Source organism: Curcuma longa, chromosome 4 (assembly GCF_044706935.1).
Source record: "Curcuma longa cultivar G26 ecotype Majalengka, Jawa Barat chromosome 4, ITB_CL_G26_1.1, whole genome shotgun sequence".
NCBI classification, from domain to species: domain Eukaryota; kingdom Viridiplantae; phylum Streptophyta; class Magnoliopsida; order Zingiberales; family Zingiberaceae; genus Curcuma; species Curcuma longa.
In genome coordinates, this window is record NC_133864.1 from 19280542 (window position 1) to 19348855 (window position 68314).

At 37.6% G+C, this 68314-nt stretch overlaps 1 protein-coding gene across 2 annotated transcripts; it reads right to left on the reverse strand.

The window, feature by feature from the left end:
* Positions 1 to 24221: 24221 nt before the first annotated feature.
* Positions 24222 to 54768, reverse strand: LOC141826892 (SCY1-like protein 2 A). Of its 2 annotated transcripts, XM_074714211.1 has the most exons (15): positions 54696 to 54765; positions 54042 to 54605; positions 51723 to 51827; positions 43586 to 43690; positions 43136 to 43318; positions 42859 to 42985; positions 42120 to 42181; positions 41933 to 42019; positions 37708 to 37794; positions 35518 to 35631; positions 34342 to 34470; positions 26478 to 26540; positions 25927 to 26088; positions 25538 to 25656; positions 24222 to 25466 (listed from the first exon to the last, which is right to left on the reverse strand). In XM_074714211.1, exons 2-15 carry the CDS (start codon positions 54531 to 54533, stop codon positions 24536 to 24538), a joined length of 2766 nt encoding a protein of 921 aa, XP_074570312.1. In that variant the 5' UTR covers positions 54534 to 54605; positions 54696 to 54765; the 3' UTR covers positions 24222 to 24535. The 2 variants fall into 2 exon arrangements, with proteins under 2 accessions (XP_074570312.1, XP_074570311.1); XM_074714210.1 differs by having other exon boundaries at positions 54042 to 54768.
* Between the last annotated feature and the right edge of the window lie 13546 nt (positions 54769 to 68314).

Consider the following 68314-nt stretch of genomic DNA (forward strand, 5'->3'; position numbering starts at 1 on the left):
TAACTGTTCACTGGAGTCGACTGCAGTCCGATTTGGCGAAAATCGACGCGCTGACTTTCGGGATCCTGCTGACTCAGCTGGAGTCGACTCCAGTCCTCACCTGAGTCGACTCCAGTGATAAAAATAGTATTGTTGTCCCGGAGTTAGCTTTCGTCCAATTTTACCTTTCCTGAAAAAATGTTAGTGAATAACATGCAAAATAAACTTGATTTTAAGTCGGTTCCTAGAACTAACTTAAGGTCTTAACTTCAGTCTCCAGTGAAACCCTGGGTTAGATCGACGCCTAATGTTCCCCTTGGGAACGCGTCCTTACCCACTCCACTCAGGAGAATTTACTTGACTGCCAACCAATCCTCCTGACCCGTTGGACTTTTGCTCGGCTCTGTCCTCGGCCCCCAGGGTTTGTGCTGCGGCTCGGTCCTTCCCGACCAGCCCAGTCTTCTACTGCGACTCGATCCTTCCCGATCAGTCCAGACTTCTGTTGCGGTTGGTCCTCCTGACCAACCCAGACTTCTGCTGCGGCCTGGTCCTCCTGACCAACCCAGACTTCACCTGGTGCTCTTGACTCTGCCAAGACTTCATGCCTAGCTTCCACTAGGACTTTAACCCTCTGTGCTTCCTGCATACTTAAATCAATATCTTAGTCCAATAACACACTTAACTTGAACCTAGTTCCATTATCAAAACTCAGGTTCGATCTGCTGGTGTTTCCTGCACCAACAACATAGTCTTTCAAAGACTTGTGAGCCATGGTCTCTGATGTATCTTCTTGAATGCCAAGTCTTTGAGAGTGAAGCCTCCTCCGGTAGCTTCTTTCGATTTCAAAGTCAAAAGGAAACTCCACTTGTTTGGACCTACGCATGCACAATAAAAGAATATGTTATTAAACTTCCAGAATAATAATAAAAATCTATAAAGAATTTTACCAATAAGAAGAAAGAAAGAGTTAAAAGAATTAACTGGAAGCAAATGTATAAATGGAAAAGACTCTTAATGGAAAAGTCTAGTGAAAAATTACGCACAGTCCCTGGCAACGGTGCCAAAAACTTGACGTACTCCCGCAAATATACAGGATGTCGCCAAGTAATAAAAAGATATCAAACCACAGGGACCATGGAATCAATCACTAAACTAACACAAGAAGAGTTGGGAGTTTACGTAATTTGGATTGGTGATGGGGGAAGTGAGAGTGAAATCAAGTTCCTAGACCTCAATCGAAGAGAAATCAGCTAAGTGACAGGATTGGAGAAACGATTCTAGGACTTTAGATTCCACGAGATTATGGTTGATTGATCATGGACTCCTTACCATTCCTCAATGATTAAACAATTGCAGAGATTCTATCCAAAATATCCAATTAGATCTCGTCAGATTTCATCGAAATTAAATCATTAATCCTCTAATGTTACGATCACTAGTCCGAGATGACACTCAGATAGCCTGGTTCTATAGCTCTCCCACTGTCACCGGGCACTCTAGCAATACTACTAGTGTCCTATCCTCTGTCACCGAGTACCCAATTAAGGACCTCTTCCTAGCAATCAATAATCGTTAGCTATCTCTCATAAAGATTCATCGTAGTCTAAGAATCTCCTCGAAAAGTCCGGTTAAAGGTTCACCTTCTTTCACAAGGCACCCCGGTCATATGATCCTAAGATTTCCGTTAAACTACAACTCAACCTCATCCATATGAAATCATACCATTCATAGATATATTATCAAATAAGTACAAGGCACGAATCCACATAACAATGAATAAACATATCATTAAACATGGTAAATAACAAATCCATAAATACAATCATCCATATACACCTCGATTCCTCCTACATCCTAGAATCTAAGGTCTACTCCATGACAGAAGGGATACAACACGAAGAAGAGTAAAAACAATACATCTTACTCCTAAATCTGAAATAGAAAAGGAAATAAGACTTATCAATCAATGTGGTCTTCTTGGTCTTGCAATCTCCTCGTCGACGGTGGATGGATGCGGCGGAGTAATCTCAAACGAATGGGTGGATCGCAGACTCTTGCTCCGGATGGCGGCTACGGTGGCCTTCAATCACCTCTAAGGACTCCCCCCCCCCCTTTTAGGACTGATTAAAGGAAGTATTTATATGACCCTGTTGTCAGCCATACGCCACACGACCGTGACTCGTGGCACGGCCCAGGAGACACACCCGTCTCATTTTGTCACACCGTCGTGCCTGATAGGCATGACCAAGAGCAGACGTGCTTCGGGAAAACAGGCACGGCCGTGCTTGTCAGGCACGACCTTGCCCTGGCTCATCTCTAGAAACGAAGCACGGACGTGCTTGTTAGGCACGACCTTGCCCTAGCTCATCTCTAGAAACGAAGCACGGTCATGCCTTTCAAGCACGGCCCCAAGCTGGATTGGGCTGAGAGTTAGGGCACGGTCGTGACTGGGAGGCATGGCCCCAAGCTTGGTCGGCTCTGGTAGGGAGCACGGCCATGCCTAGGAGGCATGACTCTCGACAGCAGTTGATCTGAATGGAAGCACGGTCATGTCTAGTGGACACGGCTGTTGGCTGGTGTGGCTCGGGTAGTGAGGCTGTCACGCCCTAGGAGACGGCTGTCCGAAAAATTTCGACAGCATCTCCCCCGTAACAATTTACTTTTCCTAAATACAAATATCATAAGGCCTATATGGCCACAATAAGACCTACACTGCCACAATCCACACATGTCAAAAATATATAACAAATACTAAACAATGTGAATAAGGTCCACAACCAATAAATATAATATGCACCACAAAACTGAACATGTTTAAGAAAATCCATACGACAGAATAAGTTCTGACACAAATACTGAAAAATATAGCAAAACCAAAATGATCGAGGTCAACTCGACGAGGGACTAGCAGCATGACTCTCTAGACAAATGTTAACCTGAAAAGAATGAAAACCAACGGGATGAGTTCAAGGAACTCAACGGATATCTACAGATATGTACAATAAGCTATCTAGCAGTAATAACCATGCCTTTATGTAAGAAATACACAATAAAAATATAGGAAAATTGTACATACCAGAATCATCTATACTAATACAACGGCATGGACCCTGCAACAGATGCAAGGTCGCCAAACCAAATGCATATGGTCTCCTGTATGTGCATGTCAAACATATGCAGAAACAAATGCAGCAAGCAATAATAAATGCAATCCATGTCGTATGCACATGATGCAATGACATGGTCACCCCTGATGCCAGTCAGCCACCGTCACTGATAATGGTAAGGTCGAGTGGGTAGGGCTATGACAATTGTGCACTCTGCCGTCACTGTTCCTGAGTGACCGAGTGGACAGAATGCTGACAGAGTACACCTATCCTCCTACCCCAAGTCACATGGGGGAGCAACGTTCTTATCTCCTCGTCTCATAGTACGAAGGAGGGATCCCTGTAATGCTACCACGCTACGGCACCACTACCTTTAATGCGGCCGAGCGGAGCCCTGACAGAGCAACTGCACACACTCTCCTGATGTACCACTAACCGTGAATGGCAGTGTGTGCAGATCATGTAACTAGCGACGGGCTCAGACTACAAAGGAGCCGATGATCGCTAGTATGCAAATCCTGCAGCGACGAGCTCAGATTACAAAAGAGTCGATGATCGCTAGTATGCAATCCTGCAACGATGGGCTCAGACTACAAAGGAGCCGATGATCGCTAGTATACAATCATGCAAGGATAGTACATGACATTAATGCGTGCAACACCTACCAATCTATGTCCAGTAAGGAAACAGTATATTATATACAGATGAAATGGAACCTAAACAGGTATCAGATAAAAATGACATAAAACATGTACCAAACATTAACATACCTAGGCAGATATAAAAGCATAAAAATTACTACTAGCTATAGCAAAAGCATACATATCAAAACGACATATCAAAGAGATAAGTTAAGATACTCGCCTTCTTAAAGTAGTCTGTATCAGCAAAGAACCTTCGAAATACCCTTCGTGTGTAACATGATCGGCAATCAGGGTCCTACAGAGCACAGTAGTTACTTAATGAGAACAGGAATTCCTCGCTTGCATTTTTAGTGATCATCTTTGACATGGCCTTTGGATTTGGATTTTAGAATCTGAGGAATGCACCTGTTAATATGCTCTAGTTGTAGCTTATTTTGCCTGCAATAACCTAGAAGATCTGATTCATGAAATTCCACTCTGTCAAGTAGAGTCTTTCCTTCAGCATCATAGAGAGAGGAACTCCATTGTCATCTTTAAAGGAGACCATCTCTGAGCAAGTGCAATGGATATCCATCCATTCCCACAACCAAGCTCAGTGACAGTCTTGTCCTTGAACATAGAATCAGGATGACAGTTTATGCCTTCATAGAATGTAAAAGACCAATCTTCTGGAACAAAAATGCTAGGGATCTCCACCATAGTCAATTTCTTTCTCTACTGTTTGCCTTGGAAATCGTGGAGGAGGACGTCGTGGAAGGTGCAGAAGCATTGTTCGCAAGCGTCCTCAGAGTCTAAGCACTGTTGAAGTCGGGCGAACAAGACGTGGGCGTCGGATCGCGTAGCAGGGTCCTCCAGCTTCTCCAAGAGCGACTTCAAGGCGGGTAGGCGGCGTAGGCGGCATCGCCCGACCTCTCGCATTCCTTCAGAAAACCCTCGATCTCCATCGTGATCGCCCTTCCACACGATCGACGACGAACATAAACGCGACCGACCACAGCATAGACGCGATCGTGATCGAGCTGAGAAGGGATTGCGAGCGAGCGGTGGCGGAATTACAAGCATCAGTAGGGTTTACTGCTCCTTCTCGATTACCGCGATCGACTGCGGTAAATCGCACGATTAGGTTGCTATAGGAGCGACTGCGGGCTGAGGAGGAAAATCAGAAAAAGAAAAACCCATACACCTAAATCGGATTTTAAGTTTTAGGGTTACTATAGCGAACCAGCACTGTAGCAATTCGGGTTTATTTTTGATTCATTTGGTTTACTAACCAAACGAACTCCGATTCGACCCAAATCAATTTTGCTCGATTTGTCTTCATAAGACGAAGCTTCTTATTGCGTTCGTTTTGACAAAATCTCTTACATCATGAACCAAACCAATTTGATTTAAAACTGAACCCTTTGGTTCACTAACCAAACAACCTCTAATTTGAACGAAATCGATTTCGTTCATTTCGTCTTTGCAAGACGAGTTCTAATTTTTTCGTATATTACATTCTCCCCCACTAATAAAAATTTGGTCTCCAAATTTAATTTCTTCATACTAAAGTGTAGAAATACCATAGCACAAGACCTTAATAAATCTTCCAGAATCTGAATAGTACGCTCCGACTGATCGTTTGTCGGTTGATAAAATGTTGTACTAAAGCGGAGCTTTGTACCCAACGCTTGCTGCAGACTCTGTCAGAACCGTGAGATAAAACACGAATCTCTATCTGAAGTAATATTCACAATTACTCAATGAAACATAACGGTCTCTCTACCGTACAAATCTGTCAACGATCCAGCACGACAACAAAGTAACCTGGTGACAAATTATTATATAGTCATATCTAACTATATACATCCTATAGTCAATGTATGTCCTCCATACTCGTCTCTAAGTACCACTCATCTGCGGTAACTAGGACCCAAGACATTGACTCGGCTGCGTACAGACCATACAACCACCATCCCTCGATGGTTCCATGAATAGGGAATTTCTAACCACCTATTCTATAACTTGCCACAACCAGGCCAACTATCAGTACTGATTGACCCATAACATTGAAAATTGCAATCGTCTCATTGCACTATGTATGATGTGATGATCAAGCGACAATAACCAACAATTTCTATGCTAAATCAACATGCATAGGTACTAAAATCTCTACTGATCACCTGTATCATAAACCTGAGATAAACAATAATAATCAACATGGATAGCAACAATGTCTGAACACGCAATAAAATAGATGTCACATGAGACTCAAGCGAATCAAAGATAAACATAGGATAACCATGATTATGTCTAAGGTATCCAACCAACTACAATGGAAAGAATACATGCACTAGAACTTATTCTGTATTGACCAAATACAGAGATTACCTATATCGCATCACGCCCCTTTTGGGTTCTGAGCAAGCCTTTAACAAAATCCTTCGTAATATGTTCCCAAACAAACCAAACTTAAGAACACACTTACGAATGAAAAGAATCAAGATTCAACAAGGTAAATGTTGGGTCAATAGATGAAAATCCTGCCACCATACAGCAAACCTCTCCCTCTTCTTCTAGTTCCAACCAATCCTACAGTTCGTTGTCTGATGTGCAATCAGAATTTTTTTTTCTTTCTGCACCCTTGAAGGATTGTTTTCTAACTCTACATAATCACTGTCATATTCTCTAGGGTTGTAGTGATACTACTAACATCAGCTAGGAGTTCCTCTAAAATGAAATTAATTTCTGCACATCAATAATTCTGGAAACCGGTGCAATCCCTGTTAATTCTGAATTAACATATGTTCAAGAGTCAGTTTCAGGAATTGAGATTTAGCAGAATTGCAGGCTTGAATCCTGTATAGTTAAACTTAGGAGAGGGTCATTTAGCACTGAATTGACAAGATTAGCAATAGAAATCTGATTTGGCACTAAACAAATTAGGTTTAGTCAAGTTCTGTTTACAAAGTTATGTCCTCTAGAAACCAGATTCAATGGGGTTTCCAAAGTTTAATAGCCCAAAAGATAACTGAATTTCCTGTCATTCAAACTTCAGATAACATCATCTAACTGAACTCACCAAGTTGAGCTCCCACCTGTTCCAGGATCTTCAGAAATTAGTTTCAGATTCTAGTTTAAAGACCTTCTGCATTTCAAAAGTCAGATTCAGAGATCAGCAATATATTCGTATCCTCTACTGCTAATGCATCTTATGACAATTCTTAATTCTTGAAATAACAAGAGTACCAAGTTTAAAAAAAACCAGATTTGATTTCTGAAATCTGCTGCTCAGCCTTTAGTTTCAGAATTTTGATTCAAGGAAATTCCAACTTAAGTCGATGGAGAATTCATCTTAGAAGAAGGCATCATCTGACACTGAGATGGCTGGGGCTTCAATTCAAACCATATTAATTAGAAATCACTCAAAAGAGTTAGCACTAAACAGGATTTGGAACTTAAAGGCAATCTAGCTTAATTCACCCAGGATTCATCCTTTAAGGAAATCTCATTTGGCACTAAAACAATAGGAAGCTGAGTTCTTGTTGCTGCTATCTACAATTCACAATACCTTTGGCACGAACAGGGATTCTTTCAGATTCTTTTTTTTTCACATATATTCTGCATTTTCACTTCCAGTATATCCTCATTCCATTGTCAATCATATACACTTCTTTGGGAGGAAGAGTCAAAGCTCAGCACAGATTTTAATCACTCGAATTCACATTACAGATTTTCCCAATTGTTTTGTTCTTTCAATTCCTGCCTTGTATCAACTCCAACTCCTTAGTTTTTTTTTTTTTTAAAATCTGAATCCAATGATTTATTCCAATCTGAAAACATTCCCCTTCTGTTGCTTCCTTTGATCAAAAATTCACGAACATCTATTCCCCTTAGCTTGCAAACATCTTCTCAAATTAGCACACACGAAACAAGACCTTCATTTCTGAAACTATGGTTCTGAATTTTGGATTCCCAGATTTCAGCTTTCTCCTTGTACTTATCTGTCTATTCCAGCCTTCCAGATGCAGGATTTCTATATTCAAGTTCAATCTACATGTTAGGACTTCATAAATGAAACTTGATTCTGGATAATCATGATCAAAAGTAGCTTCAGAGATTGGCACAAAAGAATGGTTTTTTTTCTACCGATTTGATTCCTGAATTCAGAACAAGCTTAACATTTGATGGTCCTGAATTCTGAGATCTAGAATTAGAATTTAAGGATGTCTTTACAAGCTTGATCCCACACTGAAACTTCAGATTTACTGTCATCTGCAGATTTCAGAGACCCCAAATTCAGAATTTTCCGAATTGAGGAGCATATTCTGAAAAAGTTGCTGTTGGTTTGCTCAAATCTTGCTTGGTTTTTTTTTTTTCTACGATACCAAATGAATGCATTCCTCTAGCTTTTCAGGGATTGAGTTTCAATTGCAAAGATCTGAATCTGAATTCTGGAGTTCATATTTAGATCAAACTCAAGCTTAAAGAATTTCTGCAATTCAAGGATTTAAAAAAATCAGATTCATAAATGCTAATCTTTGATTTGATAACCCTTCTTACTTGTTGAGCCTTTCACTCATCTGAGAGTTGCACAAGAAATTTGGCATGCAACTGATACACCAATTTCAGATTCCTCTCGGAAAGTGTCACCTATAAGAGAACGACCAACTGACTGCTAAACATCTCAAGGAGCTCAACAAAGCAATTGTGAACTCTAAGGAGTTCAGTAATTTGTCTATATGTTTATTAAAATTTGTACCAAATCAAGCTCCATCATCTTTATCAACACTACTAATGTTTCTCATTTTACAATCCTTCGAATGTCTCATACACCTTTGTCTCTGATCTCCAACGAATTTCATGGTCATTGAGCAACACGTACTCAGCTCCATGTATATTCTACCAAATCCCTACACAACTTCATACACACATCAGAAATCAAACAAACTTAACTTAAACTCTTTACCCAAACATATCAAAACACCTTATGATCAAATACGACCACTTAGGACATAATCGCCCTAATACTTCCCAACAACTAGGCATCTAGTAGAGGCTACCTGAGGCCTAGGCTGCCTAACAATTAGGCACTAGGGCGAAGCTCTCTAAGTAACACTTTCTAGTCAGAAGTTAAATGTTGTTATCAGAACATGATATACTTGAACAATCTAAAACACATTACGATATCACAATGATTGATCAAATCCAAATATCAAACTTAATAACTATCTTTGAGGTTGAAGCTCCATATAGCTTTACGTTCGATCCAATAAATGGATCATCCAAGATTGTTTTTTGATCTCCTAGACCATTGTGAGTAATAGACAATCATCAAATAACCCACTTACCACATTTAGCAAGCATTATATATTAAATTAGAAGGGAAGAAGCAATTTCCCAACCCCAATATTAGAAAGATAAAAGTTAAACCTTTCTTATTCAGGCATTGAGAACGATTGCCGAGACTACAAATTTGGCAATACAAATGCATCCAAATGGCTATCCACCCTCCAAGGAATCTAAGGATAGTTTCTAGTGATAAAAACATAACCCATTTAAAATAAACTAGGCGGTTAAAATAAGCCCGTCCAAAGTCTAAATATTATTTTCTTTTGTTGGTTCAAGCCTAAAATGCCCCTTTTTGTACTTTTACCAATTTTAATATATGTATTCTATTTTGCGCTCTTAATGAATCCTTGATATTATTGCATTTTAGAAAGTATACTAGATTCATTCAAGTATCATCTATCATTCCCACAAGGATCAAAGATTGACTACTAGTTTTAGTATTGATGACCTTCTTCTTTTTTTTACCAAGTATTACCAAATGTACAAAATTGCTAGATTAACCATTTTACCTATTGTCGTCTGGAGATGCCCAGTCGCCGCTAGTCCTAAAACATGACCTTGTCGCAATAACGACTCCAAAATAAAAATCAAAACACCAAAATCGAAAGACATTACATACCTTTTCTTTGATACCATGAATTGGTACCAGATAAACTCCACAAATCCGTAAATATCAAAAGACTTGGGAACCTGCTTTGATACCAAATAAATTGTCACGCCCCGGGAGATGGCTGTCCAAAAAATTTCGACAGTATTTCCCCTGTAACAATTTACTTTCCCTAAATACAAATATCATAAGGCCTACATGGCCACAATAAGGCCTACACAGCCACAATCCACACATGTCAAAAATATATAACAAGTAATAAACAATGTGAATAAGGTCCACAACCAGTAAATATAATATGCACCACAAAACTGAACATGTCTAAGAAAATCCATACGACAGAATAAGTTCTGACACAAATACTGAAAAACATAGCAAAACCAAAATGATCGAGGTCAACTCGACGAGGAACTAGCAACACGGCTCTCTAGACAAACGTCAACCTGAAAAAAATGAAAACCAACGGGATGAGTTCAAGGAACTCAACGGATATCTACAGATATGTACAATAAGCTATCTAGCAGTAATAACCATGCCTATACAGTAAGAAATACACAATGAAAATATGGAAAAACTGTACATACCAGAATCATCTATACTAACACAACAGCACGGACCCTGCAACAAATGCAAGGTCGCCAAACCAAATACATAAGGCCTCCTGTATGTGCATGTCAAACATATGCAGCAAACAAATACAGTAAGCAATAATAAATGCAATTCATATCGTATGCATATGATGCAATGACATGGTCACCCCTAACGCCAGTCAACTACCATCACCGACAATGGTGAGGTCGAGTGGGTAGGGCTATGACAACTGTGCACTCTGCCGTCACTGCTCCTGAGTGACTGAGTGGACAGAATGCTGACGTAGTACACCTATCCTTCTACCCCAAGTCACATGGGGGAGCAACGCTCTCATCTTCTCGTCTTATAGTACGAAAGAGGGATCCTTGTAATGCTACCACGCTACGACACCACTACCTTTGATGCGACCGAGCGGAGCCTTGACAGAGCAACTGCACACACCCTCCTGATATACCACTAACTGTGAATGGTAGTGTGTGCAAATCATATAATTAACAACGGGCTCAGACTACAAAGAAGCCGATGATCGCTAGTATGCAAATCCTGCAGCGACGGGCTCAAACTACAAAGGAGCCGATGATCGCTAGTATGCAATCCTGCAACGACGTGCTCAGACTACAAAGGAGCCGATGATCGCTAGTATGCAATCATGCAAGGATGGTGCATGACACTAATACATGCAACACCTACCAATCTATGCCTAGTAAGGAAACAATATATCATATACAGATGAAATGGAACAGTAGGCGTCGGTCTAACCTAAAATTTCACTGAAATCTGAAGTTAAGACCACTTAACATTTTGAAAAACTGTTAATCCAATTCTGTTACATTTGCTTTTGGACTAACTTGTAATGCAGATTGGAGAGACAAGGATTTTGACTCAGGGCAACTTTATCTGGAATCCAGTCGATCGGACGGTCCAGGCTCCTAGAAGGTTGAATCTAGGTGACTCGGGTTCAGATAATCGTAGTGGAAGTCAAAGTTCATCTAGATCCTCCATGTCAGCAAGGAGTCGACTGGAAGGGGAATCCAGGTGACTGGAAGCGCCGAGTCAGCTGCGTAGATGGTGGATCGACGGTCTGCGTGGAGTCGCCTGGAAGGAAAATCCAGGCATCTTGAAGGTCTTATAAAAGGACATCGAATAGAGGCTTCAGTACATCAATTGAGAGCTTTCCATAGCAAGCCGATGGCACTCTGAGCGAAAAGGAAAACCCTAGCAACCGTTATAACACCGGAGTCGCACCGCAAGCTTCATCCTCTTCTCCGGTGATATTGGTAATGATTTAGTTATTGTATTTGAATTCTACGATAAAGTTTTATCATAATATTTTTGTAAATTGTTACAACTCTTTTCCGTAAGAAAAGAGTTATATATTGGATTGCCCGTACGTAAACGATCAAAGATCGTGGGCCTTGGAGTAGCAGCTAGTGGTTGTAAACCAAGTAAAAATAAAGTGTGTTCTTTGTGATTGTTATTATTATCACTTTCATTATTTCCACTGCAACGACTTTGATTTATGAGCATAATCGACGTGTTTGAAAAATCGAGAAAACGCTAAAAAGATAGCGCTATTCACCCCCCCCCCCCTCTAGCGCATCTACGATCCTACAATGATATGGTTGTTATCTATATGGATTATAGCCAATGAGAACTATCTAGTACATATCATATCAAACTCACTCCAAAGTGTGACCTCACCCCTACTAACATCAATCCCTAACCTAGCTAATAGAGATGTCAAAATATGGCAATAGGGTATGTGAACCCTCCTACTAGTGCTGATGCTGGATGAATATATGATGGCATGAAATATATGCAGACTAATATCTATATTTAATCTCTAACAAAATGCATATAATATGAATGAATGAAATGGTCATATCATAGCTACATCCCTGGTAGTCAAGGGTAGGATGCATGTCACTAAGACCCTATACAAAATGTAATCATATATCCTAAGTTTGACATATGAGAACTGACTCACTGTAGGTACCCTCTCCTCTCTAAAGAAATACGAATGCATCTTGTCTAATGTAATATGGGAGTAGGGCTCACCAAATGGTAAGTCCCTAGGAGAGTAACACAAAAATGGGCATGATGAAGGTCTAAGTCCTAAATAATCCCTAATGACAATAGGAGATAATAAAAGGTCTCTACCTGAAACTCTAGTGTTATAGGTAAGATCACCGATCTTAATCAGGTTATTGTACAACTCGGCATACAATCCTATGTTAGCCGAGCTAGTATAATAAACAAAGCTACCTAATCTGTAATAATTAGTGACCTTAACGGAGGGTATGCATGATCGCATAAAAAATATCCTATATAGATATCTAATGTGCAGGGGTCTGTATAAGATGGATGAAAACCTAGCCCTAAATTTCTGTATAGGAAATCTAGGGTTAGTGCTAAAAGTACTGAAGGTGTCAACCTCAGTACTGGTCTTTCTTTTACTCCTATCAACATATAAAATTAATTTACTTTGAGAGAAACTTAAACAAATAACTATCATATTTTGGTTGTAGGGTGTTACCTAGGCATGTTGTCGATGATTATTACAAGAAATGACGACCCTAGACAGCTTGGATGTTGATTGGGGTCAAAAACGTCAAAAATAACATAGAAGGTTGGTTTGAGGCGCCAGGAGTCGAAGGCTCCAGGTGACATATAAAACCATTCGAAGCGCTCGGATGTGATTTGGGCCCCTAAAGAGTTGCTTCGAACTGCCGTGTGGCGGCGAGAAGAAGCGAGGCGAGATGCCCAGAGGTGTTCCGAGCACCTCAACCATAGAAAAGGCAAGCTTTTTAGACTGATTTTTCGTCAAAACTCTTAGTGTATCAGGGCGCCCGGAGGCATAAAGGGTGCCTTGAGGGTTTTATCCGGGGCACTTGGATTCGTTATAGGTGCCCGTTCCGGTAGGTTTTATATTTTTAATTGAGTTTAAGATTTATTAATTAAGTGAATTTGTTAAAATAAAATTGTGTTTAAGATTGAATTTGATTAAGTTTAGTTGAATTTCATTTGAATTAATTTATTAAGTTTATTTTTAACTAAGTGTTGAAGATTTATTATTTTAAATTAAATTTAGTTATTAAGTTTTGATTAAGTTAACTTATTAAATTAATTATGATTAAGTTAAAATTAGGTTAAACTTTTAATTATTAGTTAAATTCAAAATTATTAATTAAGTTAGATTATTTAATTATATAGGATTAACTTAATAATTTGGTCTAAACTTATTATTATTAATTTAATAATTAAGTTTAAGGTTAGAGTTATTTAATTTAGTTTTATTTATTAATTAATTTATGGTCAGTTTAATAAGATAGTTTGTTAATTTTATTTTTATTTTTAATATTATTTTAATTAAATTTGATTTAAATTAATATTATTTTTAATATTATTTATGCGATAGTAATTAAATTCTTGAATTAATAGATTAGATTAACTTAAGTTAATTAAGATTAAATTAATAATTAAATTTACATTTAGATTTCATTTAATTAAAGTTAAATTAATAATTATCTTTAAGATTTTATTTGAGTTAGATAATTAACTTAGATTCCTTAGTTTTAGTTTGGTTTAATTAAACTTATGTAAAATATGGTTAAATTAATTATTTAGACTTTTTAAATTAATTTAATTGAGTTTTAATTTATTTATAATTTTTAAATTAAATTTAGTTGTGTTTTAATTTATTTAGAATTTTTAAATTAAATTTAGTTGTGTTATAATTTATTTAGAATTTTTAAATTAAGTATAGTTGTGTTATAATTTATTTAGAGTTTTTAAATTAAGTTTAGTTGTGATATAATTTATTTAGAAATTTTAAATTAAGTTTAGTTATGTTATATTAAATGAATTAGTATCAAATTAAGCTTTAAATCCATCTCTCTTATCTAGCTTAGGTTTAGTCTATGTTCAAAAAGAAAAAAATAAAAAAAATTAATTTATCTAACTCATATGGTTTTTCTTTTGGGAGGATGATGATGACTCATCCTATATTACTTTGAGTATCTTCTTCATCTTTTGATGCTTCTTCATTCAACTTGGGACACCCGTCTTCGAAGTGCCCCTTCTGATTGCACTAATAGCAAGTTGAGTCAGACTTTGGAGTAAATGTTGAATTTGATCTGTCCTTCTTGCTTCGTGTTTCTCTTTTGATTCAATATGTGTTGAATCCTTTTTTCTTCTTCACTAGTCTCCAAACGAGGTTGACTAGTTTGGCGGTGGTCTCGTCATCGTCGTTGTTGGATTTAGACTCCTCTGATTGTAGTTCAACTTTCACCTTTTGCTTGTTCTTCTTTAGTTGTCCTACAAAAAGAGTTATAACCTTCTCGGCTTGGCTTGTGTTAGTTTATTCATGGAGTGCAAGTTCAGAAAATAATTGATCTAATTTAATTTTTGAGAGGTTTCAGAGAAACTTTGTAAGCATCGACGATCGATGCTCATAAGGTGTTTCTCGAGAAAGCTCTCAGTGCATACCTTATGATGTCCAAAATTTTCATGGTTTGTTTGATTGCGTGCAACCCTTTGAGAATGTCCTAGAGTCGAGCGTGAAGTTGACTAACAGACTCTCCTTCTTGTATGGTTATGTTATATAAATTATTTAAAAGTAAATCCCTTTTGCTTGGTGTCGGATGTTTCTTCGTGGAGCTTGATTAGCTTGTTCCATAGAACTTGTGTGCCGATAAAAGGCCGACCCGACTGAGCTCCTCTTTGGTCAAGCCATATTGAAGAGTCTGAGTAGCTTTAGCGTCACTTCTACTATTCCTTAATGATGGGGTTACATTCCTCACAACCCATTTGACTTCCGTCTTGTTTGATAGGTAGTGTGAATTTGGTCTAGATAGAGATCTACATTTCCTCTTGGGTCTTCAAGTGGAACTTCATGCGACTCTTCCAATAACCGAAATCATCTCTGGTGAAGAGTAGGGACAAGTTGTGTTGTAACTCTTGGTGTGCCATTTAGAAACTTGCACACACACAAAAAGAATTTTATGTTCAAAGACTTAATCTTGGATTAGTAGTGTAGGAAGAATAAAATACCCGAAGGAAAATGTCGCTCGAGTGGTGTTACACCAACTTCTAGCAATTTTGAAAAACCAAAAAATTTGTCAGAAGAGGTGATTGCATCAATTGTGGCTAAGAATGAAACAAATGAAAAACCATAAGCTCAATTGGCGATTGGTGGTTGCACCAAATTTAAACACCCTCGCTTTGATACTAATTGTCGGATCGAGAAAGCGTTAGAAAAGGTGAATAGCATGATTTGTACGCATTTAAAAATCGTTCAAAACAAACAAAGTAGTGCAACGGAAGTAAAACAAAATAAGAACACTTTTATTTTTACTTGATTTACAGCATCTAGCTGCTACTACAAAGCCCGCAGTCACGCTGATCGCTTTTGTTGGGCAATCACTATTAACCTTCTTTTTGGAAGAGAAGAAGGTTTGTTTCTTGGGCATTACACAAATAGCGTTCGAAAAAGTAACAATCTTACCAATCTAGAAATCAGTACAGAAAGAACGAATATGAAAGCAACTAATTACACATTACCAAATCCTAAGCTCGTTTGAGCTTATAGCGGTGTCACGGCATTGTTGCGTCATTGAAGCTTGCGCGTAGCAATGTTTTGACGTCAGAATGTTGGCATAGAATGGAAGAAGAGAAGCATAAAAAATTGTTGTTGCAGGTTGCTGTTCGAACGTACTTTTATTAAGCATTTCAAGCACCTGATTCCCTTCCAGGTGCCTCCAACATATCTTATCTAATTCGACTTGTCGGTAAGTTATCCACCTCCGAGTGCTTGGAATCCTTCTGGGTGCTTGAACCACTGACATGGCTGCATCTAACCGAGACTCTACCCACATCGAGTTTATACCTCCTTGAGCCCTTGATCCCTTCCGGGCGCTTGAAATCTGACAGCTCCAACAACTAGATTTCAAGCCATCAAGGGCGCCTGGAACTACTCGAGGCGCCCAGATCTCGCTGTTTCCAGCCAACTCACATTTGTTGCTTCCTGCATCATAGTGTTAGCACAAATATATAAGCAGTATTAATGGCAGCCTTTTAGCTATCTAATCTCAACTTTCGGTCTCTCATAAAACCTCAAGTTGGACTGATGCCTACTGCTTTCTTTCCGAGAGTGTGTCCTCACTACTCCACTCGGGAGAGTTTACCTATGTCAAACCTTGGTCCACCCAACCTGTTTGGACTTTTGCTCAACTCGATCTTGACTCTTAGGACTTTTCGCTAGACCTTGCTCTCAACCCTGTCTAGACTTCCATTTAGTGTCCTCAACCCCCAAGGCTTCTTGCCCGATGCCCTCAATGTATCGAGATTTCCGTCTAGTCACTCCGACTAGGACTTCTTACCTAGTCTCAACTATGACTTGCCTGTTTTGCTATACCTGCATACTTAGATCAACTTATCAGTCCACAAACAAGACTTAACCTTGAACCTTTGTCAATATCAAAACATAGGTTCGATTCTAGTGTTCTCTGTACTAACAATGTCTTCACAAGGGAAGGTTCAAAGAGTAAAACCTACCTATTTTATACAAGATTCAACTATTGAATATTATGACATATCATATTTTCATTCATATAGGAGATTGTTGAAAAAATATGAATGGAAAAATGATGGATGGAAAGAGACTCCATTGTGAATGGGACAGTAGTCCCATATTAGGAGTTAAGTGACATTAAGGTTGATCTATAATGAATCACAACTGTGGAAGTTGGGAATGTGTGCATGCTTGCATGAGAGGGTGCAAATTCAAAGTCCGGATTGCACCTAACCCTAGATGACTCTTGTGTGAGCACTACCTGCACACTTTGAATACCAGACCGATCAAGATAAAATTTGTCCAAGCGAGTCAACCTACATTTTTCCACCCGAAATAGTTTTGCTACTTGCTCAATTGTGTAATGGATGAATTAATGTGCAAATATGAAACGGTTCACAATAGAGAATTTGTAACTGCCTAAGTGAAAAGACTGACCATTGATGGTCGACAGCTAGCATTTTAAGATGGGTGAGTAAAGGCGAGTAATGACCTTTTTTTAACCATTTAATACTGCCAAGGTTTGAGCTCCTATATAAGGAGACTCCGATCAAAAGCTAGATGCATAGAAGCAAAAGTAGAAATCAATCCACCTTTGTTCCCTCTCGTTTCTTTTTCTCTATAGTGCATCATTTCGCTCAGCAGACTTTTATGATAGAGTTCAGGTACATGCTCGATTCGCCACGAACAAGCAGTGCTTGGTTGTGTACGTGGTTATGTCATTGTATCTTGAGAAACAAACATCCCACTTAACCCCTCAACATAATCGTAGGGGATAAATTTATTTTAAGAAAACTATGTCAAATACAGGGTTCAGTATCTTTCTCTTCCAACTTGGCGTTCAAGCAGTGACGACCCATTCGGACTCGACCGACTCGACAATTGATTATCAAGCGATGCTACCACTCAAGAGCACCAAGCGTTCCATTTGAGACCAATCAATGTCCCACTCGGTAGTACTAGGCATTCCACTCGGAAACAATCGACCTCCCACTCGGGAGCACTCAATGTACCACTTGAGGGCTTTTAGACAACTTGGGGACCCAACAACTCAGCACTCAACAACTCAGCTCAACTCAATTCAATCATATAATGTTGTTCAGTCGTTCAAATTATTCATCATTCCTGGTTAGATAGTTTAAGATTATTGATTTAAATTATTTTGATAGTTAAATTTATATTTATTATTTTTATAAATTTAAAATTGAGATTATTCCTGTCATCTTTGATAAATATCTCCACCCCTCTCAATTAGATAGATTGTCCAATGGTTATTGGGCCGAATGAGAGAGAGAGGCGTTAATTGTTTATGGGATGAACGCCGCAATAGTTATGACGCTTGACAATGAGAGTTTAGGTTATCTTTGACAAAATAGAGGTTAATTTGGTTGGTATTACTTTTGAGTAGTTGAGTGACAAGAAACTTTATTTGATAATTACTCAACGATGTACATAGTGCTGGCTAGAATAGAATACCACAATCATTTTAATTTTAAATTGATCGAACACCAACACTGACCATCAACAATCCAATTGCGAACGAGGCGTTGACCATTCATTTGTCTACACCTACCATGCATCGTCTCTGACTTTCCTCCACTTTTCCAATCTTCTTGGCCTACTTTGACATCGTCCTCAATCTGTCTAGCTCCATCAGCGTCACTGATTATATTAAACCAAGCTGCTATTTGCTGCCAGTCGCTTCAGCACCCACCTGCTATAATATATATATATATGCCCCGGCCGGCCATCCCATGCACCCTAGGACTCATTCCATGGTGACGAGAAGATCCACCGGCGGCGCCAGCGGTAGATCGCATCCCAAAGTGGTGGTCATCGAGACGCGGCACGTGCGGACGGACACGGAGCACTTCAAGTCGGTGGTGCAGAGCCTCACCGGAAAGGGCTCCACCCTCGCCGCCGTCGTGCCGGAGAAGCCGGCCACCAGTTATCCCGGAGGAGTTACTGCCGACCGATGTGGTAGCGTTGTCGGTGTCAGCATATGGCCGTTGGCGGCGGAATACCTTCCGGCGCCGGCGCCGGCGCTGGCGCTGCAGCCTCCTCTTCTTCTTCCGCCTTGGCCTTCGTACGAGTCGTTGAATTCGGTGGCAGAGATATCATCATCAGATGATTATAGCTACATGCTTCATCAAAATTACTATGCATGATGTATGTCGTCTCTGTGATCCTCCACCGGCTAATTCGGCTATGTATTTCTATGGAATATTGCAATAGCAATATCGCGTATTGTAATTTTTCTAAACCATAAAATCACTATTATCTGCACCAACTTAGTCTCAAGAATTTAAAACCACTCCAAATAATTTATATGTTTTTATGCCTCATCTTATCTGTTCCGATCAAATACCGTGGATAAATCACACGTCAACGAACAATCCAACGTTACGTCCACATTTTCTAGGGGTCAACATCGAGGAGAATGGGAGAGCTTGAAAAGCACTTCAACATAGAGTTATAATAGCGCTAGAGAAAGATCTTGGCAGGTCACTCTGACACTCAAGTTAAAGGTTGCTCCATATATTGAAAAGCAAGAAGAAGAAGAACAACGAGAGAGAACTTAGTGGAGTACCAAAGAGAGAGAGAGAAACCCCTTTGTCCTTACCCCTGTAGGATTTATGTAGCTATCAGAAAATATCTCTACGTCGTACACTACATTCCTCTACATCATCCTCGTGTGAGCTAGTAAGAGGGACCAAATCCGACAGCCATTGTTAGCCTTTCCATTAGATGAACACCACATATCTGATGAATGGTATCCAAGGACCAAATCTGACCACCACATGACCACTTCACCATTCATATGGTGTCATATGTTTCGAGATATTCGCAGTTGTTGTCCACACGTGTTCTAAGTAGGTCCTATAGAGTGGAGATCCAATTCAAGAAGGGATGAGAAAATGAGGTCGATATTGCGTATCCCTAAGGATAGATAAAGTTGGTGACTGAGACCAAGACAGTGAGGATGTCAGCAGCTAAGACTGAGACCTTCCGCAAGCAAACGAGGTTGAGGCATGCTGTAGATGACCGAGGTTGAGACTAGTGACTGAGGTCGAGATTGGGAGGATGTCGACTGCTGAGACCAAGACCTTCCACAAGCAAACTAGGCCGAGGCATGCTGTAGATGATCGAGGTCGAAATTGATGACTAAGGCTGAGACTAGGAGGATGTCGGCAGTTGATACCGAGACCTTCCACAAGCAAATGAGGCTAAGGCATATTGTAGATGACCGAGGCCCAGACTGATGACTGAGGTCGACATTGGGACGATGTTGACGGTTGAGACCGAGACCTTTCGCAGGCAAACGAGGCCGAGGCATGTTGTAGACGACCGAGGCTGAGACTAAGAGGATGTCAACGGTTGAGATAGAGATCTTTTGTAGGCAAACAAGGCCGAGGCGTACTATAGATGACCAAGGTCGAGACCGATAACTAAGGCCGAGATTGGGAGAATTATAGCGGCTGAGATCGAGACCTTCTGCAGGCAAACGAGATTGAATCTCAGTAACTTTTTCATCTCCAAGTGAATTCTATTCCTTGTGATGAAGATGTTGAGTAGGTTCAATCAAACCCGAGTCTTATTTGAACTACCTGCATCTTATCTGGACTAAGTCTGATTCTCCCTTGGTTATATTTGTTAACCTTGACTTGGACTATCAAATCAACATAACTGTTAACCCTAGGGGCCATGTGGAGGCGATATGATTCTACCACATCATTTCCTATGAAGTATTACATAAAGCTCTCCGTGACAATACCAATTATAGTAGTTTGGTATAAATCCATTTCTATATATATGTACTTTCACGGTATCTTCATCACGGAAAGCTTTATTTCTACATTTACAATGATTACACAGACAACGTAACTCTGGACTATTCATGTATTCTGGACGACTCTTAGCAAAATTCACAAACTTTTCAACTCTAGCATAAAATTCAGCTCGGATAAATCTATTGTCTAATCTATTATACATCCAAGCTTTATTCATATACACTTAAAATATATATTTCTATTGAATACAAATAATATGTTAAACTAAACACGCATTGAATAATATGTTAACCTAAACACACATTGATTATATCAAAAATATATTAAGTGTAAATTTTAACTATATATACACTCTATCTCTCACTCTCCTTTATCTCTTTCTGAACCATCACATAGTTGAAAGAATATCATGTCTTAAATTTAATTTTGCCGTTAAGGTAAAAATTAAACAACTTAAAAGAATATCATACCTTAAATATTTCACATGAAAGCAATCAAGCATAACAAGCATATCATTTAGATCACAGCTACATATCATTTAGCTCATATGAAAGGAATCAAGCATAACAAGCATATCATTCCCAATTCGTTCATAGTTGTACAAATTCTATCATATCATTTAGATCACTTTTATCGGAATAGAGAGAAACGGAATAGAGAGAAACGGATCTTATTGCTGAAGTATGCCGCCGGTAGGAGAGAAAGCCAGCTCGCCGAGAGCAGCTCGCCGAGAGGAAGGAGCTCGCCGTTGGTAGGAGAGAAGGCCGGAGAGAAAGCAGCTCGCCGAGAGGAAGTCGAGAGAGGAGACAAGGCCAGAGGAGATCGACAGAAATAACCTCACCGCCGGGAGGAGACAAGGCCGGAACTATCACCGGGACAAGAGAGCCCGCCGGGAGAAGAGATCGCCGAGAGAAGGGAAGAGGTGTCGCCGAAGAAGAACACATGCGCGCGCGGAGAAAAGAGAGGCCAGGGAACCACAACTTTAGCGACGGATATTTATTTCCATCGCTATTTCTGTCACTAAATTCCGTCGCTATTTCAATCGCTATAGCGACGGAAATAAATTTCGATCGCTACCTTTTATTTAGCAACGGATTTAATTTATCCGTCGCTAAAATTAGCGAAAAAAATTTCTGTCACTAATTCCATCGCTATTCCATAGTATTTTTATGCTGTACCAAGGATTTCTTAACATAGATGCTTGGTGCCATGTTTAACATACTTTAAATTCAAGTTTAGATTTCGATCCTATACATATAACGAGACCATCTTCATAATTGTTTTCATCTTATTCATTTGTAATAAAGAAATCTTATAAATTGTTAATTAGCTCTTATTCGGATCGAGTAAATGATTAGACAATCTGACAAATGATATGAGGAATATAGGATTATTAAAAAAATCTTATTTGATGGATAAAATCGATTTAATATGCAAATAAATTATTTTTATCTAGCAGAATTGAAAATAGCTAAGTAAAAAAAATAAAAATAAAAAATTATAAATAGTCAGTCTCATGGACTCAATTCCTGGGGTGGCCGACCGGAAAATAACTAAGTAGAAATAGGAAAAAGTTGAAATAACCTAAAAAATAGGCATTAATTGAAAATCAATGACATTTTTTATAAAATTTAAAAAATGAGAGATTATTTTCTTTTTTCCTGGTGGAGGAAAAAAGGTTGACTATCTAGAAGCTTGTTGGGGCAAGCAAGTACAAATCAAATTATTGAGTCAACCTATGGTCAACGGGCATACTTGGAGTTGAGCACGAGATCTAGGGAGCTCGTTTGTTTCTATACAAAGCTTGACTTAACATGGAAAAACTAGGTCGTTTGTTGCCGTACAAAGCTTTATTTATAATAAAATTTTAAAAATTATATAATAGCAATATTTTAAAATATTATTTAAATTATTTAATCTTTAGTTAGGAGTAAATATTTCAAAACAAATTGTGGAGCCTGCCCTTGCCATCTCTATTCTATTCAGTTATCATGGACCTCCCCGGGGCAATGGTGGAGACATCCTGCCCTTGATCCCCAGCTACGGCGTAAAATCCAAATGGGGAATGCAATCAAAGGATGCTGGGCATCCATTGGCCGCCGTATGCGCCTTGATTTCCTGGTGGTCGGTGGAAAATAGGACCGGACCGGACCGACCACCCCCAGGGATTGTGTGACTGGGAATTATCTTTTTTTCAGTATTGCTTTCTAAAAGATTGAGATGAATCACTTGGAGGGTCTTCTATAAAGATTGAGACGAATCCACCAGGAGGGGGTGAATAGGCAATTGAATTTTTTTTTTTTAAGAAACAGAAGGCAAGGTTGCCGAAGCAGGCGGGACTACTGGGCGGAGAGGTGTGTTGAGCACTACCAAAGTATATGTTAGACATATAGATTTTTTTAAAATAAATTCATCTCCTCTCTCACCATGTTTAGAGGTTCGCACGGATGTCTATTTCTCAGCATAAAATAGTTCAACTACGTTAGTAACCAAGCGTAGGCTACTTGTGGGGAAGTGAACCATACTCAAACGTTATCATCGAGAGAGCAAAAGAAGAGTTGCCGAGCAGACTGCCCAATAGAGAGGTGAAGAATGTGGGAGGAAGGAGTTGGATGGACTCTTTACTGTGTGCTCTATGCACTTTGTTCTTCTGTTTTTTTTTATCTCATTAGAGGAATCTTCTTTTATAGCTCTGAACTTTGGCAGCATTAAATGGTCGAATAATGACCACTCATTATCTCATTGGCTTGAAGCGCCAACAATTGACCATCAATGATCAACCGTTACCATTCAGATGGTTACAAGTTAGCCATTAACGTTTGACTATTTCAGATCGATTATTAATATCTCTGTTACACACTTGATAGAAAAATAATCTGAGTGAAAACATATAATTGATGGAATTAATATGTGCACAAGTCAATTGAATTTAATACACTTTGAATTTTGTTCCTACAAGCATGCGCATGAGAGAGAACCTCTCATCAATAGAGATTCATAATATTTAAAATTATGATTTAATATAAATCAATCTTCATACTATAAAACTCTCAACGTGAGACTAAACTTCCATTCAAGTTGCAGACCATTTTTTTTCATTTACTTTTCCAACAGCATTTATATACACTTTTGTTAATGCACACATCCTTCAACAACTTCCTACCCACCTCCTAGCTCGGTAGTTCTAGAGCTCTTGGCTTACCACTCGACAACTCTCTGCTTGGCTTGCCACTTGACAACTCTATGTCCAACCTTCTAGATTGACAACTCGACCTCTTTGCTTGGCCTCTCGGCATTTGATAGCTCAAGCTCTCTACTCTACCTCCCGGCTCAACAATTCCCACTCGACAATTTAACCACTCGAGCTACTCGACCACTCAACACTCAGTTATTCGATAGGATTTTGAGCCTTCCAGGTTCATCCAAATGAAATATATCAAGTAGGAAAGGTGAAGATAGATTCACTACATACCTAAGAAATCGTATGTTCAGACTTTCATAGTGAAATTTTGCGCACACAAGTTTAGACGTATCTTTAACTTGTCATATATTAGAAACCATAACATCTATAACCATTTGAACAAAAAATACCACAATGACTAAAGTCAATTCTTCGATCTATCAATCGATAGATGCCACTCTATTATGGACTCATTTCCTTCTGTCAAACAAATGCTGAAAGTGACAGGAGAAAAAAAAAATCACTGGTGGTACACTACAAGAGTGACTGGAGAAATTTTCGATAACACATATATGTATGGACACTTTGAATGAGGTGTATCAAATTGCCACAATACAACTAGGACAATAGAAACTCCACTGATGCTTGCATTTTCTGAGAGGATTTTCTGGTGGAGCTGATAAGGGCCAACTTTTTCAAAACACAAAAAGAATAACAAGAAGAAAATTTCCGACTAAAGCAAATCTAACAGGGGAGGCTGTTCCGATGGTCCCTGAAGAGGTCTAGACTGTGATGCTTTTGATTGTCTTCCACTCCCTTGGTTTCTGCCACGTCCTCTTCCAATGGCAGTTGCTGGTGGTGGAGCAATTCTAGGAGTAGGTTGTCCATTGTTAACTGAGGCAAATATGGATCCTAGATCTGTAGTTTTAGGGGCACTGCTGTTAGGGTTGAAGTAACTCACACCTGATGCAGAGCCTTGACCTCCAGCAATTGACGCAGATGGACGGTTCAGCTGACCAACACTTTGACTTTTCATTGGCAAACCACCTTGATTGTTTAGGTTCGAGATCAAACTCCCATTTTGTGTCTGTAACTGCACAATAGAGTTGTTGGTGGAAAATCCTGCACTGCTCATGCCTACTGAAATTCCATAACTCTGATTTGGTGCATTTACAATCCCTAAGCTGCTTGCTGAATTACTTGATCTCGGTGGCCAATCGGCAAAGGGATCCAAATCATTAAAAGAATTGTTAGAAGTCCCTGTGGGATTCTGGTTTTCATTAACACCCAATTTTGCACCAAACCCAGAATATGAGTTTGAAGGAGGCCATTCTATGTCGACCGGAGTGCATGTTGGAGAAGTATGCTGGCTAGATACTGCAGTCAAAGACTGCAAACGAATATCAGTGATAGGCGCCTGCTGCACAATTGGTAGTGACTGTTCAGGTTGATGGCTGGCCTTCCCAGGAAGTGATGTATTGCCAGTATTCTTTACTGCTGGACCCCAGTCTTCATCCCATGACGGCCTACTCTTGGTTGATGAGTTTTGTTCAGTTAGTTTTGACAATGGTTCAGTCTTCATTTCATTAGCTGACATGGCAGACAGTTTAACTTCCGGAGATCCAGAATCAGTCACTGTGACACCCCGTTTCTCTTCTATCTTCCTGAAAGAGGAAAACTTGTAAATTACTTTTATACTTGCATATGAAGGGAAAAAATATCTACCACTGTGCACCTTAGGATATCCTTAATGAAGAGCATGTACTTGGCAAATTGCTGAACATTCAGTTGCTGAGCAATAAGCAAGGGGAAAATCAGGGGGAGCACATGTTCTGCAGCAAATTCTATGCCGTACTGCACAATGGGGAAAAAGTCAAACCCGCAATTGTTACCTTGGTAAAGAACAAAGTAAAGAAGATACACACAAAAAAATAGGTAAAGCTAGTGTTCAACACAAATAAATAAGTGAATTTTATGAAAAAAAGCTATTTTTTCTTTGAAAACATTTTTCTGAATTATCTATGTGAAACAAGAACATTAAACACAAAATGGAAACAATTCAAAGTGAACTGAAAAAATAAACTGAAGTACAATATCTAAGAAAACAAGTTCAGCTCTATGTACTTGTTTGTAAATAGAATTTGCTACTCCAAGTGTGCACATAAGTGTTGGTGCTGAATGGTCCACAGCAGTACATCGTTGAAGTGTTTGCAAGATATCCAAAATTGCAGGTTTGTCAAGTGTTGAAACCAAATCTCCTAAGCAACGCAAAGCATTTACTCTCACCTGTAATTAGAAAAAGGAAGACAACATGAATTCCCTAGAAAGCTCAGCCGAGAATAAGTTTTATCATTCCTATGGTTGTTGAATATAGCAAGGCAAGACACATAACAGAATCACAGTTAGAAACTTTGCTTTTATATACTCATGTCAGTTCAAGAAATTTTGAAATTCAGGGAGTTATACTTAACCTTCAGTTATGCATGGTAGAATAAATTATTGTCGGAACCAACACAAAAATCTGATATTGCATGCATTTAGAAGGAAAACAACATAAACAACTAGGGAAATAATTATGTAGCTGACGATCATGCTAAAATTGACCAAAGAAGGCTATGACTGCTATGACATATACCCCAATGAAAGAAACAGTTGGATTTAAATTTTCTACTTACAGCAGCAACTGTAGTTTTCAGAGCCATACTGTGAACACGAGGAACCATAGCTTGCTTCACTAACTGTGAAAGAAAACACAATCAATCAGCTACATTGTAACAAAGTGGGGCGTGTTGAATAGTCAACAAAGTATAGAGAACAAGAAGAATATCAAGCAGCTCATCATGCAAAAGATCTATAAATCTTTCAACTAAAATAAATCGAGATAAAAGAATACCTGTGGAACATGTAAGCCCCCACTACAATACACTCAAAATATGGTGATAGTTATCATCATTGATTCAATTTAAATTAGTGTGTATATTATAAACTAGTTGCAGCAAGTAGAAATGATGGAAGCTGATCAAATTAGCAGAGTTGAGCCAATGAATGCTGTTCTATCAGCTCTAACAAAGAGATGATAGAGAGTGTTGCCTAAGTTCGCCATCACGGAAAATGTAGGTGGTAAAAGATATTAAGATGTGGGCATTAAAAGGGAAGCAAAAACAATTATATAATGTGATTAGTCTCTCCTACATGGGTGTCTGAGTCATAAATGTGATTAGTCTCTCTGTTAAGTATCAGAGTGTATAATCTGCTGGGCTAGGGTTTTCTACTAAATTCCTTAGTTGGAGGCCACAGCATTTGTAACACCATCCTTGGCTCATCCTCAATGTGTGTGACCCATGCAAATAGCCTCTCATTGTTGAGCCCCCTCTCTTCTTGTGAGGATTGGATGTAGAGAACCCAACCCATTAAGAATCCATCCGCAACTTAATAAAGTGAGGTGGTGCTTGTCAAAATAAGGACATGATTTTCTTTTGTCAACTTAGTGTAGCTCTTGGTTTTTATGAGAAAATGACGATCAGAATATTTGGCCATGCATAGCCATGGTTTTTATGGATAAGATTGGATGGTGCTAAAAGAAAGCCCTTTGTATTTGACTATGTATGCCAATGGATTTCATGGACAAGGTGGTAAGGATAAGATCTATCTAGAATGAGCATGAGTTTTGATTTCTACAAAAGGGAGAGAAGCAGGCATAGTGGAAACTTGGAAAAGAACTTAATCTTGAAGAAGGGAGAAGAAAGATTAGATTTTGCTCAAATCTTGAGAAAGAGTTTATTACTCTAGAAGGGAGTAGTGAAGAGAAGAAATAGGAAGAAAATAAAAGACAGAAAGAGAATGAGGAAAGGAGGAAGAAAAAGGGGAGTAGAAAAATTCTTAGATGGAATTTATTATCTAGCTACTATATATAGAATCAGATGCCTTAGACTGATAAATCTGCCTTCAACTGTGAACTTTATCATGGTACATCGCTTAGCTAAAGGAAGGCATTATATATTTATCAGCCATATAAATAGGGTTTAATGCTAACAAAGGACATGTTGCCTTAATGTCAGCTTATTATTATGTAATTCCTTATTTATGTATCAATTGCATATTTGTATTTTACTCTGATATTGTAGTTATCTTGTAATGATAAAAACATGGTATTTGACCATGCACACCCCAGATAAGTTTAGAAGGTGCTAAAAGAAGATAAGGCATTTGTTTTTGACTACATATGCCGATCTTCATGGATAAGGTCGTAAGAATAAGTACTGGATCTTCATGGATAAGGTGGTAAGAATAAGATCTTCTAGAATAAGTGTGGTTGGATTTCTATTAAAGGGAGAGATGTGCGGTTGAACAGCCTCTTGCCAAAGGCAAGGTAAACTTGGAGAACTCGATGTGTGGTTGTAGAAACTTGGAGAACTTGATCTTGAAGAAGACATTAGGGTTTGAAAATTTTGAGAAAGAGTTTGTTACTAGAAAAGAGAATCGTAAAAAGAGGAAATAAGAAGAAAAAAATAAAAGAAAGAAAGAGAAAGAGGAAAGGAGAAAGAAGAAGGATAGGAGTAGAAGGAGAAAAGAAATTAAGATTGTTGAATTTTTGGAGGAATTAGGAAGAGATGGTGCTTCTCTTGTAATGAAAGAAAGGAAAATCCTACTGCAACAAAAGGGGAAAAGAGAATAGTTGTTATCCATAATGATGTGACTGAATGACAAATAGGGCTCAAATAGAAACATTTTGGGAGTTCTTGTACAAGGTAAGAGGTAATGTTTAAAATGATATATATATCCATACAATTATTGTCTGTGATTTAGTTAATGAAGTATCAAAAAAATCTATTGAAAATGTCGTTTATTGATTAGTATAATTGTTATATTGAAATTAAAATTGAAAATCCATGTAATTGATTAATTAGACCTAAAGTGAAGTCTATGATATGACCCACCAACGAGGATTATATATTAAACATGTCTACATGGTTTTGTTATGTTATATAAAATTAGTTTCTCAAGCTATATGCTCCTTCTAAACAATGAGTCACCAGGGGTAAATGTGAAATTATAGACTCATACAACTGAGTTAATTGTGATTTTAATTTTAAACTTGATGTTGGATCATTGGAGAAGCTAAAGGGGAATAGTTGATCGCTTGTTTTCTTAGCTTGTGCCTACAATTGTTTTAGTATGCAACAAAATATTAAGCATAAACACAAAACACACAACAATGCAAACACTTATCATTTACATAATTCAGAATCCTCGGTTCCTATTCCATGACCTATAACTCATTGATGAGTCACTCCTAGAATCTCTTTATACTTTTTCCTTCTAGAACACCTTCTAGAAATAGAGAAACCTCATAGAATAGAATATGAGCTTACAATTATAGGCAACAAGAAAATATAATGTTAAAAACAATTTACAACATAAGAAACATTTACAAGATGAAACTCTTCTTAGCTTGTTTTACTAAGTGTTCACTACCAAAATCCTCATTTGAAAGGCTTCTTATAGGCTTCTTGTTGCCAACAACTATCCACTATAATTCGCTCAATTAGTTGACTAGTCAATTGTAACATGCCTCAATTAATTGATTGCATTAGCTGAGTTGACTAGACTTGCATCTAGTCGACTATCAAGACTCCCAATGAATACTTGAATCAATTGATCTTTCATCTTGTCGACTGATTTGTTATAGCATCTGAGCCATTTGAAGTTGCAACTAGTCCCGTTGAGTCAACGACTCTCTTCTTGGATTCCTACTCATTGATCGACTATTCTTGCCCCGCAGTTGATTGACCCACGAATAGAAACACTCACTTTGTTTCTCAGGCAATCCAACCCAAGTTGACTTCCCTATCGAATCAACCATCAGTCAACTGAAACGTTGACTCTAACCAACTCTAAGCTCGAGTCCTCGTTCAAGTCAAGTCTACTTGAAACACAAACTATAGGTCACTTGTAGACTCTCATCTCATTTAGGATTCCCAACTAAGAGGTCATGCCTCCAGAACTTCCTCGTCTTGCCACGAGACATCATCTCTTCGTAGAACCAGTCAACCTTGACTATTATAACTTCACCATCTGCCTAGTGTCAGTCACTTTTAACTTATTGAGACTTCCATTTACCCAACCTTAGATCCTTCTTGACCCACTAGAATTTCCACTAGCCTAGAAGCCTAATCTCTGAGTCTTTCACTTGCCTAGCATTAACTAGCAGACTTCCTTCACTTGCTAAGCATCCTACACTTTCATTTGCCAAGCATCCAATCAAATACCTAGGTTAACCTTGATTTACCTAGATTTCCATCACTTGCCAACCCCAATTGGACTTACCTTGCCAATTCTAGTTAGACTTTCCACTTGCTAACACATGTTGGACTTTCTACATGCCAAACACCTGTTGCTCTTTACTTTTGCCAATGCTCCACTTGCTGACAAGTGTTGGACTTTCCACTTGTCAAGTGTCCAATTAATTAGTCAACCTTAACTTGGTGTTTCTGCAAGTTAAATATCCAGACACCATTAACCTACCTGACCTATCGGCCTAACTTAACCTTAATCATATTTTCCAAACATAATTGCTCTAACATCAAGCCATTATTGCCCAAACATCAAGGCATATCATATTGCCCAAATATCAAAACACAAACCTTTGGTCTAACAAGACCAAGGCAGATCACTTGTAACAACAGTTAATTAATTAAATGGAATCCATGCTATAGTTTATTGATCGGATTAAATTTGTGATATTGCTTTTATACTACCAAATTAGTTTATATGGAAAAGTATAACCACACATTTTTGAAAAGTATTGTTGATTTCTCTGTTTAATATGTAAATTTTGTAAATAAAATCTACAAAGGATATATGTAGTATTGTTTACATGCTATTTTCTTATTGGGTGTATACTCATTATTTAACTTATATGATTTTTTAAAATTTGTCCCTTAATTTCATAGTTATACTTAATCTGAATAATTATGTTTTGACTTATTTGTTTTGTTACTGATGTTTTGCATATCTATATGTTGTTCATGTAGATATTGGGCATTTGCTCATCCTCACTTGGAGCGTGACAGTTCTCTTCTCCAGTCGCTTGTGGCGTCTTGTTGATTGCCAGTGGCTGTCCTACAACACACTTCATCACCGCACTGCACCCCATCACCTCTGCTTGTTGCCGCAGATCTGAACCCTGTGAAGTAATTTGTTGCTTCCTCGTTGCTCTTCTTCAACACCTTCACAGCCATGACTTTGAGTACCACAACATCAAGTGCCCTAACCGATTGCAGAACTTCCTCTCTTAACTAATCAGTATAAGTGACTGTGGTGTTCATTGCAATCACCACCTCGTTATAACATCTTGTTCTTAATCATGGTACTGGTGAAAGTTCAAATTTAACAGTTGGAGCCCATTCCTTATCTGATGTGGGAGTCAATATAGGCTCCACGTGGCATAAGACTTGGTCAACATAAATCTGGAGTAGGATAAAAGTCAAGGCAGAACCAAAGAGGGTCAACCTGAGCACAGTTTGAGACCGTTCAACTGGTCCAGTCAGGTCAAATTAACCCAACCGAGGGACGACGACTAGTAGGACGTGAGTTACAAGAGAGGCGCCGATTACACAGATGACAGAAGACACGACTATTGCATCATCAACAATAATGGAGTCATAAGAGAAAGACGTGTCAGTTACGGGAGCAAGTAACAACACTGCCGCCAACAATAAGAGAAAGAGTGGTTGTTACAAAGAAGCACCCATTAAAATTCCTACGTGCTCTCTCTTTCCTACTCTATATAAGGCGATGGTATCAGCAAGAGGAAAGGGGGTCAACAATATTCAACTAAGCTATTCTACTATTTACTTCATTTTCTTTTTTCTACTTCTCTATCACTCCAGTACTAACTTGAGCATCGAAGGAGTCACGCCAAAGTGCGTCTTAGCTCCCTTCTAACCGTTTGTTAATCCCTCTTAGATAAGGCCGACCTCACCAGAAGTCGACCTCATTAAGGGCCGACCTCATCAGAAGTCGACCTCACTAAAGACCAACCTCACTGAAAATCGATTTTGTCAAAAGCTGACTCGATAGAAGTTGGCCTCGCTGAAGGCCGACCTCACCAAAAACCGACCTTACCGAGAGCCGACTTTGCCAAAAGCCGACCTCGCTAGAAGCGGACCTCACTGAGGGTCGACCTTGCCAGAAGCCGACCTCCCTGAAAATCGACCTCACCAAAAGCAGACTCGCCCGAAGTCAACCCTCGAAAGTTGAGTCAAAAGAAAGTCAGTCAAAGTCCGCACCAGCAACTATTGATCGGTCTCGGTCAACCCATCCCTTGATCTCGAACCGGATCATTATCCATTCAGTGGAAACTTCTCTTGGTCATATATGCACAGCAAGTGCGAGATATAGGGATCATGGCCAAGAATAGTGCATCCTTCCTCCACCACGACCCTTATTAGGCCCGAGTTAGGCCAATCCAGCAATGATAAAAAGAGAGAGAAAATATATATATAGGAGATGAGAACAAAGAAGCAAAAGGGGGTGGTTTACAAAAGATAATTCGAAAGAGATAGAAAAACAGGGAGGTTGGAATAATGAGAGAGAGATAGAGTATAAAAGAAGAGGGACCAAGTTTTGAAAAACTAACAATAGCACTAAGAAACACATGTACACTATTTATTTTCATTCAAGTCTTCTGGTTTGTCTCAAGTCAACATACTGCTAAAGTCTTTCTTTTGCCATCAATTTGCATCCATCAGTCTTGTGATAAATTGCTACATACTAAGATGAGACTAATTATTCTCTGCCTTTCTCCTTCTCTCAGAATTGATATCTCTCCTTGCATTTTCTCCCTCTCTCAAAATAAAATGATCAAAACCTCAGATCTCTCTCAACATTTCTATCTTCTTAGAGTAGATGTTGGAAGTCTAATCTCACTTATCTGTTGGTCAAAACTTCAAAAGATATGCTTGGCATTGTTCTACTTTCAGCATTCTCATTTTCTCGAGTAAATGTCCATGCATTACTTAGTCACTTCTCTAACATCTTCTTATCTATCAGAATTAGAGAATCCACTTGATCTCCCTTGACTTAATTGCTAGCAATAAAAGTAGAAATAAAATCCCTCAATTGTTCATGCTGTTACTTTACATTAACAAACTTTAGAATCTCCTATGTATCTTCTAGAGAGCTGGAAGAAGATTATACCAGCAGACAGTTGAAGATCAAATCAATTCATAAGTTAAGATTCAATACCAGCAGCATTACTTAGTCACTTCTCTAACATCTTCTTATCTATCAGAGTTTCCACTTGATCTCCCTTGAATTAATTGCTAGCAATAAAAGTAGAAATAAAATCCCTCAATTGTTCATGCTGTTACTTTATCTTCATTTCAGACAAGTTTTTTCATTTGAAGATCAAATCAATTCATATTTATGTTATTTTCAGATGTCAATTCTTTCAAAGAACAATCCATTGCATTGTGCAATCAAAGTTTATCAATTGTTTCACCAATATGGTATATTCATCTTCATCAACATCAGTCACTTTTTTTCCCTTCCTGTTAAATCCTTCTATCTTACATAACAAGCTATACATAGATCAATATACACACTAGTTTGATAAAGTCAGAGTTGAAAGAGTTAATAGTAGATGCATAATAGTCAGTGTGGCATTAGATATTATAATATTAGGTACTATGTAAGACTCGAAAATATGAGAATAGTGTTCTTTATATACTTGCAAATAATTCAGTAGTTTCCTCTTCAAGTGTTATAAACGATCTGCTTATGATTCAAATCTCAAGTAAATTTTCCTGGGAACTACAGATCACTATCTCAAATTCTCAATATTGTAAAACTAATGAATATATGTAATTCATTCAAATCAACGCCATAACCTGAGAGTGGGATTACTAGCAAAATATTTGTACCAAAGAAAAAACCATTGGTGTGACTACCATCAATGGAAAGAAGAAAAAGTAAAATCAAATGTCAAAAAATTTATTGCCTAAGTAGTTTATAAATTAAATTGAACCAAAAAGCAGGCTAAAGCTTTCTACAAATCGTTCAAAATTCAAACAAGCTACATTTCCCTATTGCAATGATACACCAATATAAGGTGTGACTTAGTTTTTGCCAGATGCAATAGTAGAAGATCATTAACAAACTACTTGATTACAGAAGTAATTACTACTATTAATGAAGATGTTATAAATTGAAAGGCATCAATTCAATCAAACTTGAATATAGATCATGAAGTTTAGCTATACATTCAGGTTTTAGAGTACTTGTTTTCCTAAGGTTTTTGAATAATTGAAAAAATTTTATCATCCACCTAAATTGAATTTATGATTTAAGTTCATTATTTACCATACATTTTCAACAAATTGGAAAAGAGATTGATATATCGGAAGATCAACTACAATGGCTCAGAAAAGATTTAACACTCGCATATGCATCTCAAGTATCATAACCCTTCAAAGTCATCACTTCTATAAAAAAAAAGTTGACATTATTCATGCATATAAAAATAAGAACCTGGACCTGCATATCAAGTTGCCTTGACAAGGGAATAGTTCTCCGCAAAACCTCTTCTTGTATGCGTGGATCAGAATCATCAAAAGCTCGAACAAACAAGGGAAGTAGATGAGATACCAGATCTTCTTGGCTAGCCTGGGAAAGTGCATTCAGCATGAAGCAATGTTTGTAACTGTAAAGTGCATAAAGGCAGACCAATGCACCAATGATATAGCAGAATAGCAAAAGAACGTCCTATAAAAGCAACTACTATGCTCTGTAGAGATTCTAATTAAAGAAAACTACATAAGGAAAATCTGCAAGCCACCAACTAAAAGTAAAATTTGCAGTTCAGCAGAAAAGAATACGCAATATCAACAGGCTTCAAGTATAATTCTCAAAAATATGAAGCATAGTGATTCTTTAAACTCATCAATCTCTTCAAACAAGGTGCTAAATATGTTGGGTTAGTTTAAAATAATAGTTTGGAGAGACAAAGTAAGACAAGATAGTAACAAACCGAACAACCATGTCAATGATTAAAAAAAATTGTTAAGTTTTTTTTTTTAAAAAATTGATCATGTCCAGCAGAAAAAAATGCAGCAATATCAAAAGCTTATACAAAGCAAACTCAAAACTAACTTGACAATTTTGTTCTTGAAAGACCTTTTTTCTTCATTTTAAATTGGCTACACCATAGTTGATAATAGATGCTCTAATAATGCAACTGCAAAGTATCACATGAATATGGATACAAAAAAAGCCTGCATTAATCCACAACTGAACCCTGAAAATCATTACAAGAGTTTATATCATTAAGTACAACAAAAGAGTTACACTAAGCTGATTGTCCACAAGGATCTGAAAAGCGGACACATCATTCAAGGATTCTATAGATAAAGAAAGCATGAGCGACAAAGCTATTACACCAGCATATGTAGTACAATACAAAGTTTAAAATGTTTTAGCAATCATCGACGCCGTGACCAGATGTCCAACCACATTCATAGGTGGAACTGGACATTTAAATACAGATATCATTGAGCATAAACAATCAAGGAAAGTAAGATTTTCTTTATATATATATATATAAAGGTTTGTGTAAGATTTTCTTTACATATATATATAAAGGTTTGTATCATAAAACACAAGTAGAACTGTGGCCTATATCTACAGAATTAAAGAGTTACCAAATTGATTTACTTTGTGAATAAGAAGCTCAGCATTCTTTATAAGTAAAAGAAGTGTTTCTCCTGATGCAGAACTCAGAACTGGTACAAGTGCAGGCAAAGTTGAAAGCTCAAAATCATTTTTGTCCTGCAAGAACATCAGCTAACATGCTTTTATTAGGCTCAAATTCAGTGTATTTTAAAGGTATAATAAAGATCACTCATGAAATGCCACTAAAACACCAAATAATAGAATTTTAAATTTATTAGTCACTTGCAGGGAAACACAATAATCAGAACACTTTATCTAGAATTCACTTGCCCATGTCCCTCCATTTTGTAATGGCAGCAAGTGAAGAGCAGATGATTGGATGTGCATAATAAGACATTCCATTGCAATGAGTGACAAACAAAACAAACATGGATACAAGTAAATAAGCAAATATAACATTTGAAGTTGGGTCCCACCAATGATCTCTATTTAGGGCAGTCTAACTTGGAAGTTTCAGGTGTATCTTTTATGTTTATACCTTTGTTCCTAAAGACATTCAAGTCAACTACCTTTGTTTTAATTAACTTTCAGATAACGTCTCTTGCCATTGCTTAAAGGCACATCTTTTCTAAAAGAAGCATCTTATATGCTAGGTTTTTTGTTGTGCTTATCTAGAATCCTTAGTTTCGTAGGTTCAAGACATAATATGCAAAATATTTTAATCAACTGGATTAAAAAAAGGCCAAAGTTCAAACGAACCTTTGAATTACTCCTCCAGTTATAGCACCATTTGCAAGATAATTCTTTAAGACTGTAATACTAGTTGATAGTTATAATTGCAGTGTACAGGTAGGATGCCAAAAAAAGGAGATCAAACCAAATATTCTTCAATTGCTCATTTGATTTAGAATACTAACTCTATTTAATCCCTTTATTTTTCTCAATTATTAAGTATTTCTTTTGAAATAGAAGCCTCTAATGTGCTTAGCTAGAAGTCTTTAGTTTATTAGCACGGCAAACATGAATATGCCAAATATTTTAATCATCTGCAAGGTAGACAAAAATTTAAAGGACTCTTTGAACTACTCCTAAAGCCAGCACAGCTTGGCACTTGCAAGATAATTATGACCTTATGCAACATACTGATACTGATAGGATCCTACTAACAATGAGATTAATTCAAATATTCCATCAATTATTCATTCTATCTAGAATATCTTCCTTTATTTTCTCTAGAAATAGTTATTCCTTTTATTTTATATTGAACTATTTGTTTCCTTTAAAATTAGCAGCTTCTTGGATGCCAATTAACAATCATAGATCATTTTTGTATCAGGTATCTAGAATTTGTCATCTGAAGGTATATTCCCTCAAACGTGTCAAAATTCCCATTCCTCTTCCATTTTATCAATGTTCTCACTGTATATAGGACATGGGATCTTATCATGTACATACTAACATCGTGTGATTCTTACTTACAGAGACACCAGTTGTTCTGAAATTAATCATATTACATGTAGAAGTTGTACACTATACTTCTGAACAACATGGTGGCATTTTTTTATCAGCCCATACTATTACTAATTGAGTCGATGGATAAAAATTTCTCTAGCTGGCCTTGCATGAGCGAAGTGTATTATCATACAGAAATACAAATCTCAAGTTAGTGCTTGGCTTCTGTTCAATCACCCTCTTTGTAAAATCTTAGAGAAACTCAAAATAATTCTGAAAAGAACATCTAGGATTAGCTAATTAGTTACTCCCTAATCATTTAAAGTTCAAACAATTTTGAAGATTTATAGATTCTTATATACTGATTGCTAGAGAACTTTTCATTTGGAAAACAAAAAACTGTATCAAAAGGATAAAAGTTAACTTTATAATTAGAAGAGAGATTATCAAGTTGCTTGGTAAAATATATCACCTGAAGAGTACACCTACTGAAAAAAGGAGTCCCTCATATGGCACTACGAAATATTTTGGAAGAATAACAACACATAGAAAAAGAAGCATATCTGCTCAACAATACAATAAAAAGAGGGCAAATTTTGAAATGAGAATTAAGACAACCAATGGAAAATTAATAGAACTTAGCCAAAATTAGTCTCCAACTAAATGAAAATGTATTCTTATTACTAATAAATTGAACAAATACCTAACTTGTAAAGTGCACTATAAGAAGGAAATTTTGAGAAGCAAAAGGCAAATAACAAGAACTTTTGCAAATTTTACCTGGGACTCAGCTATTTTAAGTATCATAGGAAGAATGATTGGTTGTATTACCATATTCCGCAGCTCAGAACAAAGTGGTGGAAGAACCTACAAGAAAGAGAAATTACTTAAAATGTAAGTTATAAAATAATAGTCTATAAACATAAAGTCTCCATTAAAATTATAATCATCCTACTAGTGATGGATAACATGAGTTACACAACAATAAGAATGGTCCTTTGAGATCTAGGAATCTAGGGTTAAATTACTGAGATACCTACCTACAACACTCGGCTTCATATACTAAGCTTCTACCTAACTTCATTATTGGAACCAAGCATGATTTGAAATCTCATACTGTGTTGGGCAAAACACTCGAAACATATCATTCCACTAAATCACCAAAACTCGATACCACTTGACACCAAGGTTCAAAAACTTAAGTCGTGTCGTAGTTTCAGGCTTTGACCAGAAAGATATTGTTCCAATATCATGTCGACACTCCGATGCACGGTGTTGGTGACAAATTGGAGGTTGAAGAAAGAAGAAAATGAAGTAAAGAAAGGAACATTGTCTATACTAAGTGGTATCGAATTTTGGTAATTTATCGGAATGATATGTTTTTGACCGTTTCGCCTAGCATGGTACAAGATTTAAAACCATGCATTCAACATGGATATGCTTCATCTCCTTCCTTTTTCAACTCCAATCCATTACCGACATGATGCATAAAAGCATCGACATAATACCGAAACAATATCATTTCAGTCAAAGATCGAAACCTCGTAACGGCTTGAGATTTTAAACCTTGGAACCAAAGACTGAAATCTTGAGCCAAGTCTGAGTTTCGGTTCCCTACCAATTCATGATAGTTCCACTAGTATCGATGTTGGAGATGTGACGAAGGAAAAGGGGACTTCGAAGTCAAAGGAAGAGGAAGGAGAGAAATATGAGTGTCGAAAGCATGCGAGAAGGGGCGTCGGTGTTGAACGAAGAGGAAGGGGTGGAGGAAGAACTCAAAGGAAGAGAAAGAAGAGGTGTACGATGAGGAACCATTTCAATTTCGGCTCAAATGAAGAAGAAACTAGGTTTTGTTTTGGAGGGAGGAGGAAGTCACTAAAGCACAAAGGAAGCTATAGACTGCTCACTACTTGATGCCTCTATCGAGGATCTCACATGCTGATTGGCAAACCGAATGAAAAGCTCCACGCATCTCGACAAATACGGCTTGAGATTATTAACCTTAGTCAGAACCTCAATTTTGAATTTTAGGTTAGCTAGTGAAAATAGTATCGCAAGCTCATTTTTTTTATCTCATCAATCAACAAAATAGGAAAGGGTTAATGACTAAATATATCACAACCTTTATCACTTCCAATAGTCACCTTTAGTTAACAAATATATCCTAAGTTCATAACCTATTTAAAGTTCCAACAATTCTCTTCCTGTATAAATATTTGTCATTCATTTACTATTAATTATTGACAAAATTACTTAAAATAATTTTATCAAACCCAATTAACATATAGTAATGGCACTATATATATGTGTGTGTGGGCACATACATTTACATTCATTTATATGTATATGTATATATGTCTGTGTTATACATACAGACATATATACATAACACATACATAATATAGTGTCATTACTATATGTTAATTGGGTTTGATAAAATTATTTTAAGCAACTATGTCAACAATTAATAGTAAATGAATGATCATGATTTACCTCCCTTCCAGATGGCAATACTAGAGGGGCCCCCGAGTTGAGGGTATCACCTTTTGCCACAATAGTAAATCAATGATAAATATTAATAGAGTAAGAGAATTGTTGGAAGTTTAAATAGGTTAAGATATATTTGTTAACTAAAGGTGAGGAAAAATTTATTGAAAGTGATAAAGGTGAGGTTATATTTAGTCATTAACCCCCTTTCCTATTATGCTGATTGATGAGATAGTAGAAAAAATGAGCTTGAGATACTATTTTCACTAGCTAACCTAAAATTAAAAAATGAGGTTCTGACCAAGGTTAATAATATCAAGCCATATTTATTGAGATACATGGAGCTTTTCATTCCGCTTGCCAATCAGCATATGAGATCTTCGATATAGGCGTCATGTAGTGAGCGATCTATGGTGGCTTCCTTTGTGGTTTAGTGACATCCTCCTCCCTTCGAAACAAAACCTAGCTTCCTCTTCCTCTAAGCCAAAATTGAAATGGTACCTCGTCCTACACCTCTTCTTTCTCTTCCTCCGAGTTCTTCCTCCACCCTTCCTCTTCGTTAAACACCGACACCCCTTCTCGCATGCCTTCGACACTCATATTTCTCTCCTTCCTCTTCCTTTGACTTCGAAGTCCCCTTTTCCTTCGTCACATCTCCAACGTTGATACCAGTGTGTGCAACTATAATCGGACAATAAAACTAATGAAGGGATATAATTGTTAAGTTGAAATTGGCTAGCATTGATTTCTTGAAATTGAAGGGTGGGAATAGGTTAGAAATATTTTATAGTTAACCCTGATTCTAAAATATCACAAAGAAATCCATCCCAAAGAAGCAAATTTTTAGTGTTTACTACGTTGTAGAATTTAAAGTCCTAATCAACTAGGAGGCTAACTTCAAACCAAGAAATAAAATGGGGTAAGAGTGCAATAAAACAAAATATGTAGCAACTAAATTAAATATCTGAGAAAGATACAAAACAGAGTGTAATAAAGGTTTTTGAGACCCAGGAGTGGCTAAATCCAATCCAAAGCAAATAGTAACTTAAGTGGGAGAACTCATTAATTAAATAGGCACATGCACAAATGGAATCAAATGTTGAGTGGTGTGGGTTGGCACGGACGGAATATATCATTCCACCTGTTGACTGACACTAGGCGCAAGGCCTTGCGAAGGCCTGGCGAGGTCACAGGCCATTGCAATCTTGAGATTACCTCCATGAGATTGCAAGGCCATCGCAACATTGTCGTTTTTTGTTTTTAAATTTTTTTTCTTTCCTTCCTTTTTTTTTCTTATTTTCATTTTTTATTTTTTTATAATTAATTCCTTTCCCTCCCCTTTCCCTTCGTCGTTAATTTTTTCACCTCCAATAATCAGACACTAAATGCCTCTTTAAAGATATAGGAAAAGATGCATTATGAAGGGAAAAAATTAATGTATTTTATATTTTAAAAAGTATCAAAACATTATCGGCATAGCACGATATGGTATTTAAACCATACCGTTCTAGTCATAAATCGAAACTCCGGCACGGCTCAGCGCGGAAATAAGTAATCTCAATACTAGCTATCATATTAACATCTAGTTAGGCGCAAGACAACTACACACCTATAAAGCCTAGGCCAATCAAATTTCCTCTGATAATATCTTAAGGTTTGAGAGAAGCTTAAACTAACCCAAAATAGTTAACCATAAGAGACCTGCTCAGGTGCTCAAGGTACTCGCTTAAACAAGTACCCAACCACACAAACTAGCAATGTGAGGCCAAGTATCTAAGATTAATACGACGTCCAATTTTGTAAAAACACGCAAAAAGCAGTGATGTTATTACAAGCTCCAAAAATTTCAAATCTGCCACTTTACTTTCATGGCCTTACCTCTGAATAAAGCTTCTCCAGTTCAAACTTGATTTTCATGAAAATAAACAAAATTTCTCAATTCGATCAGCTTAAACTTGTATCTGAACTGCATTTAGAGGTAACATAATCTAGGGGGAAAAGGTTCTTGTCCAAATCTCTAGGCTAAATATACAAATTTCTTTCACTAATCAAAGCTTCAAATTTTAAGTTTCATCCATTTAGCAAAACTACACAAAGGAAAGTATAAGCATATCACAGCTGATATCCTCTCTCTCAAATATGTTAGGTTTCCAATGAGGTAGAAGTATAGAGAGTGTAATCAGAAGATCTCATTTAACAATTCTAAAATGCTATTAATGAGTCTCTTGATACATAGTCCATATATCTAATACCCTCTCATAACATATAAATTAGTTAGCAAAGGAATTTACCATTTCCCAGTCTGATAGGCTAAAGTTTGCAAAAATTACCTAGGATATAATGCACCTAAAATACCCTAGAAATATCTAAAGAGATATGCACCCACACACCCAGTCCTTTGAAATTCAGAATTAAAGCCTTTCAAGTCAATGGTAAGATTGAGAAATACAATAAAAGAGAGAATCGACCAATACATAAACAGTTTGAGACAGAAAAAAGAGAGAATTATGGTTTAGACCTTGTAGCGCAAAACACGAGAGTCAAAATCTTTCCACATATCGGATAAAGCTTTTAGAAACTCTGACTTCTGCATATTATCTCTTTCCTGTGAATGCACAATATTATTCCAACCCCTATGAACTCACTCCTACCATCCATATAATTAGGCTATCTATATGCAAAGAATGAAAAGCAGAGGGTCGCACAAGCATATGGTCCAAGAATCGAAGAGCACGCAATCGGGTATCATCACGAAAAAACGAAGAACCTGCATAGCCAGAAAACAGCATTAAGGATTTTCTAGCATGTAGCTAAACAAAATTAAAGCTTATCTATACATATGTATAAAGCAAGCAGTGTGTCAAACTCATGTTCCTGAGGGAAACTAGTGATGCTCCAAGATATCACTAACAAGTGGAAGCCAATTTTAAGATCCCTAGTTCATCTATTCAACCATTGTCTAAGATCACAAACAGAAGAATGTGTTAACCATTGGGTCAGAGTACATAGATTTATCCATCCATTGGCAATCATGTATCACGTCATTCAAATCTTAGATCTTTAGTTATACTAAATAAACTTCCTTCAGGTCTCTCTTCATCTTACCATCTCAACTCCTTTTTTCCTTTATTTCAAAACACCATACATTAAATCTTTTTAACAGTACATTTAAACCAAACAAAAATTGTTGATATGCCTGTAACTTTGACTTACTTTCTTCAAGAGAGATGAAGTTGGCACACTTAGATACATAATAAAGAATCAAAAAACTAGGCAAGCAGATGCTTCAATGTTTTTCTCTTTTTAATAGAATCCTTTGCAAACATAAATAAATATACAATAAAAATTCCATTTAGGTGATGAAGATTACACTGCACAAGCTAATTTACCTTACAAGTAATGGGCATAGCACTTACCAGTGAATTCTAATGCACTTGCACTTACCAGTGAATTCTAATGCACTTGGCCTAGAGCTCTCATCCATCGATAACATCCTTCGCAGGTCGACAACCAATTCCGGCGGAATAGCCGAGAAAGTTTCACTTGTTAAATATGTCATGCTATTTGTGTACTGAAACATAAAACAATTAAGTTTATGTCAAGAAATAAGAGAAAGAAAACTGATTGTGATAAACTTTCTATTAATATTTTCAAAGTAATCAAGTGGATAGAAACTAAATTTTGTTCACAGTAATAGAAAGAACTTAATTGTATATTTTACCATCTTAACATTATTATGACAATCCAAAAGAGGCTTCCGGGCAATCAAATGGTAGACAAGGCAACCAAAACTAAAAATATCACAAGAAGATCCTGATGATGTTGCATTGTTGCGAACCAATTCTGGAGCAGTATAATTTAGTGATGGCTGGATTGGTAAGGCTGCATCCTCAACATCATACTCCTGCATGAAACCAATTCATCCATGAATATAACAAGGAATACCTACCATAAATAGATCAAGGAATGTTGATTTGAAGATGCAGTTGAAAGTTAACAGAACAATAATAATTGCAATTATCAATCATTATCAATGAGGATTAATAATAGATAACAATCATGATCTTACTCGCCTCTTGCTTCATTGTCTAAAATACAATGCAACTCTATGTAAAAGAATAAAAAACAAAAATGAACCAAACAACATACATACAGAATGATTGAAACTGACCGCATAATGAAATATCTGTGCTGAGCCACTTGTGGCCTGGTCAAGCGGGACTGCGAACCCAAACCCACCTAGTTTCCAAGCTCCACTTGATGTAATAAAGACCGACTGAAGAAACAAAGAGAAATGAGCATCAGATACAATACTAGATTGGCTCTTGATAAAACTAAAAGTTAGCTAGAGAGTTTCCGAAGAATAGCCACGTTAGATAATATCTATCAACTGGAAGGTCACAGATAAAAGACAAACAGAATTAACAGAGAGAAACAAAATGCAAGTGCAAGCAGATGTGGACAGAAATAGCAAAGAGAAATACCCAATAAATGGAATCTTTGCAGTTGTCCTCCCTACTAAAACCAGTTTCAGTTAAGGGAATTTACGTTTATGCAAGTACATATTCTTGACCAACAACAAATTTATATGGTCCAGGACGACATTCTAGATCCAACTGGGCAGCAAGGTTAAAATTGTTTAAATACCTCACCTCTATAAATTATTAAGAGGCTTCAAGTTTAAAGTTTAGAATCTTGAGTTATACCAAAGTTTCAAACTCCGATCGGAACGATATAGTTTCTGTATCATATTATCATGTCACGTCGATACAATTTGAGTACTTATTTACTTTCAATTAAAAGTATATACTAATAAAAAACAATTCTGGTAAAGTTATAAGCAATAGATGATGTCTGTTGAGGTTGAGGTTATGTTTTAGAAGTTAATTGTTAAGGTATGCTTCGGTGCTAGCTCATGAGATGTTCAGTGGTTGTTGAATGTTGCAATAGTTATTAGTAACACAAATTTGAAACCTATATTTTTGTTATCATTGCACATAATAAAATTTGAGAAAGTTCAAGTTGTACTCACTTAAAGTGTAATTGCAAATGCCATGACTTTTAACTTCTTGCTTGGGCTTCGACTTGGGCTTGGGCTTGGACTGTTCTACTACTGTTTTGAGTCTAAGAACTTGCATCCAAAATGGGCATACATTGATCTCCAACTTCTACATCTTTAGATATGCAGTAAATTCAAATTGTGACAAGTTTAGAGTTTTAATGACCAAGGTATAAAATCTCAACCCGTGCCGAGGTTTAAGTTTCAGACCAGAACGATACTGTTTTGGTATCTTATCGTATCGTGTCGATATATTTTCGATATTTTTTAAATATAAAATATATTAACTATTTTTTTAAATAAATATATAATGGGATAATTTTATTAGGCTTTAATTAAGCCTATTTAAATTATCTCAATCATACTAGTTGAGAGTTGATTGAAATTATTAATTTAATTAACATAAGTTTGTTGTTCTTCTGCGTGATCGCATCCCCGCAGACATCCACCTACACGAGCCCGACAACGCCTCCAGAGGCATCGCGCGAGCCCGACGACACCTCCAGGGGCACGACACCTCGCGTCGTGCGGCGACGGCTCAGGACGCATCGCGCGACGACGAGAATCCCTCCAGATGAGTCGCAAGAGCCTGGCGGGGCCTCGAGGGTGCACCGGCACCAAAGGCATGACTATATCGGTTTCAGTCCGCAGACGAAATGAAATTTTTTACTCGTATCGGACGAAACGATTCGAGATTTCATTCCTTGTTAATGACGATGTTACATTTATTCAGATGTCAATTTAAGAATATTCATATTCATGAAATTCAATATTTTTTGTTTTTTATTTTAAAAAATTTTATATGTAACATTGGACAAATGGTAAACGCAAACAAACATATTTCTCTTTTTAAAAAATAATTTGATGCAATATTAAATCAAAATGTCACACGAATAATTAAGATAAGTTTAGTGAAACATAGGGCATGCTACCTTTTTATTACCAAAAGATATATTATGTATTGGATAAGACTATCAATCCTACAAACATCCTAGTAAAGATCAACCTTCCAAATATTGATTTCTCTACATGTGCAGCAGCATATCTGTGTCCACCACTAAGAGTTAAACTTAGATGGCACTACCGAATTGGTATAGGCATACAATAAAGATACATTTATGTCCTGAGTTATTAAAGCTATAATAAGAAGATGAGAGCACAATGAACCTTGATTGAAATCAACCTCAGCTAAACTCTCTTGCATATCTTGATAATCATAAGCTTCATTTTGTGTATCATCCTATATCGATAATTGATCAAGGTTCAAAAATCTCGAGTCAAACTAGAGTTTCGAAAGATCGGAATGGTACTTTTTCGCTATCATGTTGATGCTTTGACATACAGTGTCAATGGCAAAATGGAGGTGGAAAGAGGAAAGAAATGAAGAAATGAAAGAGTTATATACGTAAATTTAAACTTTGTGTTCCATCTGGAATAGTGCAATATTGGCATTGAGTTGTCCAAACACAAACTATTTTAATTCATGTTGACGCGTGCTATATCATGCCAAGTGGTGTTGAGTGTCAACATGACACGATATTCATTGATATAATTGACACAACAACACAAGAGAGATTTGAACCAAGTTGTATTGAGTTTTGATAATTTATTGAAACAAAATAATTCAACCCTACAACTTGACACTATACAAAATTCTAAACTATAGTCTTAATATTGATTCATAATAGCCCTAGCATCATAATCATCATCTTGGGTTGCATGTGTATAATCTTTCTCACATATCTAGGACTCATGTGTTAAAGGAACGTAAGTTTTATAACCATCCAAAATATCTCCATTATCATCACCTCAATAAGTAGTTGGCATTGCTAGCATCATTTTGTACTTCTCATCAAACTGCAGCATTAGACGGCAACAAAGTTTAATCACTCTCATCATGTTCTTGCTCATTGATTGCATTGAATGAATTTTGACTAACAATCGACAATTTCCTGTCTTTCCTTTTAGATTTAGAAAATTTCTCTCACTTTACAAGAGATTGAAAGAGATATATTTTTCCTTTTGTTTGTATTTGGGGTTAAATTGTTTGAGAATGTTTGGGTAAAGATCTACACAATAGAAATTCTCAATTGAGAGCTTCATCATCGTCATTATCGTCTTCACTAGCATCTTCTCTAGCCTGCACTTTTTTAATCTTTTGGGTAAGAAACTAATATGGACGCAGTGGATCTCCTACTTCATCAAGTAGTGGATATTCAACCTCAAACACTCCATCAATTCATTACTGGATCATCCTCAAATTAGGTAAATTCAATATCAAATGGGTCTACATCACTAGTATGACGCGTAATTGAAAACACATATTATAGTGAATGTAGACCATCTTCTCAATGAGAGAGCCACTTGAAAACGTCATCTGTAAGAGAATCCATACTACAACCTTTTAAAGATTAGGGTCAATCCTTCATACTCTAATCACCACTCAGTTGTAAGATAAATAAGTGAACAAAATTAAAATAGTATTTTATATCTCTTGACAACAATAATAAATTTTTTATTTACCACCATCCATTTTTGTATCTATATAACATCGCAAAAAAATTATCAAAAGAGTCATTCACCTCTCAAAATATTCGTCACTTATAAATAATCACACAATTAATTCTCTATTTAATTGTACTCTTGAAATTATACTTCTGAGGGTCACTACAAGAGCACCCAACTGTGACTACAACTATTCATATTGATTAAGACAATAATCTATAATCATATTCATGGTTTAAAATCTTGGCCTGTATCGAGGTTTCGATCCCGGACCAGAACAATACAATTTTGGTATCATACCATGTCGTGCCAATATAGTTTCAATATTTTTTAAATATAAAATATATTAACTAAAAATAAAAAATTTAATCTAAATATTTAAAAATATAAAATATAAAATATTTGTTAATATATATATTAAATTAATGAGATAATTTTATTAGGCTTTAATTAAGTATATCTAAATTATTTCAATCATAGTTAGGAGTTGATTAAAATTATTAAGTTATTTAATTAAACCTAAATTAAAACCTTCGGCCCCGAACCCCCACCTATTCCGCACCGCCAACTACTGTGGGCCCGCACAACGTGTCCGTGACAGCCTCCAAGCCAACGTGACACGTTCGAATGCTTCACGGGGCCCACGTGATGTGTCAGCGCCTCGGGGCGCATCGACTACGAAGGTGTGTTTGTGTCAATTTGTGCGCGGAATGAAATGTTTCACCTATATCAGGGAAACGACATGAGATTTTAAACACTAATCATATTATCAATAGTTGATACTGAAATTTCGTTATTATCAAAAATTATCTCAAACTTCAAGTGATTATATCATCATAATGTTGATGCTTAGTTGGTGACTATAAGTGCCTCTTTATGTCCTCTATCATTTGTAAATTAAGTGATAGTCATTTTTCATTTGTGGTTTCTTGTCCATGTCAACCTTATATAGAACAAGGTACAAAGACTCTAATATCATAAAAATCTCTGCAATGTAGGGTGGAAATCTAGAAGGTATACTAATTATTTTGTCTCCTCACCCTCAGAAATACTAGAGTACCTAAAGGCTTCTAAGTTTTCAAAAGTGAACATGGTCTTTAATTTGACTTTTTCTAGGACAAGGACTTTGAGGAGTAAGTGGGTTTACAAACCTAATTGCTCTCAATTATAAAAACTCAATGTAACAAATTTCCTTATTAATCCATGAACTCAAGGAATTTTGTTAAAGATTACCTTTACAATACCTTCTTTATTATATCGAGTTTATCGCTTCTTTATTATATTGAGTTTATCAATATCCACCATCATCAAGTCAATGCAACGTATTACATTAGGTGTCTAGAACTATGTTAGATATTCTTAGTTTAATATCTCTCCAACCATTTCGAAGTTGACAACATTATTTGTGACAACCTACAATATATATACCTATCTCTCAAGCTACATTATCCATTAGGTGATATATGTAAGATGCATCATGAGATTATACAGTTGCATTAAAAATTTATGAAATACTTTTTATTGTAGTATAGACAAAATTAATAATGCTAATCTACATAAATTTTGTCTAGCTATTTCATATTAATGTAATCCTACATGAGCCTCATTGCTTCTTGTAGATAAAATCCATGTCTTGATTTTCTTCATTTATTCATATAGTACGAACCAACAATTTCATATGCAATCAAATGTTAGACACCAAGATGTGACGTTTGGATGTTGAACACCATATACAATAGTATGTATTATTCAGTATTATAAAGGGAATTCCATTAAAATGGAAAAAAAGATACAATGGATTTTCTTCTCCCTTATGTAGGTATTATCAATCCTTTTATTTGTCTAGTCAAGGAAGATCATTGGATCAATATCAGCACACGCCTTTATCTCATAAAAGGAAAGAAATGACTAATAACACCTTGAGATAAGATAACACGAACACTCCACTCCTTAAAAATGTTAGTGCAACAGTTAAACCACTTCCACTATCACTAGCTATGTCACCACTATATTGCATTTGTTGTTAATACTCATATTCAACTTAGGAGGCACGAAACACAAAGAGAAATTCTTAGTCATATCATTGCCATGACCTTCAAATTCATTGTAGACAAGTTTTGCAAAGGCTCGTCTATCAAAATCTTCATATTATTATGATTTCTACTTTGATATTTTTAGGCATTAAGTTCCTCCTTGACAAATTTCTTTAGACAATTTAGGACACTTTGAAAACATCCAAATCCACCAAAAATATGTTGCATAAGGTGTGTGATCCAACTATCACGTCTAAAAATATCACAATGTAAATTGTCAATAAAATGAATCTTTAACCGATGTGTGTGTCTCCAAGTTAGATTGTTTTAGTATCATTTGTCTTATGCATCATCAAAAAGTTAGAACATCAAAAACAATATTAATATAACTATCACATTTTCCACACCATGTAATCTCACTAATACAATATTTACTAAATATGAAACTATTTAGTCAATTCACAAAATTATCTAATTAACAAATAATTAATTAATACAAATAGTATATCAATTATATATTAAATTTTTAATTGCTATACAAATATAATAATTAAATAATTATTATTATTTAGTTTATATAATTGTTATACATAATTCTTGTTAAATGTTATATATATATATATATATATATATATATATATATATAATATATATATGATATATAATAATACTTGATCTATGTGTGTGCAATTGATATAATATAATCAATATGATATATAATAATAGTTGATCTATGTGTGTGTGTATATATATATATATATAAAATCCGCGTCCGCGTGCGCGTGCGCGTGCGCGTGCATGTAATGTGCGTGTAATGTGATCTTGCGATTGTCGACAACTGCACTCCCACCCCCAACTGTCCTTTCATATCAGAAGCGTTTTAATTACTTGGTTCTTCCACGTGTCACCTTCATTCCCTGTTGCTCCCAATGCATCCATGCCGCCACTGCTAGAAGCCTTCTAATCATCGACATTGCCCAATACTCTCCCATAAGCCCTCCACACTATTTAAATTCCTTCTATAGCCTCTCATGCCCAGCGGCAAGCATGCATGTTGACTAAGAGCACACGTGACTAATAATGGGAATGGTCATGCGCTACAAAGCCTTGTGCTAAAATTTTCATATGTCAACTTCACACTGGAATGATATTTTTTGGCCATGTTAGGCGACACAACTTAGTACTTTATACCATGGATAAGTCGATTACATTTTACTAATGTTATGTAAAACTAATAACCTAGTGAAATAATTCGAAACTCAAATTCAAGCATGAAGCCAACATGTCATGCAATGTTTTGTCACCAAGATGTCATGCAATGCTTGAGAAATTTTGGACCAAAAGAGAATCAGGAAGTTTAAAACCTTTATATCAAGAGAAATAAATAGTAGTCACAGGTCAGCTACAACAAAAGCTGATGTAACCAGATTGTTCGTTCTGTAAATGACACAAAGAAGCAAGCATCAAAGTCCATCAGATTTGAGAATCTGATACCAAGTTAATTTCAATTATCAAATACGAATGATCATCAGACTTTTCAGTGACACTGGTATGGGTAAATAAGAAAATTATATCAAGTCCAGATTATTTCAAAGAAAACCTATGTACACTAATGTAGCAACTGTAATTAAGTACACTAATAGCTACAAAATATCCCCTAAATTGGAGGTGTAATATGAAACATCACACCACATCTTAATCATTAAACATGGTTGGAAATTTCATGTCATGCTAGACAGCACATTAACACTATCATTTTGGTGAATTGTTGAAATTTGACACTATCAACACTACTATTTTTTCATGTGTTGCTTTCACTAATAGCTAGAAGCCCCTAAATTGGAGGTGTAATATGAAACATCATACCACATCTCAATTGCTAAACATGGTTGAAAATTTCATGCCATGTTTGGACAGCATGACCAAAATTATCATTTTGGTGAATTATTGAAAAACCTGATAGTCACTATAGACACAAATAGTCCAAGTAGTCTTTCATATGTTGCTTGTATCAAATATCGTGCTTATGTTGATACTCAGCATGCTTCAACACACTCCAAAGCATGCCAAGGTGAATTGTCAACACACAGAAATGCATGTTGAAGTGTGTCAAGTGAAATAATATGATTTGATTCATTCAAGTATCAATCTTTATTTTTAAAAGTAAAAAAAAACAAAGTAAAAGAATATTAAAGAAAAAAGTAAAACTCAGTATTCATCTCAACATGTTTAGCCATGTGTTGAAGCGAATCAAGGGTTGTCACATTATGTTACAACAAAATTTAATTCAATTGACTATTAATTTATTTCAATCAAGTTAGATTTCAAAATGAATGACACGTTTTTCCTTTTCAAATTTAGTCTTTCCTTTTGCAACTCAATCTATTTGTAAATCTATAACAGGAAATAGCTATGTCAAATTTTTGCACACATGCAAACTCTCACAATTCAGTCCAGAGAAAATAAAATAAGGATGTTGGGAGATAATAACAATAAAATGTTAAAAAACAGTGAATAAAGCAAACAACATTGTGGAGATAATAACAATAAAATGAAGTAGATCGCAATAAAAATGATAGCCCCCACAAGAATACAAAACAATACTAAATCAACACTACGAGTAAAGTAAAAAAATAAAATAAAACTAAATTTTGTTTGCGTTGTATGTATTCAAGAGAGAAGGGACTAGGAAGAGTTAGAGAGGGAAATACCTCTGGAGATATAGCTCGATGAACAAGGCGTGCTTGGGTGTGGAGGAACTCCAAGGTTTCTGCAATCTGAAGCATACCATGTTTGACCTCTAAAAGCCCCATTTCCTAGACAAGTTGGAAAACATACAAAGCTTAAGAGGGAAAAATAACAAAAGCCAATATAGGTCACTATAGAACTAGAATCACTCCTCTATAGAACTACACACCAAGATGAGTCCCTATAGAACTAGAATTACTTCCCTACATAAATAAAGACCAATATGAGCCCCTATAGAACTACAATTACTACAAAATGCATTGCATCTTTGTCAACAACAATAGCCCACCTCTATTGAGGTGATTAGTTAGGTACTAACAGTCAATTATATGATGAGACTCGGATCAAGTTGATATCCCTAAGATGAAAAATCATTACACAAATGAGCCAACAGATAAAGGCATTCCAGATAAATAAATATTAAATAGCATCAGCTCCTTTGCATTGTCTACTATAAGATGATGTAGCTCACAAAAACATTGTATGTTGTATTTGTCCCAATGCACCAAATGAGAGAAAGACTCTTTAGTTTACTAGGTTCAACCATTAAACAAAACATTAGAACCCAAGTATATATAGTTTGTCATCTATATACTCTCCCTTCATTAGCTCACAACTCTCCATGTGTAAGACTAAGTTAGGGTGTTATTTAAAATCTCTCAAGACCCTAAGTTGCAATGTTGAGGCCCAGGGTGGCTCTTCCATCCCAAAAAAATCCCTTTATGACTACCTAATCATGTCTAGGTTTAGGCTCACTCTTACCAAGATGTGCAAATCCGCCAAGACAACAGAATTTACTCATGCTTTAGCCCAAACCAATGACAGTTTCCTGTCTAAGCTTATAAATTCTCTTAACTAGCCCACAAATTTTACTGTGAAACCAAACTAGGTGTCACATGTGCAGTGATATTTCATAATTTAATTATCTAAACTGACAAAAATGTTTGTTGGTGTTTAGAAGAGCACCAATTTGACAGTCATGAAATTGTTCGATCAAGCTAAACATCACATGTAGCCTATACATTTATTGGTTTACATGTACCCAACTTACAGGTTGCAGAATATGCCAAACCGAGTGCCATGATGGACAACCACCTCTAGTAACTTCATAGGTCATCATAAATATTACTATACACAAAATGAGTAATAGAAAGTAGAAACTGATAATACTATGGAAGACTAAAAAGATTACAGGGCTGAAAAGAACTAATAGAATTGTTGAGTTACAAGTGAAATTGTACCAATTATTTATGGTGGATCCTATTCCACTACCGAGCTCCATCTATGACTATATCAAAAATAATAGTTTGAAAATTGATCATCGAATCATTTTTTAACGTATCAAGTAGAATTTTATTAGGTCTCCTTTTGCTCCATATATTAACAACCCTGATTGATACATGTTGTCTACTGTGGAATTGCCCTACGAAGTACATCAAAATGGCAGTTATGATTTTCAACTTGTTTCGTTGCAGTATTTGTCTACTTCTGTGTATTATATAGTAGGGTAAGCATAATATTAGGCAAATTGCTGAAAGAAGCGCCCACAATTATCAATAACAAAGTTAATGTGTTTTAAACTACATGACCAGCCCATTAATGTTCTTACAAAAAGATTTAATTGCAATACTGCCATAAATTGGTATAAAAATAACCATGTCATATGGACTTCACAAATTGTAAAAGCCAGTTATGTAAATCATGATTCATATACTACTGTAAATAGAACTGGAAATTACACATCAATTTCCTGTGAAAATCATAAGTTGCTAAGCCAACAAATAATAATAGAACAGAGGGTAAAGGCCAAGAGAGTATTTCTTTCAGGTGTTGCATCAACAAACAAGTTATAAGGTACAACATAATAAAGAAAATCTAATAGGTTCATCATTAGAAAACCAGGTAATCCCCCCCCCCCCCCCCCCCCCCCCCCCCCCCCCCCCCCCCCTTCAAGGGGACTTGGCAATCAGTCTAAATAGGTTCATCATCGCTCTGGAATAGAGCAGCACTGCAATGTTGCATTTATTCTGAATAGGTTCCTCGCACAAGGCATCATTCTACTCCTATCCACAACTAGGATACCGTATGAAGAGTTAAACTTGTTAGAGCAATATGTGATGCAATTAATTGGAAATAAATCCCAGATCCCCTCAAACTAAGGCAAAAAAAAAAACAATTGGATTACGACTCTGTTACGCAGATTATCATCCCTATATTCGGTTAATCGATGAGAAACTAAAGTTGTTCATTATAAAAAATATGTATAAAAAAAAAGTCCACACCATGCCGTTGAGCTCCTTAGGGACGCGGGAAATGTTGTCTAGCTGGCCGAGGGCGTTGGCGACTGAAGCGAAGATCGGCTCAGTGACCATGGCGATCGCGTTCTTACTCTCATCGAGGGCCTGGACGACGTGAAGGACGCCGGGGTGGCGGATTCGCACGAGGCGGGCGGCATCGGCCCGGACGAGATCGAGGAAGGCATCCTCGGCGGCCTTGGAGAGGCCAGCGCGGGAGCGAGTCTCGGATAGGGCTCGCTTGTCAAGGAGCCAGACGGTGACGAGCGGATAAGGAGCAGAGGGGGCGGAGGCACGAGGGCGGGCTGAGAAGAGGCGCCAAACAAGGCCGGGGCCTCCGGAGCCGACCTGGTCGAGGAGATCGTAGTCCTGCAGCGGCCGCGGTCCGGTCACCTCCTGCACAGTGGTATGGACAGTCTTCTCGATCACGGCGCCAGCCTTGGCCAGCGCCTGCGTCAGTGTCTTCATGTTCAAAGACATCCTCGCTCCTCCCCCTTCTTCCTGGCCCAGATCTGATCACGAGGAGAGAGGACGGGGGAAATCTTGATGATTCTGCAAGTATAGAAGGGATGTGTTGGAGGTTTTGAACAGAAGCTGAGGGGGAGGGAGGAGAAGGAGGAGGAGGAGGAGGAAAGCACCGACAGAGGTGGCGATGGCGTGGGCCGGCGGTGGTGATGGCTGTGGTCCTTTGTTTTATCGGACGACTCTGAAGAGATGACTCGGCGCCCGTTGTAACTCGGGTCGTGTTCTAAATCGCAACTCCCGGTGGTTGGGCTATGGAATCCGTGGCTCCTAGCCAAGTGTCAACTGTCGTTCCTAATCTGGTAGTCTTCTCGGCTACTTCGGAATTAAGTAAATATCTTAGCGAAATTTTCTTTTTACCCCGAACAATTCTCAAAATAACTTAGACAATTTATTAAAGTATACGCTTTATAATCGAGAATGGAAAATTTAACTTACAAAATTTAAAACAATTAAAATCTTTCATTTTCAAGCCATAAGGTAGCGGATCCACCTTTGCAGAAAAAAGAATGGAAATTTTAATTACAAAATTTAAAACAATTAAAAATTTTCAAGCCATTAATTAATGAATGGAATGGAATATTTATAAAACAATTTAAAATCTTTGAGTTTTCAAGCCATTAATTAATTTGTTAATCAGTTTGCACTTTGAAAATCCATATAAAATGGATACAAAATACCTTATAATCAAAATGTTCATCAAAATAAACTCTTTCAAGCATAAAGATGTTAATATTTTAACTTTAAAAAACACAAACAGTGGATGCAAGTCATTTTATAAAACAATTTAAAGTTAAATTTTCAACAAAATGAATTCTTTTGAATGCAAGAAATCATTAATATTTTACTAAGCATGTCTAAAGTTAAAAATTGACAAAATTCTTAATTTGAAAGAGCACACAAATTTGATAATTAACCGGCGCCAGTGGCGGATCCAAGGGGGGGCAAGGGGGGGCTTGAGCCCCCCTGAGATCGCGGTAGCATTTGGAGGAGGTACTAGCGCCGCCACCTCATCCGCTACTAGCACCGCCAGCGTCGGCGCCGCCCCCAGGCTGTGCCCCAGCACCGTTATACTCAGGCCGCCAGCCACACCCCTGCAGTACTCCTTCTCCTTCCTTAATTTCTTAACCTCCTCCACCACTGCTGCCGATAGGCTCGGCGTGTCTCCCAAATCCCAATCCCGGCGTCTTGCCGTCTTGTACAGGCTTCGTCTCCGGAAATTCCTTCCGACAGAGGCACAGAGCCGACCCTGGGCCAGGGGCCCATGGCAATCAGGCCAACGGCCCAGGCAATATGGCCCTAATTTTTTTGGGTTAATTTAGATTTAGGTTACGCACCGTCCGCATCCTCCTCGTCCTTCGATCGCGTCCTCCGAACCGCACCGCGGCACCGCCTCCGAACCTTCTCGCCTTCAAGCTTCGATCGCCGTCGCTCACCGCCGCTCGCCGCCTTCAAGTTTCGATTGCCGGCGTCAGTTGCTACCACCGTTTTCTCTTCGGTTCACTTTTCTTGTTTGCATTCGCTACTCTGCTTCTCTGCACAGTTGATCGCCCAGACGATTTACTGAAACGTTGTCGATCGATTTCTCGGTCCAAAGCAGGTTTCAATTCGATCACCACTCTCCGATTTACAATTCGATGATTATTTCAATAGAAAATTATTTTTTTTTATTGGGAAGATTCCGGCAAAAGGGGTGGGAAGGGAGCTTGGTATGGTTGTTCTGGTACCAAAAGTACCGGTTAGGGTTCTTTGTTCTTCGGAGAGCCATGCCCTCGTAAGTACAAGGAAATGAAGTGTAAGTGTGAGCATTTATCTAATTGTGACCTTTATGCAATCATTAAGAGTCGACTCAGACCTCTGGAGTTGACTCAGGCCGAAGCTTAAATACAGAATCGGCGATGGCCGAAAATTTAACTTTCAACGTTTCTTTTCTACCACCTTTTCGTTGTTTCTTGCTGCTGATAGAGTCGATCCCTTCCATAGGAAAGCTTCATGGGACCCAAGTAACATACTAACCTCAGCTTTTCCCTCTATTTTCATAATTTTATGTTTCTGTTATTTATAGATTGCTATTTCTTAGACGTGCTAAGAGGGTTAGAGAGACTTCTTTTGATAATACCCCCTCAACAGATCCTAGGTTTCCAACAGAGGGTCATAGGACTAGGTTTGAACAAACTACCTATGTAGTACTCCCATGTAGATCCTTGGATAGGGGATTTTTTGCTCGATCCTGTCCCCTATCAGTACAAACCATCACCCATTACCATTTAGATCGGTTAGTATTCTGTACCAACCCTGTGAACACAACTTTGTGTTCAGAGTTCTTCAACAACCTTGACCAATTAAATGATCAGACCATTATATCTAGAGTTGCCCGTAGGACCATCACCATCACACCAGCTATGATCAACAACTTCGTAGGATTCAGACCATCCCCATCCCAGTTCGTTGTTTATCCATTCTCGAGCCTACCCTTTGATGAACCGCATGAGGAGATCACCCTAGACATCATGCATACTTACTTTTTCCAGCAGGACCGAGCCCCTGGTCTAGTCAACTTCCCCTCCACCGAACTGAGAATTCAGGAATATGTCTTATACCGAGTCATAGTGAACTGCATCTTACCCTTGGCCACCAGGAATCTTACCCCGATGAGACCCTTTCATTCCTTTCTTCTCTATGCCTTCACTCACCGATTCGACTTAGACATTGGACTATTGATGTTTCACACCATTCTCTATGCTTCATCGATAGTCACCAGTAGGAGGGTGCATATGTCATACTGCCACATTTTGACAGGTATTTTTACATCACTTGGAGTAGATACCACTATAGGTGATATCATACCTCATGGTGATTATGACAGTATTGGCTCTAGGCAGATCACCTTAGGTAGAGTTGGCATAGATGATGAGGGGAGACTTTATTGGAAGCAGCCTCAGGCCCAACAGCCACCATTGGACTTACCACAGCAGCCACAGCCAGACCCAGCAGACATTGATCTTGGAGCAGAGATCGAGGGATTACTTGACCTACCTGGCATACCAGCTCCACCTCCTCCCATGACGACAGATCAGAGATTGGATAGGATGGAGGAGTCGCTTCATGCTGTGTCTACCTCACTTCAGTCAGTTACTACTCGATTAGATGCACATGGAGCTAGCATAGCTGAGATTCTTTAGCTTTTGAGAGCTATGCAGCCTCCCCCACCATCTCCACCACCTCAGTAGACTCTTTATTTGATACTCTGACTTGACTTAGATGTTTTGCTTGACTTGTGATGTGCTTGTATTGATACATTGCTTTCCTTTCGACTTATGCTGTTACTTGCTATTTGACACTAGACTTGTGATGCTTTTTGAAACTAGACTTGCATTATTACTATTGGTTTACTTGTTCTCTTACTTAATTGTTTATACTTAGAAAAAAATTAGGGTTATGTTTAGTAGAATAGGAAAAAGAAATTTTGGTTTTCCAAAACTCATGGTTTTCAAATCTATTATAAATATTTTTCAAAAGTCTTTTCAAAACCCTACTTATTTTTGAAAATTTTAATTTTGCTTTAACTTGTTTTCAAAAATAAAGAAAAGAAATGTTTTAGCCCTAGACTAGAAGCAAACCCCCTAGAAAGCATGTACCTATAGATCTAGGTGGACATCTCACAAAGCACACTAGATACCTTATTTGTGATTGACAAACTTAGAATGGTGTGAGATGTATAGGCCTCTAGTCTAAGCCAAAAGATGCTATAAGTCAGTGCATCGAACCAAAAGCTTAGACTTTAATCTCAAATTGATCAAGTTAAGTGTCCCAAAATAAAAGACAAAATTTTTAAATTGGGATGATACACTTTAACTTGGCTAACTGGGTCAAGCTACTACTTTCTAGTAGTTAGCTAGAACCTAAGTTGGACACTCGCCCCAAAAGAAAAATTTTTTTTATCTATCTAATTTTTGTTATGCTTGGACTCTACCCAAAAGACCATAAATTTTTTTTGATTATGTCAAAGGGGGAGAGAAATAAGAAGGTTCAAGTTTAATTTTTTTTTGAAAACTTTAAAATTCCTTGAAAAAGGGGAGAATAATGAATTCAGGGGGAGTAATAAATTCAAGGGGAGTAATAAATTCAAGGGGAGTAATAAATTCAAGGGGAGTAACACACGTGCATACATTTTTTATATGTTACTTGTGTTCATGATGCATGTTTTACTTATGATATAAGTTAAATGCATATTTTACTTATGATATAAGTTGTGATTTAAACTTAACTTGAAACCTTAAGTTGCCATAATCAAAAAAGGGGAGATTGTTAGTGCAGGAAGCACTTCCCTTGAACGGGTTGAGGGTCTCCTGTCTAGCAAGGAAGGGGAATTGTCTCGCTCCGCCTCACAGCTGGCCCAACTACAAGAAGATACGCGCCAGGAGCGAGAGCGGCTAGGCAGCAAGTTAGCCGAGGCTCAGGCTAGGGAGCTTCAGCTCAATTCAGAGCTGAAGGCCTCTCAAACTGCCTTAGATGCAGTAAGGGCCGAACTAGCTGCCCACCTGGCAGGGATGGAAAGGCGCCTGCTCGAGGCAAAAAAGGTTGTCCTGATGTCCTTCGAGCTATTGAAGTTGCTAGCCCAGCGCTCCGTGAAGATGCTGGAGCACGATTTTCAAGGAGCTCTGCGCCAGCTTGGGGAGGCAAAGATTATTCATCGTGGCCAGGACCTTAGCTGCCTGGACACCAAACAGGTCTGGGTCACGATTCCCAAATATGAGAGAGAAGGGATCCCCGCGGATATCTTGTCAACTTTACTCGGCTCTAGTGCTTGAGGTGCTTCTGAATCAGCTGAGACGAGCCAACCATATCCTCTTGTTAGCAAAACTATTAATTGTTGTATAAACTAAATTTGCACTTGTGGTATCTGTGCACTCTACTGCCCTTCGAGGCACTTTGGATGATTTTATGTTACTGCCCAAATTGTGATTTAGTAGCCCTGCCACATCGCTATGACATGGTGTGGGTTTTAAATGTACTATTGCAGGCCAGGACTCGAGGCCAAGAAGACATGCGCCTTGATCAAGGCCAAATATGTCGGCCAACAACGACGGAGGTGGGCCCAGAGAATTAAGTCGTGGTCGAGTTACCAAGACATTGAGTAACGACACGATTCCTTAAGAAACCGACTATGTTAAGCAACCAACAGGCCCGGGTTGGTTCCTGTCAGATTCTGGCCACCTTGCTTGAAGGTACAAGTATACAGCTATTCTGCCAATGGTGGGAGGGAAAGAGCAACACACCTCCTACCAAAGCGACTGCTATGCCATCCTATTGTCAGGAAAGATATACTCCCTCGAGACGGCCAAACCACAAACGACGCCAATTTTGTTCTGGCTAAATACCAGAGACGGTCAAACCATCAGTCAAAGATTATGCCACGTAGACCGTGACAAACCTCGCGGATCAAGAGAACCTGGAAGAGAAAAACACTAAACCAAAAGGGGTTAGCTGGCCATCGAAGATTTCGGTGGGGCCACTCCGACGCTCAAGTCAGTCCCCAGAAGGAAGAGGAAGAAGGAATAGTAAAAGCTTGAAAATGTAGAAGATTCCAGAGAGCTTTTTCATACATGTGTTGAAGTTTATATACTTACGAGGATGAATGATGGTGAGGCGGGGTATCTGGGGAGACAAGCTCTGCACATTCCTGACAAGTGTGCAGATAGGCAGGCATCTAGGGGGCAGGACCTGCAGGCCTAGTAACCACTAGGAAACTTAAGCGTGTGAACCACTCTTGTCCTTTAACCAAGAATAGAAACCCGAGCAGGTGGGAGTCCGTCGGTCTATTAACCGTCCCCTTCTTATGGTAGAGCTCGTATGTGTGAGTGTCTTGTAGCTAGACGCCCCAAAGCTGCTTTTTAGTAGGGAAAGGACAAGGGCAGTGGAGAAGTGGCACAGAGAGCTCGGCCACGAGCAGCAGGGAGACCGAGATGACCAAATAACTTGGAGGCCGGGGTGGCCGAGTAGTAGGGAGGCCGAGGTGGCCCAGTAACATAGAGGCCGGTGTGGCAGAGCAGCAGGGAGGCCGAGATGGCCTAGTAACATGAAGGCCGGTGTGACCAAGCAGCAGGGAGCCCGAGATGGCCTGGTAACATGAAGGCCGGTGTGGCCGAGAAGGGAGGCCGAGATGGCCTGGTAACATGAAGGCAGGTGTGGCCGAGCAGTAGAGAGGCCGAGATGACCCAGCGATCCATGCCACATGAAATCCGAGACGAAACCGATCATATAGGGTCTAGTCATTGACCTTTGACTACTGACTTTGACCCTTGACTTTCCAGGTAGGACGGTTTATTGACTACCTTATCCACATTAGGCCCTAAGCATATTAAGGTTGTGGACAGTTGGTTGTGGACTGTTGGTTTATTTAATTGGGCTGACCCAATTAAAACGGCCCAACTCTATTTGGAAGCCCAATAGATTAATAGCCTTTTTTTTTTTTGAAAATTTGGCTGGTCTTAAGTGAGCTTTCATGGAAAAGCTATTTGGACTGGCCCAAATAAAAACAACCCAGCCCATTCTTTTAACAGCAGCTAATAATAAATCTTTTATTTTTTTTAAACTGTGCTCGAAGCACAGTACGCTGCCACCATTTTTTTTAATTCCATGCATTAGACACAACCCAAACAACTCGCCTTTATCTTCCCAAAAAAAATTTTCCGAACTGTGCCCTAACCGGAGCGCACCGAGCGCTATGTGCTGCCATGCCAGCCCTGCCGGCAGCCCACGCCAGCCTCGCCGATGCCCAGTCTCGCTGCCGATGCCAGCCTTGCTGGCTGCTCGGCCTGTTCCCTTTCCGTGCCGAAGACAAAACCTCCCTCAGCCATCCCGAAGATGATGCCAAGGCCTAGCTTGTCGTCGACGCCAGCCAACCTTTCCTTGCCAGCCTTGCCGGTATTACGAGGACCACTCCGACATGCTTCACCGGCAGAGGACAGCACTGTTCCCGTGAGAATAGCGTTGTTCTCGCACCGAACAGAGAGTCCTTTTCTCTGTTCTCGACGAATATCGGGAATAACAGGTAACTCCGCCGCCGCGATTCTTTTTTTTTCTCTGTGCACTAAGCACACTGCCGCCTCACCCCTCCGGCGTCGCCTCTTGCTGGCGCCAGCCCCGCCGTCGCCAAACCTTCCGCGTCAGAACCTCAAACAGATCGAGATTCCTTCGTGGCTCAAGACAACGCCCAGGCTTCGATTGCCGCTAAAAGCAACCGACCGCAACACATAGTACGCAGTGGGCTTTTCTCGCTTCGTCGGCCAAAACAGAAACATTGAACAAACAGAGAACGTATTTCTCTGTGTTATTCTGTTCTTCCGACATGGGAAGGACTCAACAGGTATGTAATTTAACTACATGCTCTGATACCAATGTAGATTACCTGTTGTAGCGTGCCTTCTCACAGATGAAATTGCTCGCCGTCGGAGGAACAATCACGGCGGTCGGAAAGCTCCTCAAAGTCCACAAACCAAATCCACGATTTGGTGTTCTCCTCTTTTCCGACAACCTCTTTCTTTTCCTTTGCTTCGCTCTGGACGTCAGCGATAAAAAAAAACAAGGGGCATAGCCCCCTTTTATGCTTTGTCCACGCATGCACCACGAAGTGCATCGTGGGCAGCATGGGCAGTTTCATAACTGCCTACAAGAACCAGTCATAAACATCATAAATACCTTCACTGTAGTATCTTCTTCTAGTTCATCATAAATTTTTAGAAATCTAAAATTCCTAGGTCCATTAATGAATTTTGATCAAAACTTATTAATGAACTTAAAGAGCTCTGATATGATTCATTCGGAGTGCTATAATTTTCTAAAGTTCTCAAAATCTATATGTACCCAGAGATATCAAATTAAAGTCATTAACAATAATGATCTGAGGATTTTCAATATTTCAAACTTTAATTTTATTAATATATATACATAACTTATTGTAGGGATGTTAGAATGACACTATACAAAACGTCACTACACTACCCTCTTCCATCTCATTGCAAAATTTTAGAAATTCAAGTTGTCTAGGTCCATTAATGAGTTTAAGTTAAAACCCATTGATGAACCTACAGAGCTCCGATCAGACTCATTTTAACTCTTGTGGATTTATCAAGTGAACTTGAATCCGAATAAGCTCTCATTTTCTATTTTAAAGCTCTTCTAGCAGTTCTCAAAATGATTTAACATTTTGAGAATACTGTGCTACTAGTTTTCAATGAGTGGTGTTAGTCTTCCGAAATCAATACCACAGTCTGTGATTAGAATCAATATTGTGGTATTGGTCTTCAAAAATTAACAATACAATGATATTGTATTTAAACTATGATGTTGATTTTTAAAATCAATATCAAAGTAATTTTTATTTTATTTTTAATTATTTTTATTAATAAAATCAACTCTTATTATTAATTTTATTTGTTATTTTTTTATAATTAAAAAATATTTTTAATATTTTATTAACCTTCGAAAAAAAATATTGCATGCAAAAGAGTGATGAAAGAGTAATAAGAAAATATTACATGCAAAGCAATTGCCGTAGGGATAAAATAAAAATTAAGTATGTCTTTTTAAAATAATAAAATTATATGTGTCTTTTGACCATTTTCAAATTTTAAGTGGCCCCTTTTGAGAATTTACTATTTTATTTTATAACTTCCCTGTTTAATAACTAGAGCGATATACATATATTATCTGTTTCCTATATCAAGAGTGAAAATTTACGTCGTGATCAATTATAATTTTTCGATTTACCTCCTTATAGATAATCATGAGGTCGATCATGTAGAACCGCTAGGGTGACAGATTCCACCTTTTACAGAAGAGAATGAAAACCTACTCTTAGGTGCTCCTATAAATCTGCTCTTAGTTTAGATCCTAGACATTTTGAAAGTATTGTAGTATTAATAGCAAAAAGTAAAATCATTATCTTAATATTCTGTCCAGAGCAATCCCACACCTTCTGAAAGGGATAAATCACGGAGGAGTTTATCCAACAATAATAGCACCTACATAAGATGAAGCAACTAATAAAATATTATGTATTCATTGAGAATGGATCATAGACCTATTGATAACAATACTCTTATATGAACCATCCCGTGGGATAAAAGTATTATATTATTGAACAGAGATCTTGAAGTCTTCGTGACAGATTTTGTTGTTAATTAAATATATTCAAGTCCAATGTAAATAATTAAGCCGCTGTATTTTGACAAAATTTTATATTTTTTTATTAGTTAATGCTCCTATTTTTTTTTATTAGTTGATGGTCTTAAGCGGTTTCATTACGTTGGGAACTATTTTACTAAAAGGTTTATCTTTTTTTCCCCCTTCCTTTCTTTCTCGGTCAAAACCGGTTTATCCTTGATGGAAATGCAAGCAGTTGCAAGGGTAAGACGTGGTGAAATTGTAGAAACTCACGTTGTTTTTAATTCGTTGAGATCTAATACTTTTCGCATGACGCAACCCCACGTTTTAAGTCTTTAAAAGGTTTAGGGTACGTGTTGGAAGCAGGACAGCTGAAAACGATTGGGTTAAATTGGGTGTCGGCAGAAACACATTTTCGCATGCGTCCCGTTGAACATGTGCTGTCTTTCAAGAATTTTTGGCGTTTTATTAAAGGGGCACTTAGAGTTATGAAATAATAAAAAGACATATCATAATTTTATTTTATTTTCAAAATACATATTTAATTTTAAAAATATTCTTTTATTTTTCAACACTAAATTAAAATAAAAAATTAAAATTTTTATTTAATCAAATCAAAACTTAATTATTTCATTAAGAAATTTCATACAAAAGTCATAAATAATCTTTAAAAGTTCAATTTTTTTTTTAAAAAAAATATATCATTAAACTAATGATAATCTCATAAATTTATTCATATTTTAAAAAAAAAATTTAGAGTTCGATAAAACATTAAAATTGAAATATAAAATTAAAAGAACATTAATAAATTTTTTATTATTTTATCTTTTTTTAATAGCTAATTACAAGAAAAAATATAAAATAAAATTAAATAATTAAAAATAAAAAATTACTTTGGTGTTGTTTTGGTTAAAAAAAATGATAATCCCAGTAGCCACATTTCTGGGTGTGGCCGGCTCGGTCCCACGGAAGTTTCCCACCGATCACCAGGGTAAATCGGGAAGCGCAAACGGCGGCCAATCCAGATGCCTAGCATCCTTTGATTGCGTTCCCCATTTGGAGAAAAATTCCTGCAAATGCGCCGTAGTTGGAGATCGAATCGCGGGTCCCTGAGTTACAACCCGAATGTCCTACCGTTGCACCATTGCCCCGGGGACGTGTTGTTTTGGTTAAAGCATCATCATCTTGGTGCTATTGTAGCCAAATCATGACCATTTTAGTGCTGATTTCGTTAAACATTACCATATTATTGTTGATTTCGTTAAAACTTTGTGACCTTGGTGTTTATTCCTTAAAAGCAACATCATCTTAGTGTTGATCTCTTCAAAGCATCACCACTTTGATGTTGTTTTCATCAAAACATCATGACCTTAGTGATCCAAAGATGGAATATCAAGAGATTTGGTCCAACAAATTCCTTTCACTCTCTTTCACTCTCTTGAGTCTCACCATACTAAACAACTCTTGATTCATAGCCACTATCCTTTAGAGAAATTATTTTAAAAATTTTAACTTTATTTATTTTTGGTATATCTAGACTTTATTACCACTGATTTACTATAGGACAAAACACTAATAACTTTTTTGCACTCTCCTAATTTTGTCTATGCTAAAATTATAAAATTTTAGAAACATCTAAGTCATCATTGAGTTTTAACCAAAACTCATTGATGGACCTAGATAAATCAGTTTCAGTATAAACTTTATCTAATAAGTTCCTTTTGCTCTCTTTAATCTCACCATACTAAAAAACTTTTAGTTTATGACCACTATTACTTTAGAGAAATTGTGTTGTAATTTCTTCAACACATTGCTTCTGATCTTTGAACAACAATACCTCATAGGTTCTGAGCTTTCAAAACTAGTGCCATAATGATCCTGAACCTTAAAAATCAGCACCATAGTATTCTGATTTCTCCAACACATTGATGCTGATATTTGAAAATTAGCATCACAATGATTTTGATCCTTCAAAACTAGCACTATATGTTATGATTTCTCCAACACATTGGGTCTGATATTTGAACAATAGCACCACACAAGGTTTAATCTTTCAAAATCAGTACTATTGTGTTGTGATTTCTCTAATATATTGATGTTCATCTTTGAAAATCAACACTATAATGGTTATGATCCTTCGAAATCAGTATCACTGTGTTATGATTTCTCTAACATGGTGGTGCTGATATTTATAAAACAATACCACAATGATCCTAATCTTTCAAAACCATCATCACTGTGTTGTAATTTCTCCAACACAATGGTGTTGTTCTTTATAAAATTGAACCACAATGATCTTGATTCTTTAAAATCAATACCACTATATTATGATTTTTCTTACACAATAGTGTTGGTCTTTACAAAACAACACCACTATGGTGTTGATCTTTCTAAATCAACACTTATAACTTCATGTAAGAGGTTCAGAATCAAAGTTGCACACCATTTATACTTTCTCTACATTTCTCTCTTCCACTTCATGTCTAGATTTCATAATTTCAAATCATCTAGGTTCATCTATGAGTTCAGGAAAAATCCATTGATAACCTTATACAGCTTTGATGGGACGCAATCCAAGTCTTGTAGATTTCTACATTGGCAACAATGTTAAAATATTATCAGACGTAAAGGTATGGTTGTCCAAGCAATTCGATATGAAAGACTTAGGAGAATGCGCACATATTCTTGGGATCAAAGTTATAAGGGATCGCAAGAAAAGGATGTTAAGCTTCCTATATCGATACTATCCTAGCTCGTTTTAGCATGCAAAACTCCAAGAAAGGTTTTCTACCTTTTAGGCATGGAGTTCCTCTATCTAAGGAGATGTGTCCGAAGACACCAAAGGAGATAGAGGACATGAAGGAGGTTCCTTATGCTTCGGCAGTAGGAAGCCTAATGTATGCGATGCTATGCACGAGACCGGATATCTGCTTTGCCGTGGGCATGGTTAGCAGATATCAAAGTAATCCAGGACAGGGACATTGGACTGCGGTAAAGCATATATTGAAGTACCTGAGAAGGACTAGGAATTATATGCTAGTTTACCGGGCAGATAATTTAATCCCTGTGGGTTACACGGACTCTGACTTCCAATCGGATAGGGATAAAAGTAAGTCTACATCAGGTTATGTGTTTACATTGGGAGGTGGAGCCATAACATGGAGAAGTATAAAGCAGAAATGCATTTCGGACTCTACCATGGAAGCTGAGTATGTGGCAGCCTCTGAGGCAGCCAAAGAAGTTGTATGGCTCAGGAACTTCTTGATGGACTTAGAAGTGATTCCTGGTTTGCCCAAGACTATCACAATTTATTGTGATAATAGTGGTGCAGTTGCAAACTCGAAGGAACCACGAGCCCATAAGGCAAGTAAACACATTGAGCGCAAGTACCACCTGATACGAGACATCGTCAAACGGGGAGAAGTCGCTGTGGTCAAGATTGCATCAGAGGATAACCTGGCAGACCCTTTCACTAAGGCCCTTCCGGCGAGAGCTTTTGATCGGCATGTGGAGGGGATGAGAATCAGATGTATGGCAGCATATGAGACAGCGTAGTCTTCTAGTATAAGTGGGAGATTGTTGGGATGTATACCAGAATCCTAGCTATCTATGTAAATAAACATTCTGAAATAAGAATCACATTTGGTCAATGTTTGCATTTAGTTTTTATGCAAGTGTCCATTTAATCTATATTGTAGATAAACATGGTGTGCGGAGTCACACACAGAAGACCATGTTATCAGTTCCTTATAGATTACAAACAGTGTTCACAACCAAGATGAATTGGACAAACCATTGGATTGGTTGTAGTGTAATTTGGTCTTAGTCTGTCTTGACTATAGAATTACACTAGTACACTCAGTGTGTATTGAGCAGGACCATCTGAGGATTGTTCGATTTATACTGATTGGCATGAGGCCTTTTGGGGAGAGCCCAAGAACAAAACCATGAGGGCTTAGGCCCAAAGTGGACAATATCATGCTATTGTGGAGATACAGACATCCTTGGGGACCCTACAATTGGTATCAGAGTGAGGCCGCTCTTCACCGGACTAACCGCCGGATGAGCCATGATCCAGATCTAACCATGTGGGGAACCTTAAAAACAAAGGAAGTAGGGGATGTTTGAATCAAGAGGACCAGACACCGGGGGGTAGGTCTCGGAAGTCCTAGTTGCAGTTGAGTAGGAATAGTAGGCGGGTAGCCGGACCATGAGGACATGGCAGCCGGACCAGTTGCGGCTGGGAAAGTCCTGGTTGCGACTGGCCGGAGTCCTATTAGGTCAGGGTGAGGCAAGAAGTCCTGGTGGGTCGAAGGACATCAAACGGAGGCTTTCCGTTTGAGGGGGGTCTGTGGTCCTTTGTTTGAGGGGGGAATTGTTGGGTTGCAAAGGTGCAAACATAGTCCCACATCTAAAACACATGAGAAAGATCATTGGTTTAAAAGGATGAAAAGTATCTCCATTGGCATGAGGCCTTTTGGGAGAGCCCAAGAACAAAACCATGAGGGCTTAGGCCCAAAGTGGACGATCATGCTATTGTGGAGATACAGACATCCTTTTGGACCCAACAG

What these genes read in the sequence shown, in the direction of transcription:
- LOC141826892 (XM_074714210.1), bottom strand. Translation starts at nt 54,533, where the DNA reads ATGTCTTTGAACATGAAGACACTGACGCAGGCGCTGGCCAAGGCTGGC. An exon ending in ATCGAGCTATATCTCCAGAG is followed by an intron (nt 43,691 to 51,722) that starts GTATTTCCCTCT and finishes TTGTTTCTTCAG; the next exon opens with TCGGTCTTTATTACATCAAG. An exon ending in GTCATAATAATGTTAAGATG is followed by an intron (nt 42,986 to 43,135) that starts GTAAAATATACA and finishes TTTATGTTTCAG; the next exon opens with TACACAAATAGCATGACATA.